The sequence below is a fragment of the Gordionus sp. m RMFG-2023 genome, chromosome 1 (genome assembly GCF_954871325.1).
Source record: "Gordionus sp. m RMFG-2023 chromosome 1, tfGorSpeb1-WG-v2, whole genome shotgun sequence".
In the NCBI taxonomy this organism is placed as follows: domain Eukaryota; kingdom Metazoa; phylum Nematomorpha; class Gordioida; order Chordodea; family Parachordodidae; genus Gordionus; species Gordionus sp. m RMFG-2023.
In genome coordinates this window covers 82,790,174-82,853,452 of record NC_088775.1, presented here as the reverse complement: position 1 = coordinate 82,853,452, position 63,279 = coordinate 82,790,174, and the positions used below count along the sequence as shown (strand labels likewise).

General features: G+C 26.5%; 4 protein-coding genes and 1 long non-coding RNA gene across 5 annotated transcripts; 2 read left to right on the top strand and 3 right to left on the bottom strand.

Moving 5' to 3' along the window:
• The first annotated feature begins 17,058 nt into the window (after nucleotides 1-17,058).
• LOC135930827 (uncharacterized) lies at nucleotides 17,059-37,877 on the top strand. Its single transcript, XM_065467616.1, has 15 exons — nucleotides 17,059-17,796; nucleotides 21,256-21,334; nucleotides 21,642-21,713; nucleotides 21,939-22,037; nucleotides 25,270-25,440; nucleotides 28,046-28,072; nucleotides 28,839-28,910; nucleotides 28,986-29,003; nucleotides 29,049-29,111; nucleotides 29,169-29,210; nucleotides 30,538-30,606; nucleotides 30,675-30,817; nucleotides 32,006-32,502; nucleotides 32,564-32,852; nucleotides 37,746-37,877. Exons 1-15 carry the CDS (start codon nucleotides 17,374-17,376, stop codon nucleotides 37,875-37,877), a joined length of 2,196 nt encoding a protein of 731 aa, XP_065323688.1. The 5' UTR covers nucleotides 17,059-17,373.
• A 2,708-nt stretch (nucleotides 37,878-40,585) lies between these two features.
• Nucleotides 40,586-41,169, bottom strand: LOC135931810 (uncharacterized). The gene is made up of 2 exons (XR_010573175.1): nucleotides 40,871-41,169; nucleotides 40,586-40,817 (listed from the first exon to the last, which is right to left on the bottom strand). It is a non-coding gene; the product is annotated as an uncharacterized LOC135931810 (long non-coding RNA).
• Nucleotides 41,170-45,850: 4,681 nt separating this feature from the next.
• LOC135931230 (heparan-sulfate 6-O-sulfotransferase 1-B-like) lies at nucleotides 45,851-52,155 on the bottom strand. The gene is made up of 3 exons (XM_065468194.1): nucleotides 51,386-52,155; nucleotides 47,806-48,069; nucleotides 45,851-46,883 (listed from the first exon to the last, which is right to left on the bottom strand). Exons 1-3 carry the CDS (start codon nucleotides 52,153-52,155, stop codon nucleotides 46,487-46,489), a joined length of 1,431 nt encoding a protein of 476 aa, XP_065324266.1. The 3' UTR covers nucleotides 45,851-46,486.
• Nucleotides 52,156-52,923: 768 nt separating this feature from the next.
• On the top strand, nucleotides 52,924-58,350 carry LOC135931514 (uncharacterized). The gene is made up of 6 exons (XM_065468685.1): nucleotides 52,924-52,999; nucleotides 53,047-53,146; nucleotides 53,186-53,250; nucleotides 53,293-53,366; nucleotides 53,409-53,485; nucleotides 57,124-58,350. The coding sequence occupies exons 1-6, from the start codon at nucleotides 52,952-52,954 to the stop codon at nucleotides 58,026-58,028; spliced, it is 1,269 nt and encodes a 422-aa protein (XP_065324757.1). The 5' UTR covers nucleotides 52,924-52,951; the 3' UTR covers nucleotides 58,029-58,350.
• LOC135931515 (2-iminobutanoate/2-iminopropanoate deaminase-like) lies at nucleotides 57,959-58,745 on the bottom strand. Its single transcript, XM_065468686.1, has 5 exons — nucleotides 58,583-58,745; nucleotides 58,440-58,545; nucleotides 58,346-58,400; nucleotides 58,236-58,304; nucleotides 57,959-58,190 (listed from the first exon to the last, which is right to left on the bottom strand). The coding sequence occupies exons 1-5, from the start codon at nucleotides 58,633-58,635 to the stop codon at nucleotides 58,090-58,092; spliced, it is 384 nt and encodes a 127-aa protein (XP_065324758.1). The 5' UTR covers nucleotides 58,636-58,745; the 3' UTR covers nucleotides 57,959-58,089.
• Nucleotides 58,746-63,279: the final 4,534 nt, after the last annotated feature.

Here is a 63,279-nt window from a genome sequence, read left to right as displayed (position 1 = left end):
TCATTAAAATTTTATATGCTGCATGATCAAATCAATTAAAAAACATATATCTGAAAACCAGTAGAATTTTAAAAAGAACGCCAGGGGGGGGGGGTATTAGTATATACCAATTTTCGCATAGCAAACTTTTATAGAGAACTTTATGATAGTAAATAAGGATTTTTTTAAAAAAATATATAATTTTATTTAGAGACTCTAAAAGGATAAATTTTATTGTAAATAATCCTTTTTTTAAAAAAAATGTTATTAATTGGAAAAAAAATAAAAAAATTTCTTAAATTTTATTAATAGTATAAAAAATAAATACATTATTTATGTTATAATGAATAATCTGTTATAATAAAAATTTGTGTAATATAGTTTATATTGAAAATATGAGACTTTGCTAGTTTCAGAGTTAAATTTTTATCTAAGAATAATCCCTTTATTCAATATGACTAATCTATTTAAAAGGCTCTCACTGGTTGTATTACTCAATTAGGTTTTTAACCTTTTTGAATTGAGAAAGATCTTTCATTAGTGCGTACTAATGGGTAATGTAGCTAAAATACACGCGAATAACCAATGGGGGGGGGGGAGGGGGGGCTCGCAAATTTGACTATTTTCATAAATATCATTTTAAGCTAATAAAAATTTTACCCCCCTTCTCCCCCCTCCTCCCCCCCCCTCCCCTCCCCCCCCCCCCACTAATCAAAATTTTACAAATATTTGAATATCAATTTCCCAACATATTATTCAAAAATATTAATAAAATGTAAAAATATTTAGTCAAAGAGATTGAAATCTAACGATAATTTATAAATAAGGCTGAGCATGAAAAAAGTAATGTGTCGTTAGCAGCGATATCATTATTAAATTCAATTGATCAATCAGAGTTTATCATTGCTGCTAGTTGCATCAATAAATTATTTTTAGCTCACTACTTTGTAGAAATTTACAAAAACCAAATTTAGATTTGGTTCAGGTTATTGATTTGGCGGAAAATATACATGAACAGGTAGATACAATAAGAATGAATGTAGATAAATATTTTCATAATATTTATCTAGACGTTGAATCGAAGGCTAAATTTTATGATATAATACTAATTAAACCTCGTCTAGCACCTAGGCCATTATTGAGATGAAAATAAATATTGGCTCAACTGAAGAATATTATAAAATATCCATTTTCATCCCATTCTTAGATACTTTTTTATCGCAAATAAAAGTACGGGTTTTAGATAAAAAACAAGTCTTTAGCAATCTTCAAGTTTTATTACCCAAAGATCCTTCTTCATTTTTTAATGCCACTATTGGTAAAATTAAATATTTAGAAAAATTTTATTCCTATGAGATTGATACTGAAATAAATTTAATCAGTGAATTCGAATTATGGTACAAATATTTATACGTTTAGCTATTTTACCTGAGCATGCTATTGATGCGCTCAATCGGTGTAAAGAAACCTTGGCTCAATTTCCTAATATTTAGAAGTTGTTTTATATTCTTGCATGTTTGCCTATTACATCATGTACGAATGAAAGGACTTTTTCTCTTGAGAAGGTTGAAAACATATTTACGAAGTACTGAATCTCGGCTAAATGGGTTAGCTCTGTTAAATATACACAGAGATTTGGTTCCAACGACAAACGAAATAATTAAAAATCTTGTATTTGATAAGAAGCTAAAAAAACTTGTTAATTTAATTATTTTCTAGTCAATATTTTAAACTACTATTAGTATTTTCAATAAAAAAATTATATTCTACTTATATTGTATGAGAATTTAAGCTGAGGCTAGTTTTTAAAGCAAATTTTATAAAAAAAATGACATTACACTTTATTTCAACTTTACATTTAAAAAAACCTTTACATTTAAAAAAACCTTTACATTTAAAAAAACCTTTACATTTAAAAAAGCTTTATTAAATATAATATACCTAACTTGAAATAATAAAAAAGAGGCTTGTAATATCCTATCCATAAGCACGAATTAGTAAATAATAGTTAAAAATAGAAATATAATTATTATTAAATTATCCATAATTTAATAGAATAGCTAAATAAGACACGGCCGAAGGCCGGGGGAAAGCTGGGTAAAAGGGGTTTGGGGGCGAAGCCCCCAAAAAATTCTCCCCTATAAGAAAATCCTGGATACGCCACTGCTAAAATAAATAAAGATTTTTTAATATTAGACAAAAAATCCAAAGTGCAACTACACATGGGAAAGATTACAAAGCAATTTCTTGTCTCAAAGAATACACAATTCTGCTCATATTTTTATATCAAAACTATACATCATAAAGAAATATCATAATATACTTCTAAATCAACCAAGTAAAATGAAGAGATTTTTTAAATGTATGCAAGCATTTCCTGTATAATCAACAATTCAGACTGTACTAGGAAAATAAAATAAAAATTTTTTAAAATAAAATTATAGCCAATAAACCTTTCCCTTAATTTAAATAAAAATGTATCATAAGGGGAATAAAAATATTTATTTTATAATAATTCTTAACAGCCGATGCATCAGTATTTGTGCAATTTGATTGTCGGGAAACTGCATTAGGTTTAAAAATTTTAATCCCAATCAAATTGCATTCTCTCTTACTCATTTAATATCTTAGCCTCTGCTTTCTTGACCTTCCTTAAACCAAAGTCATTTGAAATATTTTAATATAATCGTATGTATAAATAAATAAAAAATAAACACATTGAATTGCCATTAAAAATTGTGGGTTGGTAATAGCCAACAACAGATTATTTCAGCCTCTGATAAATCTTTTTCCTTTTTTGATATATAGGATTTAAGGGCTGTAAATATAGCTCAATATAATTTCAAAAAAAGTATAACCGACTCTTGCCTTTTAATAAATCTAATCGGGTAGAATCTTCTTTGTTTTATTTTGATTATTCGAATCGATGGTATAACATTGGTTAAATAGCTCCCTCTTCTTGGGTGTTGGAAAGAAATTACAAAGAGAAGATGTTAAATTATAAAAAATATATTAGAAATATCTAGTTAAAGATATTATTTATAATATATATTAAAAAAACGAATTAATTCTAATTAAATATAAGTATTATTAAACTATTCTTGATGTATCTAATTACAAATGCCTCTGATATCATATTAAGGCAACGTGAACTACAAAGTTCTCTAAATATGAGCTACCCTTTAATGTATATACACTTACTGAAGGTCCATCATATCTTGAGTCTCTCATTGAAAAATTTAAATCTAGGCCACGAAGGCAGGATAAAATTTCTAATTTGTTTTAAAATATAAATTATATTATTAGATAATCGTTTTTTAAAAGAATAAAAAGTTAATTTTTGGAATTATTGAGGAGGGAGCCTCGCCACTGTTTGTAGGAATTTATATATTATTTGAAAATTTTCAGTCCTACTGGGAAATTAAATTACCTTTTTAGAATGTTTTTTTATTATTTGTAAGATATAATATAGTTATTCGAAAGTGAAATTTAAATTCATCACATTTAATATTTTAAATTGCAGCCTAGGTAAATGTTAAGTCATGGGATTGTAAAATAGAAGCAAAATTATCTTATTTTTTATGATAGAGTTTCCAGGCAGAAGTTCGCAACCATCAAAATCGAATTATTGACAAAGATATACATATATAATTATTTTGATATATTTACAAAGTAGATTAAAATTAGCATTTTAGGTATTTATATCATTATATTTCACCTTAATAAAAACAAGCAGGGAATTAGACTATCTTTGCAGCCATCAAGTTTTCTTTCTTGCATTTAAAATTGTATTAATTTAAAAAGGTATAAATATCAGATAAATAATTCCTATATTGCTCAATTCAGCTATTTATTCCAAATAATTTACATTTTCCTAAAAATATTTTACATAAATAATAATACCTAATTTATTTTTCAAGCTATCACGAATCCTCGATGCTATGATTTTTTTGTAACTTAGATAAATTGGTTTTTAAAGGGCTGTTGAATCAATTTTTATCATATTCGTCAAAAGTCTTTTGTCGTAAATTTTTTTAAGTTCAAATTCTTCTTTATTTACTTGGATTTCAATCATGGACGCCCGACGGAAGTAAAATAAGATGTTGTTTGATATTCCCTAAAAAAATATTACACACAAATTGTGTCATATTGATATTGTAATTTTAAGAATTTCATAAATTATTCATGGCATATTCTATCTTTTCATATTTATCGTTTTAATAAAAATAAAAATGTAATTCTTTAAATCTGAATATGTGAAATAATGGATACATTTTTGCATAACAAAGAGCACGACAGAGATACTTTATAAATGGTTCTTTTTTTTTCATCATAAAAAAACTTTAAAAAAAATGTAAAAAAATTAAATACAAATAACAATATTAAAATTAAAAATATATTTAAAAAAACAAATAAAGATAGAAGAATGAATATACTTAAAAAATTGAACCGGTAGATTTCGAGGGATATCTGCTAAAGAAGGTAAAACCATTCATTGGAGTCCCCTGAGATCTGTCTCATTTTTTTCCCTATGGTTTCAATGAAATTGAGGGCCTCACTTTCGAACATGCCTAAGGTAAAGGTAACGATTGGTATGAAAACAGTGTTGTTGAGGCCAGCATATTTGTTTTTTAAGGATTTCTGCCTTTTTGATGGCAGAAAATGAGAGGTTGGACTTTTCTGCAAAATTGATACAAGTATAGTCCCTAGTAAGCGGGAGGCTGTTAATCCAGGGAAAGGATGTATTATCAGGGCGTATGGCGTTTTTATTAAAAGGCCCACTGGTTTGAGGGTGGATGGAATAACTTTTTAAGGGCAGCTAGGAGAATGTTATTGATGGAACGAGAGAATTTGCAATGTAAGGGATGGTGAGCTTTCGTTTCGAAGTCGACAAATCTTTGTAAAATATTTACAAATCCAGGTCCTTGAATGGCTTGAATTAGCCTGAAAAAGATAGATAATAATTTAATAAAAATATCTAATGTCTCTAACACAATATTCTACAAAATTGGCTATTAGACCCAATTTTATCGTTTTGTTTAATTAAGAATTGTTTTTTTGAAAATATCCCGTTATTTTTTATATTATCAAATCTTCATAATTTGTAGATGAACATTGATGTCAGGGAGAAAGATGTGCCACTTTTGTTATTATTATTTATAGATAAATTCGCAATCATTGCTGCGAATCCAATCTTTCATTTTCATCGAAAATAATTTTAAATTGTTTCCACATTGAAGATTTGAATTTATTCTTATCTGATTCATTTTCTTCTAACTTGTAAAAATATTTTTTATTTTTTTTGGATAAATATTCTTTAATCATAATATTATTTTTAGATAAAAATTTAATTAAAAAATATATTTTTGTTAAAAATTATTTTATTAAATTATGTTATAAAAATAAAATTTATATATTATATAAGAAAAAAATGAAAATGAAAAGGGCAAATATAAAGATAAACAATCATTACTAAAATAAAATAATACAATACAGACCCAAAAATGGAAATTTTAATTTTCAATATCCAAAGATGATTATTTATTTAAGAAAAAGGTTTTATTACATTCCCATAAAAGGAAATTTAATTTTTTTATATACAAAAAGTTTATTTATTTTTTATGATACCAAAAAAGGACATTTTAATTTTTTAATATCCAAAATGGTTCATAAGAACAATTTTTTCATAATATTTACCTAAATGATTTTAAATTTTTTTAACCTTCCCGCCTATTGTTTAAATTTTTTAACCCGTCCACAATTTAAAATTTTTTATCCCGTACGCTTGCCCGTTTTTAAAATTTTTTTACCACCCACGCGCCCACCGGATGGACCGAAAACCCACCCAATGCAGGCCTCTTATACAAATAAAAACACTCATTAAAGAGTGTTTTATTTATTTTTTTATTCTTCTACATTTATCATAAAATAAGATTAAAATAATTCATAAATCTATATAATGAGTATCCCGTATAAAAATTACTGAATCTCTATGAACCTTTAAATAAGGAAAATTTGCATCCTTAACCTGAACCGAACTTAATCTTTATAAAAATTTCATGTAACCTTAATCTATCCGAACCTAAATATGAAAAAGTTTGACACTTTTGTCAAAATGTACTAGTTTTATGACAAGATGTTATATAATTTACGCCCGTCTGTTAGTTTATTTTTATTCACAGTCCACTCCCTCAATTTTATACCCCCCCCTTCGACACACTCTCAGATTATAAATAATATGAATTGGCGAGTTTTATTAAAGATAAATTTAAGCCCCCCTCCCCTTCTCTTGGTACCTAGTTATTTATTAACAATCTGAATCACTAAAGAAATAATTTGCAAGATAAAAAATAAAGAAATGTAAAATGATGTCATAATAGTTATCAACAATTAAAATTGAGATTATAATATATATAATAATTTTTTACAAACTTTTATCAATTATGAATACAACTTTAAATCAAGCAACGGGCAAGTTTATTTCTTCTTTGGAGAATTTGACAAAAAGTAAAATACATAAAATGGGTTACATTTAATACCGCAAATATTTTAGCGCGAAATGATCGCGAATGTCGATTACAGTGAAATAATATATCTGCAATATTGGGAATTGAGCTTATGAAATTTGCAATTTTGTATTTATCGACCTTTAGACAGACTTAGTCCTGAAATTTTTTTGAAAATATATAAAAAAGATTCTAAGCAATAAAATAGATTTCTCTAGTGTTAGGGTAGAGGAAATAAATTTTTATAATAATTGATTTTTAAAATATGCCTTATGTGATATTTTTCAATTAAATTTGGGGCAGGACATGCTTAGGCCTAAAAAATAAAGAGGTACGGCTTAAAAATAAATACATGCAATCTCTGATGATGAAATTTCGACTATTGTGACTCAGAAATTGGGGAAAAGATGATTTCCTTAATTGATTCTTTAGGTTCTTGCTTCCTGATGAGTCTTTTTTCTAGTTATATGATTAAAGACAAAATTGTATAAAAATGGTTATAAGAACATATTAAATATACTCATATATTTATTAAAAATAACTCAGATATTTTTAAAACAAATTATAGTATATTTCTATTTCAGTTCAGTTGCTATATTTTATTATGGCGAATGTCATAAATTTTATTAATCGTTTGTTCTAAAGATGATAAAATTTCATGGAATAATATATTTACATTGAGTGCAATCTTTGTTCTCGCAAAACAATGTTGTCTACTTCAAGGAGTAGATGTATAACTCTAAAAAATCGAAAGGCGGAAAATATCTACATTTTCAAAGTCTTCATATTTTTTAAATGTGCATTCTTCTCGACTAAAGGAGGTTTTATAGAAAGATTTAAAACAAAGTTTTAAAAGCAAGCATAGGCGGATATCAAAACTAATTAATCAAGCTGAAGCGAACTTATCATTTATGATTTCACTTTTAAAAATAGAAAGTAAGGCTCTATAAAAATATATATTAGCAAAGTAGGATATCTTTCTCAGGAAGCGTAGGTCATGAAAAGCCTTATGTTATGTTAATAGGAATATTGCTTTAATCATGAAAATTTCTTTATTAAGAAGAACCCCCCCCCCCCCTCCACCCATAACATCAAAGCTCGAATAAATAAAATACGAAGAAATTAGAATATTCATGATATTTATACTTATTTATACCCCAATTTATAGACCGACTACCAATAATAAAAAGACGCTTAACCATTCAAACACTGTTGTTCGCGAACAGACCCTTTAACCATTGGGGGAAGGGGTTTACCACAGAGCAAAGGAGTTATAACTCAAAATCGGTATTCAAATTTAAAGTGTTAGTTTGTATTTGGAATTCCTTTGTTCTAATTTTGATATGCTAGAGGAAATGAGGGGAGTGGGGGAAGAAGGAGGTAGGAGGAATAAGGGGGTAGTATTATAATATGTGATGTAAAATCTTTTGATAATTAGTTATTTGAAATACCTTCCAAGTAAGTATAAAAGAGTTAGTAAAATAAAATATTGTAAGCAATTTGCTGCAAATATCAAGCTTCTACATTTTCTAAAGAAATATATTACAATGAGAAAGAAATTTGGGTATATCATGTTACAAAGTTTCTTATAATCATATGATAAAATACAAGTTTGTCTGTGAACCAACCATATTTAAACAAATTGGTATCAATAAATAGAATCCCTATATGTAAATAAAAATTATATCGATTATGATAAAATTTGGTCTATCTAAACCAAAATTAATAAGATTTTGTCAACTTCGGAAGGTTATACAAATGCTATAAACCCTATAAAAATAAAAGGCATTTGCACTTATAAAACAAATATTTATCATGAAACCACTATATTAAATGCATTTGATTTTGGATCCATATTTTAAAAGTCGAATTTTGATCGAGGCTCAAAAGGCAGGAAATATTTTTAATCACATATAAATGCTGAATGTTTAAAAATTTGAAGATCTTCCTAAACTATACCAAACTTCATTTTTAAAATTTTGATTCATTTTCTCTGCACTGAAAAAAAGTTTACAGCTTGAAATATGAAATTTCCTACAAAAATCAATTTTGAGAAAAAAGTTTACTATATTAAATTTTATCGATGTATAATTTATAAGTAAAGATTTGAATTATCATTTAGTATTTTGTAAATTCAGATACAATTATTTTCGGACCTTTGATGATTTTGACAGAAATTGACCCAACCAGCCCTGGTATTCCCTGCCCACGTGAATATTAGACATTATTTTAGTGATCTTTTAACTAAACTTAATTTTGGTAAAGCGATAGTTTGGTGGGTATTGTTTTATTTTTTTTTAAATCATTAATTGAATACGTTTTATTAACTCCAATAAGTGCAGAATACCCTCCTTAATGTTGCGTAATTGGTTAAGTTTAGCCAATTCCATAACGGCTTGGCATAAAAATAGGTGAAAACTAATTAGTCACATCGGCTAAGGGCTCGGATAATCGTCTCATTAATATCGCTACTTAATAAATATATATAAAATAATTATATATAAACAATATAAATAAATATGAAAAAATAATCATCAAGGCTAGGCTTTATGTTGCGTAACGTAGACGGGCGATTTTCCGAGCTCCTAGTCCCTACTTTTTGTCTATTAGTATTAGGCGATTTTTCAGTTAAACCTAATTTGGTTTACCCGATTTTTAGGCTAATAACACTACTTATAAATTTCAGACAATTTTATGACACGCTTATGAAGAAACTTTAATATTTTTTCATAATTTTTCAAAAATATTTTTAATGTAAATTAAAATTTCTTCGAAAGTTCAATATAAAATCTTCTGAAATTTATAGTATTCTACCCATATTGAAATGCATTTCCGACAAAATCAAATTTAATATTTAATAAAACGAGCTCAATTAATGATTTAATATATAATAAACTATAACACAAAATATTTCGGTATTATCAAACAAATCTCATTATTAAATGCCACTAACAATATAAACATGCGATAATTTTGTGAATTAAGTATTTTATCAAGAGAAGATCTGATAATGATAAAATTATACCATGAGAAAAAAAAATTGGAATGAAGTTTAATTCCTGAATTCTGAAAAAGTGGAATATTCATTCAGTTCACAAGCTTTAAAGAGACTTCAAAATACGGGTTCCATATACCGAAAATATCAAGTTGAATCTTAACTTGAAAGAAAAATTGGTAAAATATGTTTCTTAATATAGAAAGAAATAAACAATGGCGTTTATCTTAGGTGTTATACAAGAAAAAAAAGGATAGATTAATTATTTTAATAATTTTTATGGATCTCATGGTATGCTTTGTGTTTTGCATTATAATTTATAATTACTAAAAAATTTGCATCTGGCTATAGATCAACATACTGGGGACACGTCTAGCCCATTTTTAAATAAATAAAAATAAATGAGTGTCTTAAATATTTTCTGTTAAATATTAGAATTTCAATTTTTCTAAAAATCGACTTAATTTAATTATTAAAAAAATGAGTATATTAAATTCCCTATATTTTTAATAAAATACGAAATTCCATAAGTAGCAAGTGATTATAAAAATTTAAAAATGCTACGTTAAATAAATATAGAAATGTCAATTAGTCTGGTTCTCTGGTTTTTTGAAAAAGGTCTGAACTTGCTAAATGAGTTATACTTATAATATAATTAGAGAGTCTTAAGAATTTCCTTAGAGAAATAGAGATCCGATGGAAATATTATCAGCCAGAAACTTTCAAAAGGCAACAAATTTATGGTTTCCGATATATTTAAAAATAAAAACATATTATTGATAAACTCCTTATTAAAAAGTAAGTGTATAAGTAGCAAAGAATTTTGATATTTAATATTAATTATATCAACCATTTGTATAAATCACTATTGCATTTGTAATAATGCATTCGCGATATTACATTCGCAATATTGCATTCGCGATATTACATTCGTGATATTACATTCGTGATATTGCATTCGTGATGCATTCGTGATATTGCATTCGCGATAATGCATTCGTGATATTGCATTCGTGATAATGCATTCGTGATATTGCATTCGCGATAATTCATTCGCTATGATGCTTTCACGGTAATACATTCGCTGTAATACATTCGCAATAATGTTTTCGCTATAATGCATTCGCTATTATGCATTCGCGATACTGTTTTCGCTATAATGGATTCGCGATAATGTATTCGCTAGAGACTCTTTTTGCGATAATCACCATTTGCTATAATATTTTTTCAATGTAATCAACATTAGCGGTTAGCGGTAATGCATTTCGCGGAAAAAGTTTTAAGGTATTGACGTGATAATAAAATAATATGATTATATTTAAATGCTATTTGTTAGAATGCGTCGAAAAAGAAGTACAAATTCACCAAATATTTAATGAAACAATATATTTACTAAAGGAGGGCATTTGTCTGTCGGGTGTTATTATAAAAAATTTAAGCAACAATAGCAGAGTCGAGAATTCATCAGACGGTAAAAAATATTATAAATATGAGTTGCCAAAGAAGTACAAAACATTCATTTGCCTGTTAGTGGAAATTTTAGCAACTTTCAAGATAGCTTGCAATACTTTATTTTTTATTCATAATTTTGAGTACATTTATCAGAAACAAGGCGCTGATGAAAAGATTATGAGCATTCTTCGAACCAATCAAAATAAAGATAATGAGAAAGCCTCAAATAATTTCAAGTTTAAAACTGAGGATATACAACAATATTTGCCAAATCCATTCGCGCAGAAAATCATTACTTTAACTTCGAAGTTTAATTTTTTGACTTATAACACTATTTTAATGTTGATATATTTATTCGTAATGCTAACATTTATAATATTATATTATTTTTGGAATGATATTTGGAATTTATATTATCAAATTGTATTACGAGACTATGAATATTGGATTTTAGAAAAGTTTACCATTTCCATTTTAATAATTAAAATTCCCTTATCTTTATGTTATCATTTACACAATTATTTTTATCATTATAACTCATATAATGGAGAATTTAATTTTTTGTTACCACATTAAATTTGACCAAATAATAAAATTTACCTTTTATATTACTATAATTTTATGGGTTGATGAATAAAATTTCATAATATTTTATTATTTTATGTTAGTGGTGTGCAGGTGAATGAAATTCATTCCTTTTACATTTCTGGTTATTAACCTAATTATACAATGCTTTAAAAATGATTTCTAGAAGAGAGGAAAGTCAAGAAAGACATGTAAAAAATAAATGATCAGAAATTATCTTGCATGTTGCATTTGCTTCATAATTATATCATGGATGAAAAATTTCAATATTATAAATAAATATTGCACAAATAATAAATAGTATACAATATTTTTAAAAAAATAAAGATTTTAGCCAAGAGTATTAAATTTATAAGGGTTAGGTATTTAGTAGTGTTAACTTTACTGGTAACTAGTTACTTCAAAAAATAAATGTAACTAGTTTTATTCGAAAAATTTATTTTTTGAAATGTAACTGCAAAAAGTCTAGCTACTTCTAAAAATATTTATATATATATCTTTAAATATATTCAAATAAATAATCTTATTTATAATATGTAATAATAAATTAATTTTAAATTAAATTTCTTAAATTAAAGTAAAATTTTGATTAAATATCTGATTTTCTATATGCGCCTTTTTTATATTTAATTATGAATTGATAAATGATAGATACAGGATATAATATAAAGACTGTCTGACTCTCATACGATGTGGATGGCATTCAAATGATTTAGAAAGATGGGTCATTAAGCCCCGCCGACCATACTTAAAAATAAATTTTCTTTTTATTTAAAAAATATTTTTTTTTAATTCCCCTTCTTTAAATAATATATTTTTATATTGATTATAGATATAGTACGTTAATATGAAATTATTATATTTTATTTTATTAAGGCTTTTCTAAAAATCAAAAAAAAAATATATAAATATCGATAAATATTTTGGATTTTACAGAGAAAAACAAAGTCATATATTTACTTATATATTATAATAATTCCAACCCTTCTATATCAAAATTATCCTCAAAATTCAAATAATTGTATAAAATTTGAATAATTCAATATTTTTAATAAAATTTTTATTTATTAAATTTGATAGAAATACTTAATATAAGGAAAGACAAAGATTTAGATTTTTAATTAAATAATTTTTATATGAAAAATACTAAATTTATAAGAATTCTTGATTTATTTTTATATTTCATTGTTTCAATTTTTGACATATAATTTTAAAATTGTATAATTCGGATCTCAATGTAGTAGGAAATTATTTAATATTCTAAATTTTTTTGTTAAATTCATGTGAACCCTCCTTTTAAAAAAGTGTTTTAATAGTTTTCTTAACGATAATGATATTATAAATTATATTAAAAAAATTGTTTTTATAAAATATATTGTCAAATATTTAAATCAGTGACGAAGCGCCAAGTTTACTACTAGAGAAGCAATTGAAAACATTTTAAAAAGACATTGTATGTCCCGTAGAATACAGTGAATAGTGATCCTGTTCGAAATTAGGCATTGTACGGAACGGGTGATCAAATGAGCATCCGTGTCTTTTTGAATACTAGAGGCAGGACGGCTGAGGGTGGACAAGTTATTGCTGTCCCAAAAAGGGCCTGGGATAGGTCAGTATCTATAGGATTGGATACATTATTGATGATAATTTGAGCAGCCAGGCGAGATGAGATAAAGGCTGAAAGAGAAAATTGTAACGGGGATCGGATATCAATACCACCTGACTTGCTGGGGATGGGTGGTCTGAAGCCAGGATGAATCGGAAAATTTTATGTTTAATACATTTTCGAGGAGACCCTTGATTTGGGTTTCATGAGAAACTAGCAAATCGCTGCATTTGAAGAGTGAGGATCTCAGGGAATATAGTATTTTGTGTAAATTAAAGTAATTTTTGATTAAAAAAACGAATTGATGGCCTGCATAATTAAATAATATGCTTAATTTAGACAAATTGTTAAATTAAAAAAGTTTCGATGGCCTTTACGTCTCCTAACGGTGATCCAAGATGTGTCATCTCATCTTTGTTAATGTCATTGTATGAGGTGCCTAAAGGAATGGATGTAGGAATTAGGAAGAAAATCTCACATTTGAGGCGATTGAGTAATAGTCTTGTAATATGTGAGAGATCTTAGAGGATGAAAGGGATGAACAGGATTGTGAAAATGTTGCCTACAACAATGCGATCATCGAGATACCAGGAATCTAAGGTAAGGATAGATTTGAACTGAATTTCCTGGATTATTTTGTGGATCCCAATGCAAAAGATAATATCTCAAAACAAAGAAAAGTCGACCTGATTTATGGAAAAGGAGTGAATTTCTAAATAATTATTTTTATTATCAAGATCATATTTCTCAGGATGGGAAAAAGCTGACATATGTTAAAAGGGGAATTATTATATTTTTTGAATGCTAAATATTGGTTAATGTCAGGTAATTTTGGCGCGGTAAGATTTAAAATATACACCTCTCCCCCCTCCCTTGAGAAAATAACAATATAGATTGGACAAAAGCGACGAAATAGAGCAAAAGATCGTTGATATTATCATTAAATAAACAATTGTATCGGAAAGAACCTGTATTAAACTAATTTTTTCAGGATCGGCCTGATCCGAGTAAAAATTAAAAATTTGGTACCACCAATCATATTTAGTCTGAGTCCTTATCCAATAGAATTAAAAAAAAAATCATATTTCAACGAAATTAGAAAAAAATATAAACACTGAGGGATAATAAACAATTTCGTTGTTATTGAATAAAACTATTCATAAAAAAACATTAGGAAAAAAATAAACTTTTGTCGAGGTCCGAGCACAGTCTATCCCATAGAAGCTTAATTAATTTAGTTATGATAGACATTGAGCATGGAATGTCCCAAACTCAATATAATAGCAACAACCTAAAAATATCGTGGGGAAAAATATTTTTTTAAAATACCAACATTATTTTCAGAGACCTGCATAGATACCATTTGTACGGCCCGACCCGGCCCAGATTTTTTTTCAAAAATTATTTTCGGCCCGGCTCGGATTTTTTTAAAATATATTTTATTTATTTTTGATTTTTATAGCTAATATTGGCGATTTCAAATATTTGATTTTAAAATATACGGCCCGGCCCGGATATTTTTTTAAAAAGATTTTCAGGCCCGGCCCAGCCCGGATATATTTGAAAAAATTTAAAATACGGGCCTGCAGGTCTTAGATTAGTTTAATAATATCTCCATATTTATTTGCATTAATTGTGCGATAGGCCTATTCTAAAACAGCCATGAAAAATGAATTGCTATTAATATTTAATTCGTTTAGATGAATCGAAAAATTTACTATCTGAATAGCTCCGAAAAGATGTTGTACCACTGGGGTTTTGCTATCCCAATAGGTAAGTGTAGCATCACCTGATATTTATGGGCTGGAAGAAAAATATGAAGGGGGGTTGTTTGGGAAATGGAAACGCTTCAGGTGTAAAATTGACAATGAATGATTGATATTCTCATTTAAAAGTTGGCTATACTTTTTATTACACCCCTGCAATTTACCATTTTAAAATTTAATCAAAGTCAGACTGTCACTTTGAACCAATCATCGCCGAGTTTAAAGATCTAAATGGCTAATGAGTAGTGCATCAAACTATTTGTGGTAATTTTTAGAAGTATGGATGAACCACGGTTAAATCTAATTAGCCTTTTCTTTGGAGGGATTCATAAAATAGTTTTTGAACAGAATTGGAAGGAAGAAAAGGGCTTGTGTCCCATCGGACTAATTTAATGATAATGTCTAAAAGGTAGGGAACTTGATAAAATCCAAACTTGTTGACGAAAAAGATAATCTCAACGAAAGGAAGCTTGAGAGAGCACTAATGGATGGTAGTATAAAATCTAGATTGTACCCATGATAGAAGGAAAATGGCGATCATAACAATATTTTCATTTGATTGTATATACTTAATTATACAAACACACACTTTTAATTATTGTTCTTTTGATAAAAAAAATGCAATCAATTCTTAACGCAGGAAATCAATTGAGAGTTCTGAATATTTTTTTTGATATTTTTGAATGATTAAATAAAAAGATGGTTAGTATATAATTAAATTGTTATATTACAGAAACTTTTTGCTCAAATATTATTATGGTCATTAGTTTGACTTACAGAAGGCTATAATTAATGAAATCACTTTATATAATTAAATTAATTATAAAAATAGAATTTTTTATTATTAATAGTAATTCATAGTATATTGTATAAACAAACGTGTCGAAGAATCAAAATTTTCAATTAGTATAATTAAACCCACGACGTTTCACTCTACACAAACTTATATAAATTATTTTAAAAAAATGCTTATACATTATAATTACTATGTGTTGCTTGACCTTTTATAGGCTTAATCTTAAATAATATAGATAATTTAAAAAAATAAAATATGATTGTTAATTTCTTATCATAAATAGAAATCTCTAATTATAATATAATTGCCCAAATATATTATGTATAAAAAAAGATAAATGACCCAATAATTACTATAAGTTAGTATGAAATTATTTTTTTGGTGTTAGATAGGTTTACCGTGATAAAATATTTATAATATAAATATAATATAAAATTTTACTTTTTTTTATATTTAAGTTATAAATATTATAATAAAAAATTATATAACTATAAATATTAAATACTTTTTAGAGGGCTGCTAATAATATCCAATTACTTAAATCGTTATTATAAAATCTTAGTTATATAAAGTTATTTAATAAATATACCAATCTAAACAACCATAAATATATACATTATTATAACTTTTCATGTTAGTATATTTGTAAAAAGAAGAAACATATATATATTTAATTGAAAAAAAATGTGAATTGATCCAATTCCAGCATAAATAAATGCAAATTTTTTCTTTATTTATGAAACCATGCATAATCTCTGTATAAATCTTAATTTAATTTTTTTAAATAAAAAATACTACTAAATTCAAAACAATCTGTCTAATTAGAAACATTTGCAATCTTAGTAAGCACAATTTGTGCAAATGTTGTTTCTGATAAAATAATATTTATGTGTCTAATGCTCGAATTAAAAAAGTTCTTACTTTAATTTAAAATTAATTATCCTGTTTCGATTTAATGTATATTATATTATATTATTATTTTAATTCAATTTTTATATAAAAGATCAATAACGGGCAAAACTAATGTAAAAATATAAAGTGTAAATATATACTAATTTTAAATAATTTTTTTTTGTGTGTAAAGAACATAACTTTTTTTTTGCCCATATAATAAATTAATATCTATGTTACATTTTGCATAATTTTTCGACATTTACTACTTATATACAAAATTATAATAATAATGAAAAATAAAAATTCGCATTTATAGATTGAAATATAAGTCAAATTATAATACTATTATAATAATAATATATATATAAAGAATGTTTTACGATGACCTTATTATACTTTTCAAGAATAAATACACGGGACAAGAAAGAGTCTTGATAGATGCAAATAACCATTCTTCGGTAAATAGAAAAGAAGTTTTTCAACATATTCGCTTGATCTTATTAATTTCGTCGACACTCATAATATCCGTTACGAGTCTCACCTTTTCCCTACTCCACGAAAGGCGACTCAAAGAGATCGAATATAGAATACTGAGCAACATAAATTTTATTAACTTTCCGCCAGACATTCATAAAACAAATAATTTTAAAAAGCTACCTCGCCTGGGTCATCTTGATTCAAGATTGAACTCCAACGCCGAAAATAAAGAGAGCGACATATTATTTAGACGTATCAGATCGATAGGAGAACACAAATTACGTGAATCCCATAAACATGATGAGATTGACTATTCGATGAATGAACCTGGAAATCACAAAAAAGGCAAAAGGGGGCGTAAAAATAGTAGGAAAAATCGCCAAAGCTATGAAACAAGCGATAATAATACCAAAATTAAATGGGGAGCCAAATGGAACCCTACTTATTTCGACTATTATCCGTCACAAATTAAAGATTCACTATCCCCTAGTTATTCGAAAGATATCGAAAACAATCGTATCAGAGAAAACCATTATGATGATTTAACATCACCCACTCATTACCCGCACTTGAACTCACACCTTAATTATCCAGTTAAAACCGATAGGGATGGCCGAGTGATGCAAAATTACGTATATTACAAACCTAAAAAGCCCAAATCGCACAGGATAGAAGGAAATGATGATTTGGAGGTCCCCCACAATGATTGGATATGGATATCTTCTTATTCAAGGATGCCGGTGACTCTTGATAATTTTATTTTTACACTGATTTGAATCGCACTAAGAATCAATAATTAGTTTAAAGCCCTATTTTTTTCCGGCATAAAATATTATTGATTTAATGGAGTATTTAATCATGGTTAAGCATATTATATTAAAATAATTAAAATTTTTAATTTTAAACTGGCAACTAGGATAATAGATAAGAATAATCTGTTTTTTGTCAAATCTAAGATAATTTCAATGATCACAATGAAGTATTTTATTCAGAGAGTTTATCTTGTGTAACCATGTAACATTATTATCATGATATATGAACCCTATTAAAGCAACAATTATATTAAAATATTTGGAAGGACAATTTATTGTATAACTATTCATACCAAGAAAAAACAAAATTGAATATTATAAATGTGGATAAGATGTGTGTTCGAAGAGGGGAAAGTAGGGCTAAGCCATTTTTTATCACACTAATTTCTTTTTAAATAGTTTTTATTTAATAATGGAAATTTTTTTTGAAATCAGTATATTGTAGATTTAAGCTCTTAGGCCGTGTCCTGGGGACTTAAGTGGTATTTTATTCTCGTTTTTTTAATTTTTTTTTCATTTCTCTTTGTTTTTTTAGTTATGATTTTTTTTATTTTCTTTGTTTATTTTGCTTTTTTGGCTATTTACTAGACTCGGCCATAGAGATTTAATAAATTTTGATTTACTTATTTGATTTTGATCAAATCAGTAATCTCACTCGCCAAAATTATTATATTAATAAGTCGTTTTGGGTTATGCGAAACCACCTGTGATTAGGAGTCTACTTAAATAATTTAAGGGGGGCGATATATAATTTGAAACGGAATGTATTCCAATATTAGATTGGGTAGAGTATCTATCCTACGAATTTTCGGGAATGTTCGTCACGAGAATTAATTTTTTTTTTATCAGTACATCTTTAAAAAAAAGTTAGAATAAATTAAGAGGAATATACTTTCAAAAGTTCACGGGAAATATTTTTCTGAAATTCACAGTTTGTATTTATTCTCTATACCATTATTGTATATATACTACCAAATTATTCATTTATTAAATGTATTCATAAATGTCCGTCCATACATATGAGCGTAGCATTATTTTGTGGTTTGTCATTAAATGACATTCATAGGCATTCATATGATAAATAAAGACAATTGTTCAAGCACAAATCACAAAATGACCCTCCAGATGACTCCTATGTATGAACATTAATCAATGAATAGCCAATCTAGTAATAATATATATATACACCTTTTTCTATACATGTTGGAATACCTTTTGTCGGTTAAAGCAGTTTTTTTAAAAAAATTACAAATCGTTTTCAGTAAATGATAAAAATTGAGAAATTCTGAATCCCGATTGATTCCATATTCCAATATATGTTATATTCTGACTTGTTTTTTTTATTTACTAAACAAAAAATTTTTTTTCTGAAAACTGTTAGGGAGTCCTTAACCTAACTTCTACAGAAAATGGGGGTGTTATAAAATTTTACAAAAACAAATGAGAAGCAAAAAAGAACAAACTATATTCATAGGTTTGTGTAAAAGATTCAGGTTAGGGCTAAGGGGGTAATCTGATATACTATACTTAATGTTCAATAAAGTAAACTAAATTTCTGATTCTTCTAGAGTTAACTAATACATAGTTTTACTGTAGGGGAGACCAGGGCTAGTCGGCACAATTTTTGTCAAAATCATCATAGCTCCGAAAATAATGATCATATAAGATCTTACAAAATACCAATAGATACCTTAAACATCTACCTATAAATATAAAATATTTAATAATTATTTCTCTAGGTTTTAGTAAAAGTCTTGAACCTAGTAGCCCCGGACCCGTGGTTAGTCGAATCATCGATGGGACTAGTCGAATCAAGCGGTTTATTAGGCTTCTTATGGGACAAAAAAATTTTTTTTTACAGATTTTAATATATAACTATGATACTTTATTTATATAATATTTACAATTATAACAAATAAAATAATAATCTTTTTTGACAGAGAACCACTCTACATTGAAACCAAATCAGGCTAAATATAATCTGATAACTAAAATGTCCATATCCAATAAAATGAATTAATTTGAATCATAATATATTGTCAATTAAAATAGATATATATAAATATTTGTTTGTTAGATATAATTCATTTTAAATATATTGATATTATTATCAGGCTAAAATTTATATGCTAAAATGTTCATATCTAATATGTATTAATTTGAATCGTATTATATTGTCAATTAAAATATATATATTATATTTGTTTGCTAGATATAATTAATTTAAATAATTGATCTTATTATCAGGCTAAAATTTATATATACAATATATATAATATCTGTGACAATATATAATATATTATCACAATATGTATATGAAGATTTTAGTTTGAAAGATATTTATTTAGGTCTGATATTATAATAAAATTGAAATGTATTATGAAAAATCAATCACATTAATAAATTTATATAATAATTATTATTTAATATATTACATTTATAAAATATTATATTTTAATGTAATAAATGGTATTTTTCTTAATGAGATATCATTTTCGTACAGTTTTATAGTTTCTTCATAATATTTTTTTAGTAAAAATTTTACTATTTTGAATTTCACATATATATTTGAGTACCATAATAATATAATAAAAATTGACTGATTGCGCCGACTAGCCACGATTCTACTAACCTCAATGGTGGATATTACTAATTTGATCTTAACTTATATTTAAGCATTATATATCAATCTGAAACTTTCCCAAATATTAAAATAGATATTTAACTTTCATATAATGTTCATTTTGTCATGTTTAAACTTTTAATTTTTTAATACAACCTAATAATATTAAGTGAAAATATTGTAATTTTTACGTCAAAAACATGTCATAAAGGATAAAAATTTAAATAGCTAAATATTATAAATTATTTTCATCCCCAATTATGGATATTATAGAATTCTATTTTAGAATAAAATTTCAATTTTTTACTGGTTTTAAAATAAAATCCTTTGAACCGACAAGCCCCTTGCGCGGACTAGCCCTGGTCTCCCCTACTCTTAAAGTTTGAAAAGATGGGTTTTAGGTTTGATATGATATTCAAGGTAAATGGCTATAATTTAATAATAATTCAAGTTCTTTCAGAAAAAAATGGATGGATATTTTTTTTACTCACCCTGTTTTCTTTCACGCAATTGAATATTTTATAAAACTTATATATTTGGTATATTCATTGAAATTTTAAAAGCTAATTTTGAATGAGATTAAAAAAAATTATTCTGTCAAAGTCTTCAAGGTTGAATTAGAAGACGTTTATAATTCTAAGATTTATCCTAAATATGAATATTCACCAAGGGGTAGTTCTAAACCTTAAATCTCCCCTATGGATACTCATATTTATAAATTAAATTTTAAAAGAATATAATTTCTATTCATAAAATATCTACAGTTGTCAACGTTAAAAAGTTTTTGCCGAGCCGCTATAGAATATTGTCCACCCGGAATTCCTGGACCTATTGGCCCTCAAGGTATTTTAAATTCTTGTAATTAAATTTTTTTTGATACTAAAAGAAAATTTTTTTATTATAATTATTTGTCTAGTATTAGCAAAAAAATGAGATAAGTTTAATTTATGAATTCTGAATTCACATTGAATCAAAATCCTTATATTGTGATCCTGCGAGGAAGGCTTTTACCTCCGCCGATCTCTAATAGAGTGCTCACCTATATTAAACTGGATATTATGACAAGTAGGTATTATTTTGTAGTTTCTTTTGCAAACTAAAATCACAAATATTTTTAAAATTTTTACCCAAATATATCGTTTATTTTTAGGAATCAAAGGTGATAGAGGTTCACCTGGGTCAATGGGGGAAAAGGGATATAGAGGAATTCCTGGAATAGATGGTAGATTTATATGTTACTTATAGAAAAAAAAATATAAGCTCATTAATTTTAAAAAAATATTTAACTTTATGACTAATTATCATTTTATTATGGATGAAAAACTATAAGTTAATAAATAATACAATAAATTAAATATTGAAAGATTATTTCTTTAAATTTATAAAGATAAACTTGGATATAATAATACCAAAAATTAATTAAAAAATTTATTTTTTACGGATAAAGGTGAAAAGGGTGAACAAGGCGAAAAGGGAGGCAGAGGAGAAATTGGCTTTCCGGGAATTCCTGGCGTAAATGGGGAGCCAGGTAGAAAAGGGTTCAAAGGTATATAATATTTAAATGGTAAAAATTGTTATTCATTTTTTTTAATCAAATTATTTTATAAGAAAAATATAATATTTTCAGTTTAAAATAAAAATATAACTTTGTTTAATACCATTAATGGTCAAGATTTTTCTAGTGGATAAAAATGCTCAATTTTTTTAAATTATATTGATTAATGCTCAAATATGATATTCTAAAAAAATCAGCCAAAAAAAATAATCCTAAATATAAATCTAGCCTGGTGCATATATGCACCGTTAACCATTAAGAGGTTAAAAAAGATAAAAATTATATAAAATACTATAAGATCAAAAAACAACAAATATCTTTATTCTTTTTTTGTAATTTATAATAAAAACGAGAAAATGTTTATATATTATGAAAATCCTTGAAACATTTAATATGGAGTGCGATTTGACATGTTTGGCACATATATCTTGAGTGCGTATGGCAATATCTGCATCTTCGTCTTTTTCCATCTATAATTTTGGATAAATAATGTCCAGATGAATCAATAGGGTTTTCACACTGTAATGCAAACTGGCTGGCGTGACCTGTACTTGAATTTTTTTCTATTTTTACTGGCGTTCGAAGGAGGTAATTAGTAACTTCTCGTCTAAATGCAAGAAACTCTTCTTGTCATCTCGATTCGCGAATTTCCAGATTTTCCATGAATTTACCAAAGCTACATCAATAAAATTGGTGAATATTGGCCACCACCATTTTTTTCCTCTTATTTTTATTCTATATGTAGATATTAGATTATCACATAGATCAACTCCACCCATGTGTTTGTTATAAGCAGTTACCATATTTGGCTTAGGAATTTTTATTTTAGAAGATATTTTCTTAGAATACCTTGAAACATTAGAAAGCAAAGAGATAGTGTGGCATGTCGATGCAACGGTCACCATCGAATTATCATTCCAACGAACTACAAATATTTCGTTTAATTTTTCAAACCTATAATCATAATATCCTCTATCTTTTTTGCTACAACCTTTATAGATTCAACTGGGCAATGCTCTATTCTATTGTCCCTCACAGTTCCAGTTGCAAAATATCCCATTTGTTTTAAGTATGACAAGAGTTTAAATGATGTAAAGAAATTATCAAAATATATTTTATGATAATTTGGTTTTTGCAATGCCTTTAATAATTTTATGATTACATTTCCACCTAATCCATATTCATATTTATTTTCGCTTTTTCCTTGATATATATCAAATGAGAATACGCAACCGTCGGAAGAAGCCAATATCCAAGACTTGTATCCGAATCTAATTGGTTTTCCTTTTATGAACATTTTGCAAGAATGTCTTCCTCGATATGGTATCATCTGTTCATCTATTGATAAATGATGTTTGAAAATTCCGAATTGCTGAAATTTATTATTCAATATATTAATGTAAGGCCTAACTTTATAAAATCTATCATGTATATCTATTTTAGTATTGTCTGCCAAATGGATATTATATTTCAAATTTCGAAATTGTAATTGGGTCATTGTATCCCGGATTATTGGAATAGAAATATCGCTATCATTAGACCAGTACATTCTTTCTTGTGGGAGAGAATGATATCCAGTAAATAATAGAATTCCAATAAATCTCTGAATATCTTGGATGGTTATGCAAATGTTAGGTCTATTCATTTGTTTAGCATAAATATCACTTTGTTTTACAATTAGTGAATATAAGTCTTCGTCGAAAATTAAAGAAAATATATCTGATGGACTTTTACCATGTAAATCATTTTCAAGTTTTATTACATCTTCCTTTTATCCATTGAAAGGACTTAAAGAATATATTGCATCCGTTTTTCTCCATTTTAAATTGTGAGAAATTTGAGAATAGCTTCTTGTAGAATATGGTTCTGGAAGGTCGTCATCAACTGAATTATGAATCTCCAATTCTCCAGCTGTATCTGAAGGCAAAACTCCGACATTTGTTAAGTCATTTTCATCGAAATCTTCTTCATCACTAACTGCAGAGGGGTTTGGCGGAATTATAACCATATCTCTTTCTTCAATTGATTCCTCTTCAAAAAGTTGAGCAAGCGTTTGTTCAATTGTTAGAAAACGTTTCATTAAAAAAATTTATTAAAAATTAAATATTTAGACAAATTATTTTCGTAGAATCTTGATTTTTTTATTAGTCATCTATTATTTTGATAATTTTGATTGAATTGACAAAACAGGTGCATAATATTTTATATAAATAAAATAAAATCTTCAGAAAGGAAGAGGCTAAAAATAATTTTAAACTTTTGAATATTTATGAACCTAATAATTTCATATAATTTGATCGGGATAAAAAATTATAATAGGAACAATATATTATTCGATTTAATCTCAGGGGGCTAAAAAAAATTTTTAAATTATTTTCAAAAGGTCTTTTTTTGGGTATAAAATTTTTTAAAAAAAATTCTTAGGGGGCTCGAGCCACCCACCCCTCCTCCCCCCACCCTTAGTGACGGTAGTGATTTCAATATAAAAAATTATAATTCATTATGTTAAATTTCATTTGTTTGAATTTTTTAAATAATTTATACTGCTAGATGGTTAACGGTGCATATATGCACCAGTCAACTTTATATGGTTACCTATTAAAATTTTAATTATTTAAAAATTCATATTGATATATCTATAAAGAATATATACACACTAGTTTTCATCGAAATAATTTTATAAAATGCTTGTGAGATCACTTAGAAAATTTTGCATTTTAGACCTCATAAATTCGCAAAGTTTGAGGGTTTCTTAGGGACATAAAAAAATATTTTTTTCATATTTTTCTTTTCCAGTTTTGAAGTACAATGTCTGAACTATATAAAAATCTTTTTTATTATTTTTTAAAATAAAAACTACTATGTTAAAATAAGGTATATAGGAGGTGGTGCATATATGCACCGTTAACCAGTAACGGGTTAAAACGTAACACAAAACCATAATATACTTAATCAATGTTGTATAGTAAATAGTAAATACTATTAAATAATATTTATAGTTGATTCCGAGTTTTAAAATTAAATTTAAAATGGTATATGAATGAATGGACTTTATATATCAAAAAAATCCGCGAATAAGAATTTATTTTATTTATTTTAAAATTAAATTACACATTTTCCTTGCATTTTAAGTTTCAACAGTATCACCCTAAAAAATTTATTACTAAAATATCCTTGTGATAGTTACAATTTAATATATCAATTGTAAAAAAAAAATTAAAAGGTGATATAGGGGAACCAGGTAGAGAAGGCAAAGACGGATTACCAGGTAGGCCAGGGGAGGCCGGGATGATGGGGCTGCCTGGCATGAATGGAAAAGATGGAGTGCCAGGATGGCCAGGTGAGCCTGGACCACCAGGCCCCCTAGGTCCAGATGGAGCAACTGGAATTAAAGGTTTAAAAACAATTTAACTCTTTTATATATTTGTTTATCCATAATCATTTCTGGGTCAAAATTATATTCCTAAACTTTTTAGATATTTAGCATGATAAAAAAAAATTAAATTCTTTAATTTTAACAATACTAGAAAAAAGATATAGTTTTGAAATTCAAGTGATCATCATACGAAATCATTGACTTGTTATTAGTCAAAATATGCTATATTATTAAGAGCTCAATTTTTTCATTTATGTTTTTAGCTAATATTAAAATCTCCTCTTATTTCATTCAAAAACTAGGCGCTTTTTCTATTGATATTTTTTTTTAATGTTCCAATTTTGCTCCTTTTTTAAATTTTTTTACCATTTTAATTTTATTCACTAATAAACCTCGATATCTACGTAAACGGGGAGTAGAGGGTGTAAAAGCATATTGCACCAGATTTTTTACAAGGGTGCCTACTTCTAAGAGAAAAGGCATGTAAATTCGCCTTTTTAGGGATGGCCCTATTGTTTCCAAATTATTTTCCTCCTCCTTTAAAAATTTCTCTCCTTCCCTTTTCTGATAGTTTTTTTATATTGAAAATACCCCTCTCTATATATGTTCGTTCTATTGCTTCGCTTCTTATTCGTATATCAGGTCAATGCGGCTAGATTTTTACTATAAAACACATTTTCGCGAAACATTTACCGCTAATGGCGTTTGTCGCGAAGGAATTTTAGAGCGAAGGTAATATAATCGCGAATCAAATTCTGGGAATTTTTTTCCGTGCAACATTTATAGCGAAGACAATATTGAGAACCTATTGCGCGAATCCTTTTGGAGAATTTTTTATTGCGAATATATTTGCACGATGTAATTGAGTACATTACCGAGGAATTATAAATATATTGCGAATGCATTTAAATAACAAATTTACTCATTAAGTTTTATAAATCATAAACGCAAAGTAGTATCTTTTATTACTTATTGTCTATTAAGTAAGCATGTGACATTTATCATGAGAATTTGGGTTAAATTTTTTTTATCTCAATGAATTCGCCTCTCCCCTCCCCAACATAAATTTTGAAAATGAGCTTTATGCAATTATAAGTAAAATTTTATCAAATATTCTGAAATGCTTAGAATTTTTTCCGTAATTGAATCAAATCAAATTTAAAATTATTACTGATTTTCTCAGATTAATTTTTAAAAACCATAGACGATTTTCCAAACAGATTTTTTGTGTAAATATTAAATATTATTATTTTTTTAAAAAAAAATCTCCTATATCTCTAAAAAATTGGTTTTTTTTATTGGAGCTACGAGAATCTAATGCGTGTTATGTTAACTGTTTTTGAAGAAAAAGAGGGCTTGGAAAATTTTGGAAATAGATCAGTTGATTTCCAATTTATAAGTGCATTAGTTTTCTTTTTTGATTTTGAATGATTTAATTCTTTAATGCTAGTTCAATTTAAATAACATCGTTTTTTTTAGGAAAAACATATCACTAAACGCTTATGCTCAATTTGTGAACACTTTTCATTTTTATTCTAATAAATTGGGATAAATACAGATCAGCATTTTCTTGAAAATAAATATATGAATAATATGACCAGCTGTATATATTTTTTTATGAATTTCAAGCCAATATATTTAATTATCTTTGAATTTTAAGAGCTGTCTAACCAAAATACTAAATCAATACATAATATTATAGTAACAATAAATTAAACAAGTTATTTATTATATGATTCAAAAAAAAATTCACATTAAAGAATCAAACACAATTATTTATAAAACACTTGTTGTAAAACTAAAAATAGATAGCTATATAGAGGATAGATATAACATATAAGAGCTTTAATTGATAGGGGGGGGGGGGGGATTAGATATGGATTTTAAAGATGTGCAGGAAAATTCGTTCATAAAAATTTGGGTCGTGGCGAACTTTAGTAAATTTTAACGAGCCAAGCCTGATTTTGCTAAATGATTAAAGGGCGGTTCAAATTTTTAAAAATTTTAACTAGCCGGCCCGGATAAAAAATTTAACGAGTTGGGGCGGGCAACTTGTGCAAACTATCTCGGGTAGGGTCTTGCAGACCTCTAGTTTGTATGTATCATTATTTAATTTATTTAGGATTTCACGATTTTAGTTTCACGATAATAACTTCACTCCATAATTTTCGAGATTAAAATTTTGCTCAAATTTATTCGCTCTGTAAATCGCGATAAGAGTTTTGCTAGAAAAAATTTGAGATAAATATTGCGATATTGTCTTCAGGAATAGTATTAGCAAATGTGGATTAGCGATAAAAGTTTCATTCATACTTTATAAATAAACATTCGCGATAAAAGTTTTCCATGGAACCCTTCTTATTAACATTTGAATTTTCCTTATAGATGAGATTTTGGAGGGACTTAGAATCGTGAGCTTCCATCTTCCGAGAATTTAGTTTCGACCATTATTTAGCGTTTAAACTCAGCGACACTGAAAAATAAAACATTTTTTTAATACTTTTCAAATTAAAATTTTTGTAGTTTTAATAAAAATTTCATTATGAATTTTTTTTTTAAGGTTTTATTTTCAATTATGAAAATAAATTTTTAAATGTACATATAAAAACAAATATATATACAGGTGACAAAGGGGAAAGAGGACAAGATGGTAAAAGAATATACAAATATATTTACTATATCATTTTTTTCTATATAAATATTATAGGAAATTTTATCAATTAATACAAATTTATTGACAAAGATAACAAAATTAAAGTTAATCGAACTATCTCAAAAATAATAATTTATCAATCATTGAATTTCCATATTATTATATAAAAAATAAATAAGTCTCAAATCAATTTTAATACTTCAAATTTGATATATATAAATATATTAAGAATTTTATAATTAAAAAATATAAGTGAAATTAACTATTATAGTTTTGTATAATGGCTAAAAATCGGCTAAATGGGCTTATATGGGCACGTGACGTCGAAATTTTACCAATCAGATTGAGGTAGTTTTTGTCCTAAAACTAAGTTTAGCCTTCTTTTTTAGCCGGTTAACAAAGAAGTTATTACTCACAACTTTCAATAAATATCAATAATTCACAAAAACAAACATTATTCTATAACTTTAGAGAGAAAAAAACTTACACCAACCTAAAAAAAACCTTTAATAAATTGCCATTTAAAAAAAGGGAAATTTACTCTGGACAAACTCGTGTAAAATATTTTTATACGGAATTTTTTATAAATTTTTTTTTAAAATTTAGAATTGAAATTTATGATTATTTCATTTAACATATTTGGAAAACAATTCTTATAAAAAAAGAAAGTATTAACAGGCTGATTAGAGCCGGGCGATATAATTCATAGTGTGTATTTTGATATTTAATCATTCTTTTTTTGTTTTGTTCTAATTCTTAATAGGGTTACACGGATTAAATGGGTTTCCCGGAAGAAGAGGCAAACCTGGTTTCCAGGGTGAGCCGGGGGAAAAAGGTATATATATTATCACTTATTATATTATTTTTAAAATTATAACATATCTATATATTTAATTATAATTTTATAAAGGTGAAATGGGACCTCCAGGTAAATCTAAAATCAAACAACTGTTTTAATTTCAATTATTCGTAGGTAAGAAAGGTGAAATGGGGCCTCAAGGTCCGCCAGGTCCTAGAGGTATATCTGGAGTACCCGGTAATAAATTTAATAATTATTAAACCAATCTTAAATCATGTTTTTTTAAAAAAATAGGCTTAGTCGTGGAGCAATCGCCAGTCATTACGATTCCCTTTGGTATATTATTTATTTTGCGAGATAATTATTTATTAATTACAGAAGTTCACGATATATAGTTAAAATTAGGGCCGTAAATAGGAAGTCACATAATCCTCTCCAAATTTTTTTTCACCTTCTACACTCCCCTAGGTAGAATTTGTGATAAAAAATTTTTTTACAATAAATTATTTCCTAAAAATAGTATTATGGATTATATCTGATGAATTTAGTTTATTAATTCATTACCGAGATTAAACTTGTATATTATTCATCATTTGTATTAGGTTATATTAGATTTTAGTCAATTGGCGTTATTGCCTGTTTATAAATTTATAAATGGTTCAAAAGTTTTTATGATCTTATCTGAAATTCATAGGGTTAGGGAAACCCTATTTTGGTAGCATTATTTTTCGAATTTATTCTCGTTTTTTAAATTTTTTTTAAAAAAAATTTTCTTTTGCTTATTTTGTTATTTAGTAATAAGTCAACCTAGGACACGGTCATTAAATGCGAAACAAACACTTTTAATTTTATTATTATAAATTGAATTATACTATGTAAAATTCAAAACTAAATAAAACTTTTCCAAGCAGGTAATATAGAACTAGATAATATCTATTCAAGTTCCACATAGTATCTTTTTAATTAAGAAATTACGATGTTCATAAAATATTTTATCAAAAATATCTGGAAGAGTCTCCATATTCTATATTCAAGTCATTCCTATCCTAAATAAAAATTATACATATTTATTTAATAACCTTTTATAAATTAGCATCCTATTTATCTGCGTGTAAGAATCATTAACTCATTCTAAGAATTGTGTTCTTCACTATAGATAATATTTTATATTACTTAATGTTAAAATGTATACTGGGTTATTTCCCTGTAATTTCCTAGTTATAAACATTTTTTTTTTAAATATGCGTGTTAAGCTTAGCTCTGTTGGTATGAAATTTACTTCCAAAAAAGATTTGTCAAAGTATTTGTATTAGATTCAAAAATATGCCCAACCCAGTTAGATTTTTTAGAAAATAGTTATAACAAGAATATTATTTATAAATTATAAGTGTAAATATTAGTAGTATATAATATACTATGAAAATCTACTAAATGATATTCGCCAAAGTTTTTGATACCCATTGATTTTAAAGATTTATATATATAATACTAAATTATATTTGTATGTATTTATATCCTAATGCATTATTTTTGATCTATATAATTTGCCCGACCTTTACTAATAATAGTGATTTGAAATGATTAATCAATCAAAGAGTTCAGATGCCATAATTTTAAATTTATTACCAGCTAAATTTGTAATTTTACAAAAAAATATTTTTAGTTAAAAAACCTACAGCGAAAATGATAGATATTCCGTATTTTAGATCAACGATACCTCCTAGGATCCAGAGTAAACCGATGAACTATATATATAATAAATTAAATATATCATTTATTTTTTCAATGATAACCGATTAGATTGCTTATTAAAAGCAGTTGGAAAACCAGTATTTATGAGATATACAGGAACTTATTGGGGCACTTGGATGAGGGATCCCTTTCCACTAACTCCACTCGATAATCAGAAAATATGGATGACCAAACATTTTGATGGAAAAGAGGTATATATATTTTTGTTTAAAAATTTAAAAAAATTATAACCAAATTTTTTTCATACATTTTAAATATTATTTTAAATCCACTATTTTGGATTAGGCTTATATATGAGTGTTTTTTTCGGATGATCAATTTAATATCCAATTTTTTCGCTATGGAATTAATATTTTAGCAGTAAAAATAAATATGTAGTGGGTGGGCAAGTCCTCAAAAAAGAATCTAGATACAGATTCTTTGTAAAAAAAGGTATCTTAGATAAAGAAACTAGTTTAGCTTCTATTATAGGAAACTCTATTAATTTATTTTTGTAAAAGATTGGGTTAATAATGTTTTTTAACTAGAAATATCAAAAAGATGGAAGATATAAGATATTTGTATCTTTTGTTAAATGATAGTATCTTAAATACAAGATACTTTTTATAAAATGATCTTTATCTACTAAATTATTAAGCATTTATAATTTATTATATTTTAAACTAAAATTAGAGGAAAGAGATTAATTTATTTAAAATTTTAATATATATAAATCAGAGACCTTCAGCCAGCCCCAAATCCTGACCCGGGTACACAGGCCGGGCTATATTTTAATTTATTTAAATATACAGAGGCTGGGCCTAAAATTTTTTAACAAAATACTCGGGCTGGGCGTAAAAATGTTTTTTAAAAAATACCCAAGCCGGACCTGACCGTATATTTTAAAATCAAATATTTTAAATGATATAATTAACTATAAAAATTGAAAATAAATATAATATATAATTTTTAAAAAATCCGGGCTGGGCCGAAAATATTTTTAAAAAATGTGGACCGGAGCCTGCTAATGGTACCTCGGCAGGTCTTTGATTTTATAATAATAATGATTATTTACAATAATTGATAAAATTTCAAGCATTATAATACTAATTCCGTTTCGGAGCATTTAACATTATGCCAAAACTAAATAACCTTTCAAATAGAGCTTGTGAAGTTATTGCAGTTGTTATATTTTAAAAAAAATTTCTTTATGGAAGGATAGGAAGAAAGAAAAAAAAGTTTATTTCCATACAGTCCACTTTTTCACTATTATGAGTGTTAATCATCCTATAAATTAAAAAATATTATATATGATATTCCATTCAGTTAGATTAATGAAAAAGATGAAAATATAGATATTCTCAGCGTATTTTCAAATAATATATATTTTCTTAAAAAAGGTATTTGAATATGCGAATGAAGAGGCGTTCAAAGCCGATAATATCAGTAAAACGTATATCTTACCGGTATCTTATGAAGGTAATAGTCACCAGGTGATGAGTGGTAGTTTGTATTATCATTTGGACGATTCACCCACCGTAGGTAGATACGATTTTAAGAATGAAAAATTGGAAGAAACCATAGACCTACCCTTGGCCACTTACAAAAGCGAAAGTTATTTATTTAGCGGTGAATACAATTATTTCGATTTCAACGTCGACGAGACAGGCTTATACGTTATATACCGCGTCCAGGACTCAGGAGATTACATATTAGTAGCTAAGCTTAAGGAAGCTGGGGTTCGAGAATCAAGCGTCGAAGGCACAAAATTTGACGCCAATACTGAAAAAACGAAAAACGATCATTTCGTATCAAGGTATTTGCATTATTCTTACGAAGATGAGTACGAATATCTACCGACATTTAAACAAGTGAAAAAAATCAGAGTCAAAAGAGGGTATAATATGAATTTTTGTTTTAAACACAATCCTTTTTAAAAAAAAATAAAATAATAATAGGGAAATAAAGAATGAATCTCGTGAAACATCCGCAAACTTAGCTCAAACGAATTCTAACACTAGGCAAACACAGCCAGCTCAATATATAAAGACAATCGGCCCACCAACGATTCCCTTTGTTCAAAATTACGAAACTCCGTTCGAAATACTGAAAATGTGGAACATAACATTGAAATATCGATTCGTGGGTAACGCTTTTATGATTTGCGGGATTATATACGGCTTGAAAAACGCAGAAATTGAACACACTGTTATCGATTTCGCTTACGATCTTTATGAAAATGAACAGGCATGTGACTTACATATATTTTTTATTCAAAGTATTCATGAATTCATATTCTTACTCTTTATCTAGTAAATAATAATCTTACTTCGGCTCTCATATTCTAGATCTAGTCACCGTTAGGCTCTTTTTAAAGGGCCTTAAGTTAAAATGTTAAAAGCAGAGTTGTTAAAGTAGCGTGCTAACTTTTTTGGTAACTATAGCTAATAGCGGCTACTTTTTTTGTAATTATTTAATTTTATAGCGCGCTACTTTTTTTGTGAAAGTAGCTAAGTAGCCGCTACTTCGCTACTTTTAAAATAATATAATGAAGTTTAGTGTAAACATGAAAATTTAAATATAATATCATAATTAATTATAATTTTTATGATTTATTATTTAATTTTGAAATTGAAATATAATTTCAATTTGTTATTTATATTTTCATTTGTATTATAAACCTAAATCACGTGTTAATAATTTAAAATGTCATCGCCTATGGATATCCAAATCGTTGAAAGTGATTAAGACAATGATATTAATGAAATGGAAGATACCAGGGAAGAAAATATTCTTAATAGCTATAATACAAATTTCCCATTCCCTAGATTTGAAAATTTTTTAAATAAATATATAACCAAAACTGGTTTCAAATTTATTTGTTTAGAATGTAAAAAATATATTTCCTCAAATCAATCCAGTAATAAATTGTCATTATTACATTCTAATAATATTTATTTTATAAGACTGTTCATGAGTTTTAAGAAAATGGAGAAACATCTAAATAATTTTGGTATAAGCGACTCTACATACAAAAAGACTAATTCAATTCAAACCAAATTAATTAATAATGTAAATGACATCAGAAATTGGCTGATAAAGTTATTGTTGATTTTATAATTTATACAGTTCATCCAATGTCCTTAGTTGATAATCCATCATTTACCATGATGATTAAAACTCTATTATGCCACCAGACACTAATGAATAAAATAGCAGATAACTTTAAAATGATGAAAGATGCTCTAATAGTAGAGTTATCAGAGATATCATATATATGCACCAGGGGAGATAGTTGAACACATAACAGAAAGTAAAAACTTGTTTATATTTATAAATTGATCTGATTAAATATTTTTGAGCTTATTTGGGAATCACAGGCTATTGGCTAGACCCTAGAACTTCAAAAAGAAGATCGGTGGCATTAGCTCTCAAAATGATAATAGGATGCCAGACATACGATGTACTTGCAAATAAAATTATTGATAATATATCTTATATAAAAAATATGTATATAAGATTAAATACGATTTTACCCTCAAGTGCTAGTGTCGAGAGATTATTTAATAAGGCCAAACTTATACTTTCTGGTAGTCGCTCTAGACTTGGGGATGATAATATTGAAATGATTTTATTATTAAAATGCAACAAATTACCATAAATATTTATTTTTAGTACATAAATTTTTTTATATCCATGTACCAAGTCTTTAGTCTTGTATTCACAATCAGCTTTTTATAAGGCTATAAATAAAATAGTAATATAGTATCTAAACAACCATCAGTCCTTGATCATATTCATACCATGCTGCAATAATGTCCTTGGATCTTTCTCTCCCAAACTAGCAATTTAGCTCTTTATTCACAATCAGCTGTTTATAAGATTATATTCTAGTATTTTTAGGATCCTTCCTATAGCTATATATGAAATCTAAACAATTATATTAACAACATGAATCATTCATTTATTATCATACCTACATAATTTTAAAATAACCAATTACTCAAAAAGTATTTATATTTCAATTTTTCCAATTTTAATTTCTTCTTTCAAGAATTTAGTATTTGATTTTTCTTATTTAAAAATGTATATTGTTTTCAATGCATTTATAATTTTTACTACTCCAAAAAGTTCTCCTGAATTTTTATCATTATTAATGAATTTATTCAAAATAATGAATAATAACCTCTTTTTTCAAAATTGTTGCTGGCCTATAGTTATTGTATGAGTCAAATTAATTTTTTCTACTACATGAATACTTAATTTACCATCCCCTGTATGTCATCATCACAAAATGGATGCTTACAAGTCCATGATCCTCCCTTCACTCAGATGCTCACACTCTGGCCACGTTCCTTTTTGCCTTACCAATACTTTGATTATCCCCCCAGAAAATTCTGTTCCACTTCACTACCTTTCGTTGATTAGTAGCCAAGATGATATCATCTCGAATTAAGCATGATGCTTCACGTCTCCTAAGTCCCTTCCAACTTGGTGTCGGAATTCCCGGTGGCTGTGAAGCTGTTGTACATTTGTCCAGATTATATCTTGAAAATTTACCTTCTAATGAATCCTTGATAAAAATTGACTTCTCTAATGCTTACAACACACTCTCCCGGAACTCCTTTTTGAGTTCCTCAAGTAATCTTTTTCCCAGTTACACTAAGTTTTTTTACTCGTGTTAACAAGAGACCTCCACTCTTCTGTTTGATACCTATAAAATCCTTCCGTCTAGGGCATTCAGCAGGGAGACCCCCTAGGTTCCCTATTCTTTTGTTTAGGTATTAATGACATCATTAAATCCATTAATTCGGTTCATTATCCTTGCATTCCTGGTACATTGATGATGGTATCCTTGGAGGATCCAATGTTGAAGTCAATAAAGCCGTGAACATCATCAAGGAGACCGGATCAGCTATAGGACTCTCCATTAATCCAGAGAAATCAGAATTTATCCCTATCAATACTATCCCTAATACTAACAAATTTAAACTAACGACTCTTGACGGCCTCTATCATCTGGGAGCCCCTGTTGGTAGTAACTCTGCTATTTCTTTCTTTCTTCAGTCCACTTTGGATACTTTATTAGAACTGACAGATTTATTTTCCCTTCTTCCTTCTTAAAGCCTTTTTCCTGGTGAAAAATTTTTTCAATATTCCCCGTATTCTTTACGCACTTCGCTCAACCGCCATATTTAAATTCCCCATTCCACTTGGAGTTTATGATAATGGGATCAAAATCCTTATCGAAAACATTCTAAATCTTAAATTCGATGAAATTGCTTGGACACAAGCTTCTTTACCCACAAAGATGGGAGGTCTGGGCCTCAGATCTCCATCCGATCTCGCCTTAACGGCCTTTATATCCAGTTGCCTAATAACTAAAAACATAATAAATCCCAATTCTTTAAAACCCGACTCTTCTTTTAATGATGCAATTATCGAATGGAGGACACGAATTTCAGCGGATCACCCTCTTCCTGAATCTAATAAGCAGAAGGACTGGGATAGGCCTATTATTGCACTCTGCGTTGAATCACTCCTTTCCAGAATGCAATTATCTGACCGTCCCTTATTCTCTTCTTTGCTTAATGGTTCAGGCCATGAGTTCCTCGAGGCCATTCCGTCTATTAATCTGCAATTACAACTAAATAAAAACGAGCTCACACACGCAATCGGTATCCGATTAAATTGCCTTATTACCCAACCCCACATATGTTCAGGTTGCGGCTCCGCAGTTTTGGGCAATGGAAGACTGTCGCTCATGTAAAGGTCGAATTGTAAGACATAATCTATGCAATTGGATCATTCTTAGAGCTCTTAGATCTGCTCAAATCCCCTCCACTCTTGAACCGTCTTTTCAGATTTGATGGGAAACGGCCTGACGGTATTTCGCAAATTCCTTGGAAGCGCGGTCAATTCCTGGTCTGGGACTACTCCTGCATTGATCCACTCGCTCCATCAAATAAAACAGTCAATATACTCGAGAAAAAGGAGACACTCAAAATAGCGAACCGAAATCTCTCAAGAATATATTTTCATCCCTATTATTTCCACTACCCTTACTACTTTTGGGAAATATGCCTTATCCTTTTTCAAGGAACTCGGCTCCCACATTCGTCAACTAACCGGTGAACCACGCGAGGGCTTCTTCTTAAGGCAAAGGCTCGCCATCGCAATACACAAGGCTAATTATATTAGCTTCATAGGCAATCTCTTCCCACAAGATTATCCTTCCTAAACTCAATATTTTTTTATTTTTTTTTACACCGTCACAAACATATCCTCCAATACTATATTTATTTATTTTTTTTAAATGTTTTTTTTTTATATGTATATAAATATATATACAAATATTAATTATTATATATTTTTTTTAATTAATACATTCTTTATATTTTTATATTACCTTAATTAATTTAATTGTTTATATTTTTAATAAATCAAAACTAACTATATTTTAATATTTATAAATGTTGATTTTTATATATTTACTATACAATAACATTATAAGCAAAAAATAAAAATTTGTTTATAAATTTTTTATATAAAAAGTAGCTTAAGCTACTTTTAAAAAATAGTAGCTAATAGCGAGCTACTTTTATTGACAAATAGCGATAGCGGTAGCGCGCTACTTTTAAAAGTAGAGTTTAAGAACTCTGGTTAAAAGCACCGATTCAAATCCCAACCACCTGACCTTTTATTTTTTTTAAAAAAATTCGAGCCCTATATTTTATTTTAGAAATAGATCCAATTTTTTTAGTGGACAGTGAAAAATGATGATATTCTAAAAGGAAAAATTTTTAAACGCCGAAAGATAATATAAACAATTTTATGGTTGTTCCTGAAAATAATATTTATTAAAAAACATTTAGGGATATAAATTAATTTAAAATTTTGACGAGGTCAGAGAAAATGTCTGCTTGTGGGATTCGAATTAGTTCGGGCAGCTCTTGTACATATAGTCAATGTCAATTATATATATATCATATTTTAATTACAGTGTCATTTTTCAAACATATGGCGACTATTTTTTTTAAAAATGACAAGAGACACTAAGTGTTTGAAAGGAGATACTGCATTTAAGTGTTAACTACGTGACTTCAATTTTGATATATTATATTTATAATCTAAAAAAAGATATATTTAATCATACCATTCGACAATCCTTATCAAAAGACTACTATGCTAAGTTACAATTCAAGAGATAAGAGTCTTTACAGTTGGGATAGGGGCAATCAACTTATTTACCCGCTAAGATTTGAAAAATGAATATTTATATATTATTTTTATTAAAATAAATAAATTAGATAGATTTTAGTAAACAATGAAAATATTCTGTTAAAATATAACCATTGTATTTATTATATAATATTATAATAAATTATAAAAATATCATTGATAAAAAATGTGTCGTGTTTTTTGTATAATATATTTTTATTGATCACATAAGCGTAGCCAGGAGAGCTTCGCCCCCATATCACTTTTGGCCAGCCTTCGGCCGGGTTTCCTTAGTCTTATATAGTTAGAAAATATTTTCTATAGGATAGGAGGTTAATTTTATTAAAAACAATTATTATTATTTAAAATTTACGATACCTAGAGATTGTATCAAAAAATAAGCACCTAGAACAAATAAAAAATATTTTTTTATTAGTTTGTTGAAAATATAATATTAATGCATATATTTTTGGGGGAACAAGAGGTGGGGAGGGAGCTAAGGAGGGTATTTCATATTTCTGAAGAAGAAATTTTTCCTTGTCTCCGAATATATTTTAAAGAATGGTTATATGTAATATTTACACATTTATAAATAGTATTTTTTTTATTAAATAGAATAAGAGAATAAAGTTTCCATTTCATTAGAGACGATAGTATAATAAAATTTGTCAAAGTATCCGAGAATTTTTAATATAGGATAAAGCTTTTAGTTATTATTTTAACAAAATAATATATTTTCCTTAAAAAATATAGTTCCAATGAACACTTTCTTTAAAAAAATTCAAAATATAATAAAGGAGAGGAGGAAGGGGTAGACGGATAATTCATTATTCATATTCGTTACTATTTGATTCGAATTAAATATTTGATTCTTTTCTAAATATGCCCAATATAAGGTATCAATCTTTATTATTTCTTCAAATAACTAGGCTCCTCTCACACCCGGAATTCACCGAAGAATCAATGATGGCTTCTTCTCTCGACAGAGCAAAATCTCATTTTAAACGAGAATTTATTTTAAAAAAAGTTTTTACATTAAACTTATAATTTCTTCATTAAAAATTAGCGGAATATCTATAAAATTCTTTAAAAAATTCTAAATAAATTTTATTTGCTCAAAATAATTTTGTGCATGAATGGTATTGTTTTCAATAATTAGTGGGCTTCATGGCTAAGCAAGAATTTATATATTCCTTTACATGATAAAAATATCCTCCACAGTCTTGAACTGATATCTATACATTTAAATGGGAAAAAATAATATTTAATAAGTATTCTAAATATTTTTTTAACATATATTTATTTAAATTATATGCTCATATGAGAAAAAAGGAATTTTGCATTCAAATACTTTTATTTTTAAGATAAAAAAAGAGTTAAATAAAAGTATATCAAAATGTATCTTAAAAGTATCTAAAAACAGATACAGATACCTCTAAAATAATATCTAGATAGAGATACCGATACTTTTTATAAAAATGTATATAGATACAGATAGGACATTTTTATATCTAGATATTTTAACAACTCTGCTGGATACCATGTGTTTTTTTAAAATGAGTTTGAAAGGAAATATGAGATTTTTCAAAGCTTATAAAATTACCATAAAAATATTTTTTTTGTATTATAGTTTTTTATAAAAAAATTAATTCGGTTTTAAAAGATGGAAAAAAATTTAACAAGCTCTTTCTTTAATTTATTACAGTAACAATATGATTTGTTGTAAAAAATAACATTTTGATTATATTTTGTGACAAGTTTATTATTAAAATTTTAAAATTTCTTTAATTTTAATTAATACGAATCAAAACAAGTTATAATAAATATAAAAACTATATAAATGTTAGTATAATAATTATATACAACAAAAATATAAATAAAAAGGATTTTAAATTAAGTTAGCTCCTTGAGAAGGAGGCTTCCCATGAAACTGATGTAATTGTATTTATGAATTACGATGGAAAGTCTTTGCACAAGGTTAAGATAAAAACCTTCCCATACATCATCGGTAATTTTACGGATATGTGAACCGAGTTCTTTGAAGAAGGTTAAAGCACTTCACCCAAATGTGGCTAATGTAAAGGAGATTATAGGTATAAAAATGCGTTTATTAAATATTTCCAAATATTTATTTATTTTAGACCTCTTTGATATAGTGTTAAAATTTGTAGGGACTAGGGGATCTATATAGGAATAGTCCCAAATTAGATATTGACCTCTTTTCCAAGTAATTTGAGTCGTCTGGACGTTTTCCATTAGATCTAAAAAGACCGTAAACTTTTTTAAAGGGTTAATTATTATTTTGGGCATCGGAATTGAAAATACTGCCTTTTTTTTTTATTTAGAGAGTAGCTTAAATAGAGCCCTACTTTAAAATTTTAAATAATAAATATATATTATAAAAAAATATATTTAAAATTAATTTTAATGATAAATCTATATATTTAATCGAATTTTCAAAATTTATATTTCAAAATCTACTTTATGGATCTAATTTATCAAGCTAATTTAAAATATAGCCCCATCAAAGAGTTAGACATGGAAATGAATTTTGAGATAGTTGATAACAACGAGTCAATAATAAAATACGAGAAAGTATATAAATTCTAGTTTTTGCTAAAAAAAATAGATAATTACAGGGCTCAGCCAAGATTAATTCTTTTTCTAACTCATAGTAAACCAGATACTTTTGAAAAAAGGCATCTAATTACAGATACAAAGTTTAGGCAGAAAAGATAAATGATTTATTTAAATTATAATGACACGTTGCATAATTTTTATTAAAGAGTTTAATATTTTAATATACACAAATCAAATACAATCATTTTTTTTTAAATACATATAATATGCTTTTAATGTTTTAAAATTTGATAAAATCATTGATAAAAATATTAACTACAAACCAAATGTAGGCAACACTTAGGATACGCCAGATCTTCTTTTGCAACTAATTTGCATTTAGGATTAGTAATATCTATTGCCTTGCATATACTAAGATTATTTAAATGATAAAAAGTAAAATAATAACTATATAATTTATATACCCTTGGCAACTATAATGAGAATCAGAGCCTTTTTTTTGACATGTGCATCCCATACATCGGGTTGGATGTGTAATTTGTTGTCCCGGGTGAAATGTGTATCTCATTCCACCTAGATCTAAAATACAAGTATCTAAAAGAAATAATAAACATTTTAAAAGATATAAAATATAAATAATTTAATTCACTTGAATTTTTCGTAATCCAAATCCTGGTCTCAGTCTCAGTATTGATCCCCAGAAGCAGCGTTAGAATTACAAAAGCTACCAAAATAAGGGTTTGCATTTGAATTTCAAAAAGAAAAAGAATGATGTTAAGAGTGAAAATTTGTGTATACAAAACTAAAAACAGAGATTTATTGCCTAATTAACCTTCAAATTTTATTAATTCAAATGGAAGCATAAATCATATCATTAAAGTTTTAGATGTCTTATGATAAAAGAGAGATAATTTTATAAATTTAAAATATTTCTGGCATTTAACCAGGAATAGTAATTATTCATTTTATATTAGTGCTCGCGAAGCGAAGTAAATTGTGAAAGAGACCGTTCTCATTCAATTATATTAATATTTTATATTTTTAACAAAGGTCGATACATCATTAAGTCAGGGAATTTAAACTGCATATCTTTGTAAATATAATTATTATAAAACTCGTTTAACTTTATTTAAAATTTTTAAAATAAAATTTTCAATTCCAAATTTTTTAATTATTATAAAACTTTATTTAGTTAAAGATAAATCTAAAAAATAATTGAAAAGATAGTAAAATTTAAATATATTATAAAGAAATTTAAAAAAAAAATATTATATTAGTAAATAATAATGAAAATATATATTAAAAAAATTAAAATTGAGTTCCCAAAAAGGTTAAATTTAAAAAACATCGATTTAGATATCTTGCTTAAGATAGAAAATTTTTTTGGGAGCATTTGTTTATTTTTGAAATAAATACTTTAAAAACTGAAATTAATAAGTGAAGAAAATACCTAATATATACACTGGCTAGTAAATAAATAATTTTTTAATTTTAAAAAATAAATTTCCTCTATATATTTGTTGGGAAAGATACTATACAAGCAAAATCCCAAATGAAAGATTTTCTTAGTTGTTGGTGGGATTGCTATTTAGATAGAAAATGGGCATGCATATTTAAAAAATACACCGGTAAAGATAAAATTGTATAGACAAATTATCCAAAATTAATTACTAAAATAAGTTTAAAATCAACCAGATAAAAGTTTTATAAAATTGAAAAATGAGCAATGGAATTGTTAAAATTTAGTTATTTTTGAATTATTTTGATATTTTATAAATGATTTAAAAGGAAGATTAAGATATAAGCAAGAAACTATTCGCTTCTATTATATTTTGAATTAATTAACTGATAGAATTTTAAAAAAAATTGGTTTTGTAAAAATATTAATTGTATAGTATAGTGTTTGCAGATAATATATTTCCTTGATAATTAAATATTTTTTGTATTAAAAAAATCATTATTTATTACCAATCATATTTTTTTTGAATTTAAAAATCATTGAAGAAATATATTATTATGTATTTTTTGAATAAGCTAGGGGAGGTGGTAACGCAAAGGGGCTCAAGCCTCCCCCCCCCCTTCCAATTTGAAGAGCTCCCAAAAAAATTTAAAAAATTTTTCTTACTTAAAAATTTTTGAGTCCCATGTGAGATTGTAAAGGCTAACGAGCCAACTGAATGCAAGATGTATATTAGAGATCTGCAGGCAGCAATAGAAATTTTTTTTAAATACCCAGGCCGGGCCTAAATATTTTTTTAAAAAATACCCGGACCGAGCCGTATATTTTAAAATCGCTACCATTAGCTATAAAAATTAAAAATAAATTAAATATATTTTTAAAAAATTATGGGCTGGCCAAAAATTTTGCTTAAAAAACGGGCCAGGTCAAGCCGTGCAAATGGTACCTCTGCAGGCTTTGATACATATAAATTAAAATAAAATATAAATTTTTACTACTCTATTAGTGTAATTAGTACCTGCCTTTTAATGAATTCTTGGACCTTGGTTCCGCACTTTTATTATTAGGGAATTTTAATAAAATTACCTATGGCGTCGCTAGCTTTTTACAAAAGAAATCTAAGAGGTGTTAATTTATTATAAAAGTATAACCAACTATCAAAAAATTGTGAATATAAAAAGAGTTATTTTTTGAAAAGATGAATTAAAATTAAAAACCCCCATCATTACACATGAATGCATTATTATAACGCATGAGTTAGCTAATAAAAATCCACTCATATTAGCGATTAAAATGATTCAAGAGGATTTCTCAATCTCGAGTTCAATAATATTTCTATTGATGTCAGAAGTTCTGCAATTGGCAGGTCTTCAACCCGAGAGCCTGCTAGTCAATCGTTTTAATTTTCCCTGATCACCCGTTTATGGTTTTTAAAATTTAACCCGCTCCACTAGATGTATAAAAATGATTTTATTGGTTGGTGTACACTTTTACAATACTAATGTATTTTTACTTAAACTTACAAAGCTATACAATAAAAAAATATATTAATTATGGACAATATAACCACTTTTTTATCGAAATTTTTAAAACCTTGAAACAGTTAATTTATTATATATTTGGTCTCAATCCTATTTCTTGGATCAAATTACGGTAAAAGAATAAATTAATAAAATGTATATTAACTACAACTATTTCTCAGATCAGACCACGGGTCACTTGGCTCGCTCTTTTATTGTTGAAACTGATTAATTTTTATTTGACAACCAATTTACAATAAAATATGTTATTTTCTCAATAAATTCATCTCTTTTAAATATATTTTTAGCATTAAATGTATAGAAAAATTTTATTCAACATTTTTTAAAATAAATGCCTATTTATTTTTTAAATTAACAATTTGATTTACTCCAATTTAAATAAAAAGTATTAATACCTCAGCAAATCTAATTTATGATATCCACATCCAATATGACGCTTTTAACATTATTTTCAATTGGAGATTGTCGGATTAATTACATAGGATTTGCCCATTTTTTTTAACGGAAAGCTATTATTAATAACACTTATTGCGAAAGATATAAAGATTTTATACAAAATTTAAGTACCTATTCTTATTATAAAAAATCGAAATAATAATTGAGAAATTCTGAATAGGTTTTGTTTTAAATTTTTCTTACAAATTGACATAATTTTAATTTATTTAAAAAGCGAATTTTTAATTTTTTTTTTACTTTTTATGCCTGACCTAAATTTTCAAAATTTTAATTTGGATTTTTAAAAAATGCCATTTTTTATTCCGTTCCGGACCGCGTCTGCAGTTCTTTTAAATATATATATATATGTCTTTTTTGGAAAGAACACAAAAAATGGTGTCGTGAACCATGCAGATAATTCATCTTATGTGGTGATTAAAAATTTGGGAAAAGGCTCTAATCCGATAAAACAAAATTCGTTAAAAATTGGAAGTCTTGGTTATATCATCTAGAAAATTTTTAAAGTAAAGTTATAATTAATATTAATACTTTATCAAAACTAACATAACTTTATACATATAAATTACTACTCAATATTACAAGTAGATGAATTGTTTATTACACTATTGACATATATAATTATTCTAATTTAAGACACAATGAAAAATATTTTACACATATGCATAAATAAAATACCCACTATTTTTATTTACTCGCTAGCCTACTATATACTTTTATCCTAGCAATTTTTAGCCCTAAACTTAATATCATCTTAAATATTTTGCCCTGTGAAGCTATACCAACGAGTCTGCTATTGAGAGCGCAAACGTAGCTAAGCGTAGTGCAGCGCTCAAGTGTTTAATTTTTAATATCGAGTGAAAAAAATCTCCCGATTCCCCTCATATAAATGTTAATTTATCGAATATTTATTTGATTCTAATCTGTTATTTATATTCAAATAAATAAGGGTAAATTATTTAATATTTTTCATTCAAGGTTGTATTATCAATTTTATATTTATTTATTTTTTATCCAGATCTCTTAAAAAAAATTAAATTGCTATTATTATAAAAATTCGATTTTTTTAAATATAACATTTATTCTTTTAAATATATTTGAAATCATTAGTATCAATTTGCCATGAAGTGCCACCTAGTTAAATCACTCTTACTGCTCATACTAGTATTCTTAGTCGTAAAAGGTTTATTTAAAAAAATATCTTGTTTGAATTAAATATATATATTATATATATTAATTCCCTAGATATTCAATCTGTTGACCAAATTGATTCAACAAAAAAAAAATCTCCTAGGTGCCCACTAGGGGTGCTCGTAGTTAATTGTATCGTTTCTCCATGTCTGCACAAAAAGTGCCCAAGGCATCCTTTAGCTAATTGTGTTACTAATTATTGCGGAGGGTGCAGCTACGATTTTTTTTACGAGGGGAGAAATGTTAGATGTTAAAGCGAATCGTTAACTTAAATATTCTATAAATTGTTTCAATCAACAAAAGAATAATTATTTATTAAATAAATATAAGCATAAAATTTATTTCAGAGGTACAAATTATTTTAGAGATAAAAAATTATATCAAATTGATAATATTGAAAAGAAATTTCCTGAATCCAATTTCCATAATATTAATTAATTATTTAATGAAACGTAGGAAATGTAAAATATTTTGGAGAATAATGAGAAATTTTAAAAACCTAGGCTAATAATTCTATATAAATCTTTAATTTGTGGGTATTTATTAAACATTAATATCGGCGAAAAAAAGCTCTGTTATAATATCTCTGATTTATATATCATAATACTTTTTGTTATTCATAAACTCTCTGGATAATTTTTATTTAATCTATTTGTAACTTATATTTTCTTTAGTTTTGTCAACTAATTCAATTTAAAAATCTCAATTCTTATGATAAAAAAAAATAATTATGTAACTTCTTAAATAATATTTTATAAATTATTTTAAAACTATTCATCATAAATATGTTATACGGCGAACTTTGTACGGTTTTTGATAATTATTTTAAAAAAAATTCAATAAAAATATAATGTTATCTATATATTATATATAATTATGAGATTAAAACGTTATATTGACCAAATAGGGCATCAAATAAATGTACATCTATAATAAATTAAATGCAAAATTTGAATGTATAAAAAGTAAATGTAAAGCTGACTATAAATACCACGATTGTTAATAATTTTTGATATGTAACAAAAAAATTAAGATCCTTTAGGGAGGTATATTTAAAAATTAATTTAACATATATTTTTTTTAGAATCTTAGAAGTGTCTATCAAAAAAGCTAATAACTAGATATCCTGTGTAAATAATATTTATATAGTATAATACTTATATTGAATTCTTTATAAATATTGGGCCGTAGATTTTTGCAACAATGTCTATAGGGAAATATAATTCAGGTACCTAACATGGGCTACTTATCATCCTATCTATTTTTTTAGAGTAATTGGGGGTATGTCGAATAGATACAAATCCTTATCATTGGGAAATAAAAATATCCATCCCCCCCCCACCCTTTGAGAGTTTAATACTTGAAAGCAGGATTGGTAGCCTATATTAAATAATGCTCCATCTTCCCCCAAAACATGTGAGATTTTTCTATAATAATTAATAATTTTCCCTTTCCCGCTCTATTCCTTTTTTAAAATATTCGATCCTCTCAAAAAACAATTTTTTGGCGAAACGATATAGTTCTATATCTAAATAATTGACACGCGCTATCTTTCGCAGGGTAGCGTTGGACAATTTATAATCGTAGGTCAGCTTTTTCAGCGTCAATCTCTTGTTTTTCCTCGAGTAATTTTCCCTTGCAGAATCGAAGGAAGTCTTAAAGTGGATTCCCAACATCTTGCCGATCAAATATTGAGTTTCGGGGAGATGTTCGAGAAGTCCAAAAAATGCCAGATTATCCCTCAAGTTTTTCTTGGCGCTATTTAACAATGCCAGATGGATTTTTGAAGCAGACATCGAATCAGACGTTGACAACTCTGGGGGAAAGATTTTGCTAATAAAAAAAATTTTTTTTGAAAAAAGAAAGAGATTATACACTAAATTTACAAAGGAAAACATTTGAAGATAATTTTTTTTTGTCAAAAATTTATATGATTTCTTATTAAGGCATATTTTTTCTTAATTAAACACATCGATCCAACCTTATCTCCCATTTACTTTTAAATATAATTTGCCGGTTAAGCATTTAACCCCATATAATGCATTTATGTAATGCTTAAAAAAATATGTGGTTAGCTAAACCAATAATATAAAGTTAGTCAGTTTTGAATGATAAGAATATTTAAATTAAATGCTACATTGTATTAAAAATATTGGGCTACTTTGGGGGTAGATTGAAACTGTAATAAATATATGAAATAATTTAAAAAATATGAAATACTATATAACCTTATGGTTATTGGAAATTAAAATTTTATCAATAAAATCGTCAAATTTGAATATCATTCACATATTATATAAAATATTGCGCAACTTTGCGGCTAAGATTCTTTAGCAACTATAATATTATATTTTGTAATATTCGAAAATAAAAACAACCTTAATTCTATATTTTCAAGCTAGGCCCCTTCCAATTATTTTTTTTTTAAAATCAGCCCGTAACCCGACCCGATTTTTTGGCAGGTCGGGCTCATTTTTAAAATCAGATTATTTTTGTGTTTCGGTCATGGCTTTAATACGGGTCTGCAGGTCTCTGATAAATATACCCTAAATAATCGTTTTTATAAATAAATCAAAATTTTACTAATTCAAATTGTAAATTAATTAAATTATCATACCACAATCTTACAAATAAAAAGTGTTCAATTAAATTTAATTTACCTTTTTGTTAATTCTGATTTTAAATATATAAAATTTGAAAATTAGCGGGAGAAAATAAAATGTGATGTATAAAACAATCATTTATTTATCTTAACTGGTAACATCCCACCGATTCCAAATCGGCCAAATGAAGCGTTTGCCGGTTGTGGGCCAGATTGTAAGGGCAACTCATAAATTCTTCCATATTGGCGTGGGACCAATCAGATTTAGGGCCTTTTGAATCGTAACAGGTAGGTAAGGAGTAAAATTTGCCACCGCATTTATGGGGAGATTTTTTCCAAGTGCCCCCGCGTTTAACGTGATAAAATTCGCTCATGTATCTAGTAACGGGTTCCCTCAGGATAGTTGCGTATAAGTAGCTATTTTTTTTTAAATAATAGAAAATTCGACAATTAAATTTAAATAGCCTTTAAAAAGAGGGTCCATGCGAATTTCAACTCTTATATTATGTAATCAGTGTCTCCCTGGAGAGAAAAATTTGTGCCCTATATTAACTTTATAGACTTATATTTTATTAACCTCCCACCCACCTTAGGAACCTACTCCTACCTTTCTGAAGGATACCTCCTTCTATTGTTCATTAAGCTATTGCGAAATTTTATAAATAAGCAATAAATGTCATGAAACAATCATTATTAATAATTGAAATGAGTTGCATATTTTTAAATACTATATTTTAAAAAAATATAAGAGCATCGAATTAATCGCTTATAATAAATTTCTTTGAAGAGGGCTATCAATATCTTCGACAGCGATAAAAAAGAACTGATTCTGACAGGACAATGGTTGTCGGAGCTAATTATTCCAAGTATTTGTATGCCAGTTTCGCATCACTCATTGTTTCCCGAATTTGACTGACCCTTTTCATGGAGCTAAAACGATTTTTTCTATAGCACATATTGTAAATAACCCTTTTGATTGATAATTATGCGGTATTTTCTAGCAACTTTAAAATTATTAATATTCATTAAAACCTTTTAGAAAAATTGGTGCTGTCTATTTTTCCTATCTCTTTCCACATTTAAATACTTAAATGTCTGATTCTTCTTAGAAATTTCTATATTATAAAAAAATTCAGATAATCTTGCTACCAAGAACTCATATCCTGTGGCATCTTCAACTTTTTAATGGGGTTGCGATTTAAACAATAAAAATCGATGGTTTATTATTTTTTCGTAGAATCATAAATCGAGTGGTACAATTAGACTTTCTAAATATAGGACAGATACTTTTATAATATTCGCCTTTAGAGGAATCTGGATGATTAAAAACTGTTTGCCACAATCCTAGATTTAAATTAAAGGGCATGTAACATGTTCTTATGAAAGTGAATGGTAAGGCAGCATATATTCAATATTACTAGCGATGCTGAAAGAAGGTTGTTTTTTTTACATTCAAAAAATGACCTTCTCAATCCTTTTATTATCCATCGATACCGGATATTCTAATATCCCGAAAAATGATATTGCCACTATCGTTTCACCCCTTGACAGCCAGGGGAATAAACTTACACTTTAAATAATAATGAATCTGTTATGGATCTATATAAAATTAAAATCAAGGAAATTTAATTTTAAACATTTATATTATATGCTTACTATATTATTCAATAAATATTTTATTATGTTTTTTTAGATTAATCTATATTATTAAAATTGATATTAACTTATGCCAGCAAGTGAATTTAGCGCCAACTGGAGGGAAAAAAATTTTGTATTCCATATTAAATCAACTAAAATTAGACTTTTTTAAAAAATTTGAATGTAGGTAGTATATATGGCGTCAATGTGTTATTTTTTCAACTTTAAACCATATTTTGAGCTTATTTTTTTTGAATTTAAAAATCTGATTTTACCGAAAAGGTATTCCATTGTGTTTGGAATACCTACCCTATGAATTTCAGATAATTTTGCCTTGAACTTTTGAACTTAATATAATTTATATTTTTCCATTAATTTTTTTTATATAAATCATAAATGGCTTAATAGTTATAGGTAAAATTATCTACAATTCATAAGATAGCTATTCTAAACATGCTGGAATACATTTTCAGATTCAAAATTTTAAATTCAAAAAAACGATTTAAAGTTGAAAAAAATACATTGCCGGAAAAACATATTGACACTAACATATACAATAACTAATAAAATGTAAAATTTTGCTTACTAGAAAATTCTAAAATACACTATATTTAATTTAAAATGTCTCAAAAAATAATTAGGCTAAAAAAAAATATTTTATTAAATAGCTCTAGAATAGCCCTTTATTAAAAATAAGTTTATTAGCAAACCCGAAAATGTTGCTCTTTTTTTCTTTCAAATTTTTTTTTTACTATACTTCCTAATATTTGTACAAATCCTAAATATAGACAAGTACTGGGCCAAGAGTTATTACACTTAATTATAAGTAGTATGGCTTAAATTCTGTATTATACCAAATATATAGTAATTTATTTTTTTTTAAAGTCACAGTATATGTGAATTATAGCATTTAAAATAAAATCCTAAAAAATCAGATTTGCGCAATAATTTAGTAAGAATTACTAAGAGGTTAGCCATTAGAGCAAGCCTGCAACGTCCTTATAATCAATGATTTGTATAATTATGCGAGAATTAATATCCAGGGAATTATCAACAATGCCCACCCACCTATTTTTTTATATGTCTAAACTTTAAGTTTTCTTTTTATTTTAAAAATTTGAAAAAATTATTATATGTATTTTAATATAAATGATATTTATTAAAGATTTTGGCCATATACCATCATTCAAATTTTTAAAAAAAATCGAAGAGGATCAAATTGAATCTTCAATTGATTTGATATGGAATGGAATATGTACTAAAAATTAATTTTATACAAAATACATCACAAGTTTACTAAGGGCTATAAAATGAGTCAGATTAGATATATAATGCATCTAATATTAAAATTATGACATTTTTTTCAAAAATGACTAAGCAGAGCTACTTTGAGACCTTATATCTTCAGTTCTAATAGAGTTAAAAGGCTAATATTTTGGATACATCAATTACAACACCTTATTAACTTATATATCAAATTTCAACAAAATCTGAGATGGATTGTAAAGTGATTGATTTGATATGGAATGACACTAATTCAGAAAAACCTAAAAAAAATAAGTATATGGGGTAAAATTTTCAAATGCCATAAGATTATAAATAAAATTTCTAAAAACCATGTGTAAAAAATTTTTCAGCTAGGAATCCAACAGTTTTTCCCTCTAGGCCTTCCTGCTCCCATTTAGTGTTGTTAAATAGCTCGAAGCAATTTATAAAAAATGGCTAACTCAAGATTTTAACCAAGAATATTATATAAGCCTATTGCCTATATATGGTGGAAAGGCTTGGACATCTATTAAGATGATCTTGAGGCGTTAATAATATTTTAGCCAAAATATTAATTTGCCATTTTTAAATTGGCTAAATCAAGCCGTAACAACAATAATCTTGTTTGAGGGTTAATTTTAATATATTTCTTCTAAAAAAAGATTTGGCTTAATATGTTAACTTTTTATTCTAGACCACATGAATTAATAGAATCAATAAAACTCAAATTTGACTAATTTAAAAATATTTAGATATAAATAAGTATTAGATGTAGAATTTTGTTTCAATTTGGGGTATTTGGGAACAAAATATTATTTGAGAATTTTACTTTTTTGTAAATTTTTCCTTCTTTGTTTTGTTTTCCACAATCATTGGTACACATTCATTTAAATCTGTCCAAGTAGCATGTAACCCACAAGCTTTCCAAGAGTATGTTGATCTTGCAAACAGCCACATGTCTCTATTTTTAGATCTAGAATGGTGATCAGCAAGAGGTAACAAATTTTTTAGTTCATTATCATTTTTTGAATTGATTTTAGATGGGTATGATTCTAAATCTATACTGCTAATATTGATATCATTGTATTTCTGGTTTTCCTCAAATATATCATCATCTACCTCTATATCATCATCTAACTTTTTGTAATTAGTAATATGTGCCTCATTCAATATATTTTTATTGAAAGAAATAAATCTTGGACATGAACACACAGTTTTCTTTATATGGTAACATTTACATGGGAAATTGATAGCAGAATGATGAGTTAATTTATTTTCAAAAAAAGTCCCCCCAGTTTTTTGAATATGAATTAATACTAAAACATCATTAGCAGTAAAGTTAAATTTTATTTGTTTAAATTTTGTTTCATCAAAATAATGATTAGAAAAAATACTTTTTTCTAAAGTCTGATTTAGTAAAATATAATTTGGATTGTAATAATTTATTATGTTAAAGTATATGTAACCCAAATTTTCTTTAGATAATAATGTGTAGATTACATACAAACTTATTAAAAGTACAATAAATAATACTTTTTTGGGTAGATTTGGAGCAGTAATTAATTTAGTAAAGAACAAATATGAAGAAAAGCATTTCATATTTTTTTATAAGCTGTCGGAGGGTAACGTATCCGAAATATCGAATTCGTAAAAGATGGATATATACCGATCAGCTGTTATATGGTCTATTTGGTGCAATAAATAGTTTGCTTATCTTGTATGGTAGGTGAGATAATTAAATTTATTTATATCCCGTGCTAGTCTATTAAAATATTACCAAAAATCAGATATTTTCTAAGACCCGATGTGTAATAAATTAATAAAATATAATTTATAGATATTATATATAAAAATAGAATGGAGCATTCGAAAATTAATTAATATAAATTTGATGTTTGAAATAAATTAAAATATAATTTATTAGTCGTATTGTTTATAAATTAGTAGTCGTATTACTACTATAAACAATTCGACTACTAATTTATATTTCAATTTATTTCAATCAAATTTTTATTAATTAATTTTCGAATGTTCCATTCTATTTTTATATATAATATCTAAAAATAATATTTTATTTATAATATCTAAAAATAATATTTTAATAATTTATTACACGATGTCTTTTAAATTGTCTGGCCCGGCTCAAATTATTTTTATGCACAAATTTTCCGTCTGTTAAATTATTTTCCCAACCCTGCTGGTACTAATTTTTTTTAAATTCCGGAGGTCTTGAGATCTCTACTGAAGACAAACAAAGTTTATACCTAGAATAAAAATAATAGAAATGAAGTTTTTATTTTTCTTGAAATAACTGTCACCTGTCAATTGACATTAAATTGCATGCCAGTAAAAGCTGACATATAAACATTATCTTTCTGATTCAATCGGAAAAAAAATGTATGAAACACCCAAAAGAGCTCATTTATATGCATACAAGCACAATGTAAATTTATAATGATCAGATAATAATGCTAAATCTTATTTTTTTAGAATGAAAGCCCATTTTCTTATTCAACTCCATCGCAAGCAGTTCCAAATATTATATGGGACAATCAATCGCCATCTCCTTCTCATATTAAAAATTTATTAGGTATTTAATGAATATTTTAATTTATAATAATTATTAAAGAAAAAAATAAAGGCATCTTTAATGATGACTTGAAAGAAGTTTCACTGGTCTATGCAAAGTGCAATGTATATTTAATATTAATCATTCATATATTAAATATTTATTAGACGCAAATTGATGCAATTAACACAAATCCCTGTGTGAGGACTTTATTAGATGACATTAAAATAGATGATACTAAGTAAATTATAATATATATACATTTAATTTTTGGATCACTTAGAAAAAATGTGAGAAGAAGAAAGAATACAGATATTAGAATGAAGAAAACTGCTGAGCTATTGAAATTCTTAAAAGAAAGTATAATTAATAGTTAAAATTAGATATCATTATTGAAATATATTTATTTAAATAGCCATAAGTTTCATTTTTTATTTATATATTTGAATCATTTAAGCTCAATATATTATATACAGAAGATTGACTTATAGGTTTTATTTTTAAAAAAACTTCTTATTAATCATAACTTAAGTTTGTATACCACTGGCTGATAATGACATTTTTGTGATAATTTTTTACATAAAAAACCCAAAAAATATTATATTATTTTTTTTAATTCTTTTTTAATAATTCTTCTCCTTATTTAAAAATTAATTGTATAAATTCTGGGTTTTTTCACATAAAAACTAAAATTTTCTATAGTAAATTGTCATGATTTAAACTAGTTATATTGCTAAAAAGTTGGTTTCAAATAGGAGGGCTTGAACAAATTCAATGAGCCAACCTTATGATTTGGATTGGAAATCCTATATTATTTCCTTTCTCCAGCAAAAATTAATGGCAGAATCAACTTCTTATAGTGTGTACAAATTGAACATTTTAACGCAGCGTTTTAAAACGCATATCAATAATTTAAAATATAAAACGCAAATGTACTCAATTTAAACAAATGCACTTAAAATGCATTATTTGCGTTTTGTAACACAGCGTTGACATATTCAATTTGTGTGCACTATTACTGTACCCTTTCTTCCTAGAAAGAAAGTTCATAAAACTCCTATCAGATATTAAAAACTTTTATCATAGTAAAACATTTTATTTATAGCATTTTTATATTAAAAACCATTTAACTCCTCTAAATGACTCATTAAGCCAAACTGATGGGTTGGACTGTTGAACATCGAATCCCTAGAACCCCCATAATTTTTTTGTTTTATTCAATTTTATTGAAGACCTAATTTTCACTTATTTTAATTAGTTATAGATAAATTAGGATTTTAATTATAATATTGCAAATATAATATTTAAGTCAAAAAAAATATTATGAAAATATATTTTATTAATAAGCTAAAAAAAAATTAATAACTCTATTATTTGAAGGTTACAAATAACCTCCATAAAAAATGTATGGTGATGTTCAAAGTGGTACTGGGGGAAATACCATAAAATAACCAATATATTTCTTATTTTTGTAAAAATTAGTTATCATAATAAATACAATATCCATCTATATACAATATTAAGTAGACTAAATTTTGTAATTGTATATATTTTTTGTTGATGAATCATCATTAGTATATACAAATTTAATATAATATTAATTTAGGTTGACATCGAATATTGAAAGAAATCTTTATTATAAAATCTGGAAGACTTTGCACCACATCACAGTATTCTTTGCAAAGTTTTCTTAACCAAATCTTGGTATTATAACTGGGATTTAGTCTCAGGGTCCATCTACCTTCATGTCATTGTTGAAGTTTGATTTCATCAGCACATTTCATTTTTTTAAATAATTACCCAGATTGATGGGTATTTATTTCCAACCAGATAGGAAAACGATGATTCCATCCTTCACATTGATTAATTGCTCTGATTCATGTTCCAGGTTTCAATTACCTCTTTCAACCTCCATTGATATAAATTTTATCGAAATAATCAAGAATATCTTTACCATTGTTCAGATTAACCAATCTCAGAAATGTCAATCACATAAGAAAATAAATGCTGAGCCGCATGCCACAAAAGAAACTTGGAGTTTTATTGGTTCTGTATTAGCTTTCCAGACTTGTCTTCTGAATTTTTCTATGGGTACTTTGCATCCTCTAATTACTATGTGACCCCTTAACTAAAAAATAATACTGATAATCATGCCAATGATAGTTTTACTATCATAGCAGGTTTTTGAAAAAATTGTATTTATATAATGAATCAGGAAATAAATTTCCTTCCTAATATTTAGATATTATTATTTTGAATATTTTTTCATAATTATTTTATTTTTTTGGAGAACACAATAAACAGCTTTGATGAAAATGAATACTCTAGTGACAAAATTTTTTGAAGACATGACAATATTTCCATCCATATAACATGCTGTCAAGTTTTCTATTATATTATTCGTTTATCTATTGTAAACATGATTATACGTTCTTCTACATGTTAGCCATTATAAAATAATAATCTTTTTGAGTTCTGGGAACCACAATTTGTCCAACCACATATAATATTTATATTTTTATGAAAATATAATTATATTTGAACTAATACCTTCAATTAGGCCTTCGAAATTCTCAAGATTTGAAGAGTTGTGCTTTGCCTTATGATTTTTAGAGTTCTTTTTATTGACACTTCTGATAACATGTGTGACTGAATGCTTTTATCTAATTTTACAACTTCTTTTACTTTTCACTCTACCCCCTTATATTATTATGATAGAGCATCCCTAATATTTCCTCACAACTCTTTGATTTTCTATTTGAAGAAGTCTCATGGAAAAAATTCAATATTATATGAGAGAATTTCTAAAAATTTTATTTATGAGTGTTAAATTTGATTTAAAAAAAAATTTTTTGTAATTTATATGGGGGTTTCTGGAGGTTTTTTTTCACAGGGTTTCTATCTGGAGCTTTTTTTCCTATTACTGACTCAATCAACCTGATCAAGTTGTGGTCATTTTTCTTGACTTCAAACCTGACACAATTTGCATGGCTAAGTAATTTAATAATACCTTTGATATAAACATATCAATATATATCTGATATTTATTTATATCCAGGGTTGGGGTGAAAGTTATAATTAGTATCAGGTTATAGGTAGTATGTTACACAGTTACATTCCTTTTGAAAATATTTCTGGGAATAATATGATGTTTTGTATTTATAAATTTTAACCCTTTTTTAAAAACTTTTATAAATGGTTATATTGCATTCTGCCATCTCATCTTGTGTTTTGCACATTATTAAAAAAAATATAAAAAATTTTTTTACATATCCAATATAAATAATAATAAATGTCATTATAAAAAAATATTTAATTGTGAAAAACAATTGTGTCCTTTTATTGTACTTACTTTTATAATATCAGAGACCTCTAGAGGTACCAGTTGCACCACCCAGTCCAGATTTTTTTAAAAAAATTTTTGGCCCAGCCCAGGTTTTATATTTTCAGGCCATATTTTTTTACACTTATTTCTAATTTTTATAGATAAAAATAACTTTTTAAAATATACAGCCCAGAAATTGCAATTATTAACAGTTACGAATATTTGCGTTGACAAGCAATGTTGCCTAAATTGCTTTTGGTTTATGGTTAGCCTAAATAAAAAGTGTTAATTTTATTATATATAAGCTTATTTCTTTCCCTAAAGCCATTTCTTTTTTTCTTTAATATCATATTCATTGGCCTCCTTTTAAAAGTTGAACAAAATACAGTATAAACTTTCATTTTTGAATCTAACCCTTTTATAATTTTGAAAATAAAGGTTAAAATTTATAAAGTAACAAAAACAAGTCTTACATTAAGTGATTCATCAGATATAATGGTTACAGAGGCTTTGTTATAACATAATACATCCTGCAAAACTTGTAATATTTTTTGCCTCCCTCTGATTATAACCATTTATTATATGGAGTAGCATGCTTAAGCTTAACCCACTTTATATTTTTAACAATATTTAATACACATTTTAAATTTATTAATTTTTATTTTTTAATAAGACAAAAATTTATCAATAAATGAAAAAAGCAAATCTCCAAAAATAAAAATTGCCAACATCAAAGATCAAGAATCTCCATTGACTTGGGATGATTCAGGCTTAAATGATGATTTTTTTAATGACCCAAACTTTATAGCCTCATTGACTCAAATAGATAATTTATATGATAACAATAAAAAGAAATTTAGAACTCCACCCTCAAAATTATTTCAAGAAGTTTCGAAATATCAGATACCAAGCCATAATGGCTCTATCTTTATTCATAAATCCTCTAAACTACAAAAGCCTCAATTATCATTCACTACAAAATCTTCCTTAGTTAATAAAAATCATACTATATCTAAAGAAAATGATCGTACACCTTGTTCACTTATTGATCGTAATGTATGCAATAATAAATCTATCAAAATTACTAGAAATGATAATTATTCAAGTATAAATAATTTAAAATCACCTATATTTGAAGATAATGATGAAGATTTTTTTAATGACCCAAATTTCATATCATCTTTAACACAAATAACAGACAATTACCACAAAGCTACTAGTTCTCAAATTCATAAGGATGCTGACCCTATTGTTATTCCCAAATTATTGCAATCTAAAAAGCTTCAACTTTCAGACCTTAGAAGATCTTCCCCAATTAATAAAAATAATGTAGCTTCAAAATTTATCAAAAAATATAGTAAAGATAATAAAAATGATTACTATTCATCTACTATAAGAAAGTCAGCAAAATGTTTAAATAATATAACATCACCTATATTGGAAGATATAAATAAAAGTATTAAATCAGATATATTTATAGATAAAACACATTTACCATGTAAACAACAATCAATATCAGATTATATTCCTGAAAATATATTACTTGCTTTGACACAAGATGATGATGATTTTTTATAAATTTAATATATGTATATAATTTATTATAAACATAAATGAATATTATTTAAACATAATTCTATTATTTTGATATTGCTATTATTTCTATTTCAATTAAAGCTTGTTTTGGTAAAGCTGCCACTTGAAAAGCAGATCTAGCAGGGTATGCACCTTTTTGAAAATCTAGATTAAATTAATTTTTATAATACATGTTTGTGAAAAGCTTACATGATTGATATATTTCATTAACTTTACCCATATCATTTATATTTGCAAGCATAATAGTTGCTTTAATTACTGAATAAAGTTTTAAGGATTTTAAATAACTTAATAAATACTATTGTTCATATCTGAATTAGCTTCTTCCAAAATTGCTTTAATATTTTTCATAACCTATTCTCTGTTTTTAAGATAAATCTAAATGTATATAACTTGTTTAGTTTCCATATCAATTCCACCTAATACTAATTCTGAGGTTTTGGGATCAATACCTATTTGACCAGAAAGGTAAATCTTGTTATCTACAATCACACCTTGTCTTAATAAAGGTTAAATATATATATAATTTAATTAACTCATAGGGTGCTATAGGTTTAGGGGCATTTACTGTCGATATAATTTTTTTCATAATTATACCCTTGGTATGAAAATGATTGATAATAATTTTAAACGTTATGCAAATTATGCTAATTTTAAAATCAGGTGTTAGAGGATAGAATCACATACCCAACATCTGTAGTCGGTGAAACAAAATTAAGAATGGATATATCAAGTTAAACAACTGTAAAAATTCGATCAAGAAACTCTTCAGAATTAAAGGTAAATATTTTAAATGAAAAATATCTGGGCTTGATTAAAATTTATAACGTTAATCTCAACTAGTATTTTCTAAACCTTTTCAGGACTTCAGAACAAACCGAAATGGAATTAATATGCTCTTTAAATTTTTTTTTGATAGTATGAATTCACGGCTTTAATTTAAAAAAAATTAAATATAAAATCAGCCACAACCCCCCCCCCCCCCTTAAAGTAATATACTGCAATTCTTGGGCATAGGCTCTATTTCTGCTCCGCTCTTTTTCTTAAAGCCCATGGACGTCTGTAACATTTTTCGAAATGTTGCGCATACAAGTACGTGCGGCTTGCCCACAAACGTGTAGAGGGCTCCTCATATTTTATTTTTTTAAACTTTACACCCCAATTAACTTATGTTCCAATTAGATGGAAATGTGTTTATTCAACGTTAGAGGGCATATGCGCTATATATCACGGACGGATAGGTAAGTTATATCTTAATATTAATAAATTATAGGTTAAAATTAGAATTAAATTTTTTTCATAATATACTTCAAAATAATCATAATTTAAATTTACCCAAATAAATATAATAGTTAATGAAAAGAAAATTAAATTATAGAGATATATATTTTTTAATAGTTTCATGAAATGATAGAATAATCTCCGTTAGAAGACTTATAGATGTTAATTTAATTTTTAATAAATCATACTAAAATATAAGTGCAGAATTTTTTGTTTGACCTTAATTTATATACTCTAAGCAGAGTTGTACAAAAGATCTTCTTTGAAGATTTTTGAGCGAGATCTAGCTCAAAAATTTGAGCAAGATCTTTGAAGATCGTATTTGAAGATCTTTTATTTATAAAAAAATTTGAGCAACGATCTTAAAAGATCTAGATCTTTGAAGATCGTAAAATTTGAAGATCTTTTATTTTTTAAAAATTTTGTGTAACGATCTTCAAAGATCTTCATGATATTTATATTTTTACCCCTTTATCCAGATGTTTTTCAATTTTATTAATATAATATTTCTTTAATGTTTTATACCTCTCCTCCTGCCTTGATGAAAGAAAAAAATAAATTTTTTTAAAAAAAAATATTGACACAGCATGTTTCTAAAATTTTTGATGGCTTTATTATTAGATTGCAAAATATTAAAAAAAGAGTGCCTACAAGAATATTTATTTTGATTAAGAGTTAGTGAAATAATTTTTAAAAAATATTTAAAAATTTATTGAAAAGCTTCCTTTTCTTTCGAAATTTTTTAAAAAAAATAAAATTATAACTGTTTCCAATGAGAGTGTAGGTAGTGTTGCATATTATATAATAGTAAAGATGTGCTAAACCCATATTTTAAAAAAATTGGGTAATGAGAGTGTAGGTAGTGTTGCATATTATATAATAGTAAAGATGTGCTAAACCCATATTTTAAAAAAATTGGGTTTGGGCTTTGTGGGTTCTAAAAAAAAATTTTAAAAATTCCGGCCAGGTCGGGTAGTGCCTTGGAAATTTTTTAAAATAAATATAAATATATGAATAATTATAAAAAATTAATTTTTGCTGGCTGTGCTGGTAAAATTTTTTTAATCGGGTTCGAGCCGGAAAACATTTTTTTTAATTTGGGTTGGGCTTGAAAAATTAGGCCCTATGCAGATCACTATAATACATTATTATAATATATTTTCCTCTCGCTAATTAATAAGTAATTACTATGTTTAAGATAACACATTTGCATTTTATATATCCAGTAATAAATTTTTATTTCATTTTTTTTAATATTTTTAAATCAAAATATAAATCTTTTTTTTTTGTGAGTTTTAAAAATAATTTCCGGTATTGAAAAAAAGGAATCAAAAAAACAGACCGGTCTATGGGTCTTGGAAACTTTCTTAGAAAGTGTGTCAGCATACCCTGGCTTAATAAATTAGTATCGCTATGCCAATTCCCCTTACTACTAGTTCAGAATGAGGTGCTAACTTTCTTTTAATTTCATCGCTATTTTTTAATATTGATTTTTTAAATAATTTTAGAAATGTATCTATTGGACATATATATTTGATAATATTAGTTCCTAAATTTGATTGAGATAATTAGAATACTTTTGGATATTCGTATTATTTAAGGGGGAAGGGGGATGTGCCTATTCTAAAGTCAAAATATAGTATAATTTATAATATCAATTTATACTTTTATCTTTTATTAATTAATAAAGTTTAATAATTATTATTAAGGATAATTTATCTTAATGAGGGTCTGAACCCCGGGTCTGTGCTCAGAGCTGGTTTGGTCGATTTTTTAGACCCAAACCCCGGGTCTGGTTTTATACAACCAACCAATTAACAACACTTTAATATTAAGTAAAAGTCATGCTTTTACTATTTACAACGATATAAAAGCAAGTTGCGATTTTAAAAATAAAAGTAAAACAAAATTAACACTTTCCCAAGATGTCTAGGAAATGTCATAAAAACCACCAATAAAATCAGAATGATATGATATATTTGTCATTAGTTATTTTTTTAAATAGTTTACCAAATAATTTTTTCTTCTAAGAGATATACTTCAAAATTTATGAATAATTTACCTCTTATTTGATAATTAATTTTTTTTACTTTATATACTCTAACTCAAAGCATTTTTAAATCTTTCTATTTCTTTTAAAAATATTTTAAAAACGGCAAATCCAGTCAATTATATAGATGGCACAAAAGTTTGGACATCTATCAGCGAATTGGCGAGGTTTAGGTTAGGTCATATTATTAATAGCATGCCGAGCCAAAGTGTTTATCAAATTCGTATATACTATAATTATATTTTTGTGTATTATATTTTGATGTTTATAAAATGAGATTATTGTACATTTTTAAAAAATTTTAATAAAATTTGAATATTTTAAGAAATAATTTAAACATTTTTTATAAGCATTTCTAATTCTAAAAATCGGACGTTTTTGGCCAATTTGTTTGGATAACGTTATATGAAATCACTAGGTTTTATTTCGTTTATTTTCTGTAAATTGTTATATGCTAATGAAAATTAGTTTCCTTATAAGTGTCATCTTGAAACATATCTGTTTATAATTTTTTTTGCAAAAAATTATATATTTTTTTTATAAGCTTTAGCAAAATTTTCGAATCGAATATTCGACGAATCGCAACGAATAATGATTTTATTATTCGTACGAATACTAATAACGCAATTATTCGATTCGTATTTTCGAATCGAATACGAATAATAGTATTATTCGATTCAATTTGTTTTTTTGTAGGCCTACTTAAAACAAGTATGTGTCTAAAGTAAAATTAATTTTGATTTTTTTAGTATTTCAAAAGTTTTGGTTAAGCCTTACATCCTATATATATAAATATTTTATTTTGTGTTTAAATTAATTGTCATTTTAAAATTAGTATCCCTTCACCTTGTAAAAATAAAATTTCATTAAAATAATTTTTTTATTTATTCAAATAAAAAATAAGACATGATATAAAATTTTTAATTACAAATATTCAAATAAATATTTTATATAAATAAAAATCAAAATATAACGTTGTTTAATAAATTTTTATTAAGCTTGATTAATAAAATATCGTTTAAAGTAGATTTGTCCAATCTGGTTCGTAAAGGCGTTACGATCAATCCTAGGGCACTGAAGGATCTTTCAACCGACACTTGAGAACAAGGAGCAGCTAGAACTACTCGAGAGAGGGTATATAATTCAGGATCTTGATATTTTTTGGATTGCCAATACTGCAAAATATTTTGATCAGATGGCAATTTTTGGCCATATATTAAACCATTTATTTTGGTCTTCATATCGATACTTTCAATATTTTGGTATATTGGAGCATTCGCGCTTTCTCGCTCCAAATATAAATCCAGCCTTGTGTTTTTTAGAACTGATAGGAATAACAGGAGAGCCAATCAGAGATTGATTGTCTTTTGGCTTATTAAAGATTTGAATTTGTCTCCACGTAGACATCAGATGGTCCTAAAATAAATTTTTTTATATTTAATTTAAAGTCAAATATTATAAATTTACCCTAGCCTGTAATTTATCGTATTCAGATGGATAGATTCCATTTTGATAATTAAATCTGGGATCCATGTAGATCCCACTTCTAAATACATTATTATCGAATAAATATTTCTGACGGTTATCCAAACATTTTATCAAATCATTAAAGAATTGGTTATTGATTTCCTCTAAATCTAATTTGCATTCCAGCCAGAGTTTAAAAAAATCCCCTATGGTACAAGATTTTTCTTGTAATTTTATTGTACATGTATTAGCCGGCGATAATACTGTGAGATATGTTTGAATTCTATCCCACAGTCGCGAATTAATAAATGTTTCAGAATATATTTGCCCCATTTTAATGTAAAAAATTATATTATCATTCAGATTTTTTAGCATTCTATAGCTATTCCACCTAGTGACAGTGTCCAACACTGGTTTATTAACTTTTTCTAGTGT

What these genes read in the sequence shown, in the direction of transcription:
- LOC135931230 (XM_065468194.1), bottom strand. Translation starts at nt 52,155, where the DNA reads ATGAAATGCTTTTCTTCATATTTGTTCTTTACTAAATTAATTACTGCT. An exon ending in AAGGAAAAATTTACAAAAAA is followed by an intron (nt 48,070 to 51,385) that starts GTAAAATTCTCA and finishes AAAAAAAAATAG; the next exon opens with CTACTTATACGCAACTATCC. An exon ending in GAATCGGTGGGATGTTACCA is followed by an intron (nt 46,884 to 47,805) that starts GTTAAGATAAAT and finishes TTTTTTTATTAG; the next exon opens with CAAAATCTTTCCCCCAGAGT.
- LOC135931514 (XM_065468685.1), top strand. Translation starts at nt 52,952, where the DNA reads ATGTATGAAACACCCAAAAGAGCTCATTTATATGCATACAAGCACAAT. An exon ending in ATTAAAATAGATGATACTAA is followed by an intron (nt 53,367 to 53,408) that starts GTAAATTATAAT and finishes TGGATCACTTAG; the next exon opens with AAAAAATGTGAGAAGAAGAA. An exon ending in ATTGAAATTCTTAAAAGAAA is followed by an intron (nt 53,486 to 57,123) that starts GTATAATTAATA and finishes TTTTTTAATAAG; the next exon opens with ACAAAAATTTATCAATAAAT.
- LOC135931515 (XM_065468686.1), bottom strand. Translation starts at nt 58,635, where the DNA reads ATGAAAAAAATTATATCGACAGTAAATGCCCCTAAACCTATAGCACCC. An exon ending in AAACCTATAGCACCCTATGA is followed by an intron (nt 58,546 to 58,582) that starts GTTAATTAAATT and finishes ACCTTTATTAAG; the next exon opens with ACAAGGTGTGATTGTAGATA. An exon ending in TAATTCAGATATGAACAATA is followed by an intron (nt 58,305 to 58,345) that starts GTATTTATTAAG and finishes AACTTTATTCAG; the next exon opens with TAATTAAAGCAACTATTATG.
- LOC135930827 (XM_065467616.1), top strand. Translation starts at nt 17,374, where the DNA reads ATGAATGAACCTGGAAATCACAAAAAAGGCAAAAGGGGGCGTAAAAAT. An exon ending in TGGACCTATTGGCCCTCAAG is followed by an intron (nt 21,335 to 21,641) that starts GTATTTTAAATT and finishes GTTTATTTTTAG; the next exon opens with GAATCAAAGGTGATAGAGGT. An exon ending in ATCTTTATGAAAATGAACAG is followed by an intron (nt 32,853 to 37,745) that starts GCATGTGACTTA and finishes ATCTAAAAAAAG; the next exon opens with ATATATTTAATCATACCATT.